The sequence below is a fragment of the Dreissena polymorpha genome, chromosome 3 (genome assembly GCF_020536995.1).
Source record: "Dreissena polymorpha isolate Duluth1 chromosome 3, UMN_Dpol_1.0, whole genome shotgun sequence".
Taxonomy (NCBI): domain Eukaryota; kingdom Metazoa; phylum Mollusca; class Bivalvia; order Myida; family Dreissenidae; genus Dreissena; species Dreissena polymorpha.
Window position 1 is genome coordinate 61,395,232 of NC_068357.1, and position 72,089 is coordinate 61,467,320.

Below are 72,089 nucleotides of genomic sequence, written 5' to 3' on the forward strand. Positions count from 1 at the left end.
AACATTGAAAATTATCACCGAAAATCAAAAAAGTTTGTTTCCGCTTGTATATCAACTAATAACTAAAAATCTATTATTGTTGTTCATTTGAAACATGATTTTGAAGCCTTTATAAATATGGTAAAAAGATGTTTAGTTGTGATATCATAATTTGGATTATTATCATTAGCTGTCTGGCATGTATGTACTAGTTCTACCCAGGAAACAGACTCAAGAGATGTCCACAGTTGAGTAAAAGCCAGATAATGTTTTGGTATCTTCTATGTATCCAGATCCAAACATTTAATACTTCCCAAACAATACAATTCTGTAAATGAAATTATAAAAAAATTACCTTATTTACAAAGGGAAAACCTTTGTTCTGCTTCTCCTGTTTTGGACATTCCATTTACAATAATTCAGTGACGCATCAAACAGAATCAAAGATAACCTTCCAGTAAATTCAATCCTAGAAGGAAACTCATTGATTTTGTTACACTCTGTTAAGTCGTTAGTGCCAAAAGTGGTTGATCCAATAAATATGCCAGTGTCTTGCATCATCCATGACCATGTATTCCAATTTCCAGTTTGCTTCATACATTCCAGTTTGACATAGTCTATGATAGATCTAACTAAACTTTCATATACAATTTACTTCTGTAACAATCCTCTCTTCTGTATTTACACAATGCTTATCCCGTAGTACAAAGCATGGCCAGAGGTAATTTAAAACAAAAATCCATTCAACTTTGTTTACATTTGACCTTGTTTTTTCGTCGCCATTTGACAAACAAGGGAAACAACTGTGCTCTCTATAATGCACTTCAGAAAGATATATTTATTACAATTTACCGATTTTGTCAGTTTCAAGAGAAAAGTCACGCTTCTTTTGTCGAAAATGCGCTTAAAATCGTTTTTTTTTATTTTGGAAAATTTGTGAAGACGTGAAATAGCTAAGGCGGCCATATTTGCGAACGCTACGACAGCCTAGACCATGCGTAACTTTAACGTTGGAACTTACGAATTCGTAGCAGGTGGTTGCGTAAGTATTTTTTTGTGAAACGCTTTAATTTTCTTACGAACTTCGTAAGTATACTTACGTAAGAAACCGTGCGTACGTACGTTTATGAAACGGGGCCAATGTGGCCCCGGCTTTGATATTATCGCCATTGATCAGCTTTGCGCAATCGACGCCTTTATTGATGATATTCGCATTCATACTTCATCACGCTTATGTGAACTAAATTGTCTATTAAATTGAATAGCATGAGCTAGATTTTGCTCTTCATGACTTGATTCATTTTAAATTGACCGTTTATGTTATAGCTTTGAAGTTTATGCATTAAGTATCAAACACTGACAAATGCATATGCAAATACATTTAAATATGAAAATAACCAAGTTAAATACATACAAAACATTTCGTTCGATCAGTTTGTGTCGAGTCTTCGGTCTCATTCCTAAGGATACAAATAGGCAAACTTGGTATAATTATTAAACTAATATTAATGATAATACTACAAAAAAAATATATGTTGACACTAGAAAAACACTCATATACGCATCATGACAATGTACAATATCTTTTTTGAAATAAATTGTGCTAACATTAACCTCCTGCTTTGACTGTCCTACTCCGACAATTACAAAAATATGATGTACGAGCAGGAATCTAACCAAGATCATATGTAAATATATTAAACACAAATTGGATGTTTCTTGTTGGTAAACTTAACTGAAAATTAAATGTTGAATCAGAATGATATCTTTCTGTCGCTTGTTTGAAGGAGATTAAAGGACAAGTTCTGGTTCCATAAAAATCATGATCGTATATACACGTCCAGATGGTCTAGTTTAACAATCAACATTCATACCACACGCAAGGCGAATGAGAAATAAATAATTAAGTAACAAGAACGTTTTAAAACTTTCAATGGAATAGTCGCCCTAATTCTTATCGTTCCATTCAGCACATTTCGCAATACCATGAGTAATAAATTCAAAGCAGTTAACCCATTTTCATGTTGAATACAGGACGCATAGCAAAGAATCATTCATGAAATGATTAACACTTTAAATGAGACTGGCTCTAAGATAACGAGGCTTTTTTGCATGTGCGTCAAGTGCCCTCCCAGATTAGCCTGTGTAGACCGCACAGTCTAATCAGGGACGGCACTTTCCGCCTCAACTGGATTTTCGCTAAGAAGATACTTTCTTTTCACTAATAATACCTTAAAAGCGGAAGATGCCGTTCATGATAAGCTTATTCGAACTACACAGGCCGATCTGAGACGATACTTTACGCACGTCACGAAGCCCCGTTTCCCACAGCTAGGCTCTTATTTGAGACGCGTTCTGAGAAAACTGGGCTTTGTGCATGTGCGTAAAGTGTCGTTAAGATTAGCCTGTGCAGTCCTTACAGGCTAATCATGGACGACACTTTCCGCTGTTATGGTATGTTTTGTTTAAAAGAAGTTTCTTCTACACGAAAATCCAGTGAATGCGGAAAGTGTCGTCCCTAATTAGCCTGTGCGGACTGCACAGGCTAATATGGGACGACACTTTACGCACATGCATTAAGACCAGTTTTCTCAGAACGCGACTCATTTTATTAATCGTACACAACTACAAAATTCGTGTAAATAGAAGTGTACAGCTTAAAGAAGCAAAGACTGTTAAGCGTCTTTGAAGTACAAGATTTTATTCGTGTTACCTATTTTGAAATCCTTGTTCGGGTTTACAGGATACATAGTATTTCATTGTGTAGGCTGTACAGTTTGTCAAAAACCTAATTTTCGTCCCTTACTCCCTTTAAACGAAAACTAAGAATATAATTAACTGGCAAATGCACTTACGAATTTGAATTCAAAGCATTTACGAGCTTCTGAATGGCATCCTACTAAGATTTGATGTCACTTAGTTTCATTGAAAGTCTCAACAGTTTTCGAAGGAATGGCATATCGCTACCGCTTATTTGTTGAGGATTAATGTACAAAAGAGGGTTCTATTAAATACTTATTTGGTCTGTAAAAGTCCACGATTTCTAGTTTTTTATCATCAAGATTACTACGCCACACGTGGTTACAATTATGAATAGAACGCTCGCCCGTTTTCATAACTTTCTATTCAGGACAAAAAGCAATCCTCGCCATCTCTCGGGATTATATTAATTGCATAAAAGTCAAACCTTGAGTACAAGAAGGTCAGGTATCATTAATTAAATGATATACGTTTTAAATTTTGTGTTAAACCTTCGCGACAACAAATTGAGTGTAATCATTTTGTATAACTTGAAGCAGCTCTGACTGAACATGTATAATACATTTTTTCCGTATTACTTATTATGAAATTCCATTTTAATAAACAGACGGCATCGTGATTCATTTAATCGCAAACGTTATATAATTAATGTCATTGATTTCTATGGGTCTACGTAGACATAGCAATAACGTACAATAACGGCTAAGTATATTTGTAAATAAGAATAACACAAATATGAATATTGAAACAACAAAGACATTGTAAGAAGAGAAATACAAATAATAGATGTACGTTTATTTGTTCTAAGGCAATTGATTTTAATAGATTAACATACATCGCATACAAAATGCAATTATCCTCGCATGTGCATGTAAATGGAATTAAACTGCGGCGCAAAATGAAATTGATAGCAATAAATATAACAAAGCACTTTACATCGCAAATTAATACGTCACGAGTTTTATTTCCATCTGATGTAATCTGAACATCTCGCATTTGAGATAAAAGCATACGTATCTTCGACCCTTGCATTTCTCCTCTGAAGTAATCCTCTGTACATGAATGAAATGTGATGTATTATAAGTTGCATTGAACTAGTTTAAGAGGCGTATCCAGAAAATGTTCAGAGGGGGGGCTCAACAGGGGAGGGTGCGGGAGGGGTGTCCCCTTCCGTGGACGATTTTTTTAAAAATGGCACCTTGAAATGATGCGATTTCCTGCTATCTAATCAGCATTGTGCATGATAAAAGTGCATGTAAAACAAATAAGAACTTGAGTTCACACATCAAGTGTGACAGATGCACGGACAGACAGACACATAGGGGTAAATCAAATGTCTCTCAAACCACTAAAGTGGTGGGAAACATTATCTTTATCCATAACTTTTTTAACAGAGTTAGATGGGTGGACCTCCTATTTAACCTTGTTGGATATCCTACTAGGTCAACTTAGGAACAACATTAAAATGTTTATGTCCATGTCCCTATGAATGGAAAGCAGGCACACAGCGGACAACCTGTCCTGACCCATTGATGATCTTAGTTTTGTCTTAACAAGTCCTTGGGCACTGATACTCTTTTTACACTCGCATGATGTAACAGGGAGCACACATGATATGGACAAAACAGTGTAAATGATGGGGTACAGCTGGGAATCACAATGTGCAACAGAGCCTTGAAGGGTAGTAGGAGGGTTGGGTACACCTTTCCACCTAGCCTGCCATATAAAGTGCAACTCAGCAGGGAGGGACTGAGGGGAAGGGAGATCATCAATGAACCATTCAAGGTCACTAGCACTGACAGGAGAGGCGCACATTTGTTCAGGTATAATTTCAATCCCATGGCTGCCTTAGTCTGCAAATCACTGAATCGGGTGTCCATTTCGTTCACAAAAGTGTTAACAAAGGGAGTCGTTAGGTTTCTGTGTAGTTTAATTCGGGTGTTGCTGCCTCGATGTTGTCACGCTTTAAGAAAATGATTTAGTTTCATATAGCAAAGTAATTCTTCATTTTTGAGTCTTTTTTAATTTGAAAAAGTATGGATGAACATCAAAGCAGTTAGCCCGATTTGTAAAAAAAAAAATAATCAAAAAAATAATTGCCATTCATTAAGTGTGCAGTTGAATCTCACTGGCAATAACTTGTTACTCAAAAGATTATCACTCTACAGAGCTAATACCAATAAAATTCATCAAAGAAATTACCGAAAAAATAGTTATGATTGTCCATTGCGTTCGTCTAAACTCTTTAATTGCTACAAATTGAAATATTGTTTTTCACAAGACTCATGCGGCAGCCATTTGTAAACATTTATCAATAGCTAAATGTATGGATGAATTTCATTATTTGAATGTATCTTCTTCAGCCAATCAAATAGCGCAGTTTATTACTTACAGTCAATGAAGCGTGCACTTTAGCTGACGAAGGTTAGCTCGTCTGTACACATGCCTGGGGGATAATTATGGGATACCAAAGGGGTCGAAACTTTAACTTCTGCTCGAGCAGAAAAAAATGCTGCTCGAGCAGCATTTAAATGCTGCTCGACCAGCAAAATACTGCTCGACCAGCAAATTTACTGCTCGACCAGCATTTTTTCTGCTCGAGCAGAAAAATCCTGCTCGACCAGCATTTATTTTTAGATTATGGCATTAGCCAATCAGAACTCTTGTTATATTTGCCATTTGGTGCAAAACTGGTTTGTTTGGAAAAAATGGCTGCCGCCGTGATGGTGCCTTTTTCACATCTTCTGCAAGTTTATGTGACGATCTGTTTAAAGTTTAACATTGACACGCGGTAAGTGCTTTATATTTTGGCTGCAAACTAGTCGATCAAAAAATTGTTGCCATTCGCTTAATGAGAAAATCGATCATAAATGTCTAACGGCTGTTAAAACTTTTGCGAAAATCACGACGATGACTGATAAGAATTGGTCAATGGGTGGGTTCTCTGTTTCTATCGATTTACTTTCTTAATGATGTTTAATTATTGCTTCCGACACAGGTGCCTATTGCCTGTGATTGTGCCTTTCTGGTTAACATTGTTTACGTTTCTCGTTCTCCCCATATATGTATATCTGCTGTCCTAACTTTTACAATTATCCAAAATATCATGTCTGTTAACCAGTTCTCAGTGCCCCAGATAAGCTGCGTATCTGCGTCTTTCACCCTATTAAAATATTTAAAAATGCAAAGAAATACAATATCATGAGTATTGAAAACGCAACCAATTTGACTTTTACGCAAATTCGTCAAATTAACGATACAAAACTTCGATTAAAAATGCTATGCTCATTTTAGGTATTTTCTCTTTGGAATTATTATCATAACGCGGTGAAGCTTACACTCAGCAAGCTTAGCAAACGGTCATAGTTATTCAAACGCTATGCGTTTTCAATCTGACCTAATTCGTCGCTCATTGTGCATGTATTTGTAAAGCGTCTGTAGTTTCATTTTCTATTACGATGCGAAATAAAAATAGCTAAGAGAGGTCGAAAGACGTCCGAGATTGTTGCGCCAAAATATCAGCCGATCGCAAACTTTTTCGAATCAAGAAAGCAAGAGCCAATAAGTGCCGAATCATTCGTGTTATCGATTTTGTTAGAAACTGTGCATACAGCATTTGAGTTGACATCCAAAAAACATGATGGAAAGTCTGTGACTTAACAAATCTGTCAAAAGTATAAAAAGGCATGTCATTGGTTAGAAATTCTCGACATTTTTAAAAGTTTATATCATGGACAGTTTCAAGGATAAAAGATGTTACGAAACATCAGTTTATTAAAATGTATGATGATAGTTTACAGTTCTATTGAATCAATACAAGTGTGCAGCGTCAACGGAAGTAAATCAGCAATTATTTAAAGGTATGCATTTTTATTACTCATTTCACTCTATATGAAGAATGGAATCACCCTATTTTTTAAAATCAATGGTTGAAAACCCAATTTTCCCAAATAATTATCTGGGGCACTGAGTTCTCGAGGACTTTTCTCAATTTCAATGTAAATTATTTTTCACCGAGGCATATTAGCTTGTTCAAAGCTACCATATTGCCTGACAATCTTTTGTTTTATTGTTAACTTAAACTGTACTTGATTCTAGCATGCCACTATACTTCTTTGAAGTAATTTGAGCAAAGTTCCCACTGTTTAGTAATGTATACATTGTTTAAGGTACATTTTAATTTCACATTTTGTAGGTTGACTTCAATATGTATGATCTACTTATGCTGCCACAATGTAAAGGCAACAATCACTGGGTTTTTGCTGGTTGCAAGTGTTATGTCCAGGACTGTAACCATTTACGACTCATTGGGTGGTAACAACAAGGCCTTGTTCGATTTGTTCTGGTAAGGTTCAAAGCTGAAATTCATTTTTTGTCTTACCTGCTTGATATAGCAGTCACAGTAGCAGTTGGTGTATGTTGCATTTTATGTGTGTCTCTGAGCTTATCCAAACTGTGATTCGATAATTAAATATGCAATTTTTAATATAGCTTACCACATATGTTCTCCATGTAGAGAAGCTGCAGAGCATGCGTTAACAAGAGATCAAAGGTCACATTTAGGGAGCTTTTTTGGCCAGTTCCAGTTATCATTCATCAGGCAATATAGCAAACAAGATATTCAAAAAACTTTGTAAATCTTATTTGTTTTCTATATTTGGATTTTTATCTTAAATATTAACTTGTAATGAGCACCAACACTTAAAAATGATATAAATATATATAAATTTAAGCTTGCTTTCTTAGTTCATTCTTATTTATTATTGTGTCCTATCTCTCACACTTATGTGTTTCAAATAATGTGTTAATAGATTCACATATATATATATGTTTGAAAACTGATTACCAAAACAATTTGGTATAGATAAAGTACCGCTTAAGTATATAGGCACATGATTTTTGTTGATTTTTACCAACAAAATATTTGTTGCAGCCAGTTCATGTGTCAACGAGGGCAAATTGTGAAAGATGGCTTGGAAAAAATCAGTTCAGAGTTAAAAGCGCCACCTTGCAAACAAACAGCGCCACGGAAACAGCTGTGGAGTGTTTGCATTGATGGTAATAAATAAGCTTTATATTTCTATATAGGTGTCACTTTGTCGTACTGTCGGTCGGTCTGTCTCGAAATTTCATCCGATCTTCACCAAACTTGGTCACAAGTTGTATCTTGATGATGTTTAGGCCAAGTTTGAATATGGGTCATGCTGGGTCAAAAACTAGGTCATGGGGTCACTTAGTGTGTTTTAAACCGAAAGTTTGTCCGGACCATAACTATGTCATTTATCGTTAGATTTTAAAATTACTTGGTACATTTGTTCACCATCATGGAACGGTGTGTTGCGTGAAAAAAGTACGTCGATATCCCCAAGATCAAGGTCACACTTGGAGTTCAAGGGTCAAATGCTTGTCCGGGCCATAACTTTTATCATTTATTGTGAGATTTTAAAATCATTTAGCAAATTTGTTCACCATCATGGGGCGGTGTGTCGCGCGAAAGAATTACTTCAATATCTCGAAGGTCAAGGTCACACTTTGAGTTCAAAGATTAAAAATGGCCATAAATGAGCTTGTCTGGGCAATAACTATGTCATTCATAGTGAGATTTTAAAATCATTTGGCACATTTGTTCACCATCATTGGACGGTGTGTCGCGCGAAAGAATTACGGTCGATAACACCAAGTTCAAGGTCACACTTTGAGTTCAGAGGTAAAAAAAGGCCATGTTGATAACTCCAAGGTCTTGGTCACACTTGGAGTTCAAATGTAAAAAAAAATGGCCATACATTTGGACTGCATGTCATGCTAAAGAATTCAAGAGTTCAAAGGTCAAAATGGCCATAAATGATAATGGCATTATCATTCTTAAAAACAGCCATAAATTTGATTTTCTTGTTTTGTGAAGACAGCATGCAAAATAGTCTGTGTCAATTCGGCCATGGGGGTATCATAACCTGAGGATCAAACTGTGTTTCCGGATGATAACTCAAGAACGCATACGCCTAGGATCATGAAACTTCATGGGTAGATTGATCATGACTCGCAGATGACCCCTATTGATTTTCAGGTCACTATTTTAACACAAGTATGAATGACTTTTACTTTATTTCCAGACTGCCAAATGTTTGGTCATTAAAAAGCATCCCACAATGTTGCGACAGGCCCATGATTCAGTTTATCGAGACTAGTCGTGAGAAGCAGACTTCTGATTCCTGGAGTGCGGCAAACATATCTGTGCGACTCGATCACTCCACTGTAAAGACCCGCACGGCATTTAAATGGATATTATCAATATGTGTTGTTGCTCGAAAATATGTTTGTGTAGCAGGAAATGCTTTGGGCTCGATTAATCTGAGAACTCAACAAAATATTAATAAAATCCTTCTGTGCCTTTTAGTTCTGAAAACAGAAGTAGCCAGTTGGTATTACACATCTCCTAAACAAGTACAGCACGATAAAACTTATAAACCTAGATATTTATTTATGTAGTGGTGTATTTTTCAATGAGTGCCTTATGATTCCAAAAACATATTGACTTAAAATAAATAATCCCGATGGCGTAAATGACTTATCATTTCATGTTCATGAACCGGCTTTAAAATACTTTGTAGACTTATCTGCTAGGCGGTGAGGACTTTTAGACCACCTGATAAACTTCAACTTTATTTGCCCTAGTTCAGTAACCGACTAAACATATGCTAACATTATACTGATGACTGATGAGTCTGTTGTGTCTTATATTCTCATTGCTACTTAAAATATTAAGTCTATTTCAACGTTTAGACTAATAATAAGCAAATTCGTTAAATTGATATCCCCGCCAAATAAATTTTGATTATTGATGGGTGCAGAACTAACAGAAAAGTTTATTTGAAGGGTTGTACCCTTATCTCACTTATTTTATAGTAACAACATAAAAAAACAATTGGCAATAACTCTTATTTAAGAAAGTGTAGGGTTATAGATTTTGTGCATGACACCTCTCCTCATTTATATCTTAACGTCCATTAAATTTCATCTTTAAATCGTGTATAGTATCTGTGATATAGTCCTGTAAAGTAACATCAGACATGTACATATGTACTAGGGTTATGTTTCTTGTGCATGGCACTTATTCTCATTGACAATTATACACCCATGAAATTTCATGTTGAAATCTTGTATTTATAGTTTCTGAGATAAAGCCCTGAAAAGTTACATCATACAAAAACAACAAAGGGCAATAACTCTTATTTAAGAAAGTGAAGGGTTGTGGTTCTTATGCATGGTTCTATAAATGAGACATAGCCCTGAAAAGTTACATCATAAAATAACAATAACAAGAAAGGGCAATAACCGTTATGTAAGAAAGTATACGGTTATGGTTCTCGTGCATTGATAATTATACACCCATGAAGTTTCATGTTAAAATCTTGTATAGTATCTGAGATATAGCCCTAGTTACATCATAGAAAAACAACAAAGCGCAATAACTCTTATTTCAGAAAGCGACGGGTTATGGTTCTTGTACATGGCACCTCTCCTCAGCTATATTTATACACCCATAAAGTTTCATGTTGAATACTTATATTGAGTTTCTGAGATAGAGCACTGACAAGTTTGTGAGTGACTGCACTGACAGACAGACCAACGGTACGTTTAAGTATATTTAGCGTACCCGGGGTACATTAAAGTATACTTAAGAGTACACGGGGTACTTTAAAGCATTACCCGAGCTGAAGCGACAATTGCCAATCAAGCTTATTGACATATTAAATAAATGATGATAGTGGTAACTATGATTGTATGAAATATAATAAAATAGTTTTCCTGAATTGAGTGTACATGTGAATTAGCTAAATAATGATAAAAACACCGATTGGGATTATATATTTCTGGAACTGAATTTGGTTCATAATAAGTTTTTAACTTTTTTAAGCTAAAATAATATATATATATTATATAATCTGAAAATATTTTCTTCAATCAATGTTATATCTTTGTATTAAAAAAGTGCAACACTCATGACTGTAAATTAGGCATTACCATATTTCTTTACAACGTAATGCATGTACATCATCGATATATATAACATTTAAAACGAAAATCGTTTTAAAATTCAAATGTTTGCATTGTGTTAGAACTACTGTTTCGATATCTTTTTTGTGAATAATGTGTTAAGGTTCAACGTCCGAAAAAAAAGATGTCCGAAAATAACTGCAAGCTGTAAAAACGCGAAATTAAGTTGAATTGAAACAACAATGCGTTAAATATTATTTTTCATCAATCTGACATTTTTCACGGCGACTGATCGGAGCAATATCACGGAGGTACTGTGAAATCGTCAGATCTCACGATCTGACAATATTGACGCTACACCGGTCTATTTCGTTTCCGTAGAGATAGCTAATCTCGTCCGTTTTGTAAGCTCAAATTTGATTGGCCGACGGGTTCAATGGTTTATTCTAAAAATAAATGCTGCTCGAGCAGCATATTGCTGCTCGAGCAGGAATTTTGCTGCTCGAGCAGCATTTAAATGCTGCTCGACCAGTAAATTGCTGCTCGAGCAGCAATATGCTGCTCGAGCAGCATTTAAATGCTGCTCGAGCAGCATTTTTTTCTGCTCGAGCAGAAGTTAAAGTTTCGACCCCTTTGGTGCGCCATAGATAATCACACAAATCGACAGCTGTTTATATGGCGCACCAAAGGGGTCGAAACTGTAACTTCTGCTCGAGCAGAAAAAAATGCTGCTCGAGCAGTATTTAAATGCTGCTCGAGCAGCATACTGCTGCTCGAGCAGCAATTTACTGGTCGAGCAGCATTTAAATGCTGATTGAGCAGCAAAATTCCTGCTCGAGCAGCAATATGCTGCTCGAGCAGCATTTATTTTTAGAATAAGCCATTGAACCAGTCAGCCAATCAAATTTGAGCTTACAAGCGGACGACATTAGCTATCTCTACGGAAACGAAATAGACCGGTGTAGCGTCAATATTGTCAGATCGTGAGATCTGACGATTTTCACAGTACCCCCGTGATATTGCTCCGATCAGTCGCCGTGAAAAATGTCAGATTGATGAAAAATAATATTTAACGCATTGTTGTTTCAATTCAACTTTATTTCGCGTTTTAACAGCTTGCAATTATTTTCGGACATCTTTTTTTCGGACGTTGAACCTAAACACATTGTTCACAACAAAGATATCAAAACAGTAGTTCTAATACCATGCAAACATTTGAATTTTAAAACGATTTTCGTTTTAAATGTTAGATATATCGATGATGTACATGCATTACGTTGTAAAGAAATATGGTAATGCCTAATTTACAGTCATGAGCGTTGCAGTTTTTTAATACAAAGATATAACATTGATTTAAGAAAATATTTTCAGATTATATATATATATATATATAAATATAAATATATATATTATTTCAGCTTAAAAAAGTTAAAAACTGATTATGAACCAAATTCAGTTCCAGAAATGTATAATCCCAATCGGTGTTTTTATCATTATTTTAACTAATTCACATGTACACTCAATACAGGAAAACTATTGTATTATATTTCACACAATCATAGTTACCACTATCATCATTTATTTAATATGTCAATAAGCTCGATTGGTAATTGTCGGTTCGGCTCGGGTAATGCTTAAAAGTACCCCGTGTACTCTTAAGTATACTTTAATGTACCCCGGGTACGCTAAATATACTTAAACGTACCGTTGGTCTGTCCGTCAGTGCAGTCACTCACAAACTTTTCAGTGCTTTATCTCAGAAACTCAATATAAGTTTTCAACATGAAACTTTATGGGTGTATAAATATAGCTGAGGAGAGGTGCCATGCACAAGAACCATAACCCGTCGCTTTCTGAAATAAGAGTTATTGCGCTTTGTTGTTTTTGTATGATGTAACTAGGGCTATATCTCAGATACTATACAAGATTTTAACATGAAACTTCATGGGAGTATAATTATCAATGCACGAGAACCATAACCGTATACTTTCTTACATAACGGTTATTGCCCTTTCTTGTTATTGTTATTTTATGATGTAACTTTTCAGGGCTATATCTCATTTATAGAACCATGCATAAGAACCACAACCCTTCACTTTCTTAAATAAGAGTTATTGCCCTTTGTTGTTTTTGTATGATGTTACTTTTCAGGGCTTCATCTCAGAAACTATAAATACAAGATTTCAACATGAAATTTCATGGGTGTATAATTGTCAATGAGAATAAGTGCCATGCACAAGAAACATAACCCTAGTACATATGTACATGTCTGATGCTACTTTACAGGACTATATCACAGGTACTATACACGAATTAAAGATGAAATTTAATGGATGTTAAGATATTAATGAGGAGAGGTGTCATGCACAAAATCTATAACCCTACTTTCTTAAATAAGAGTTATTGCCAATCGCTTTTTTATGTTGTTACTTTTAAATAAGTGAGATAAGGGTACAACCCTTCAAATAAACTTTTCTGTTAGTTCTGCACCCATCAATAATCAAAATTTATTTGGCGGGGGATATCAATTTAACGAATTTGCTTATTATTAGTCTAAACGTTGAAATAGACTTAATATTTTAAGTAGCAATGAGAATATAAGACACAACAGATTCATCAGTCATCAGTATTGTGTTCGCATATCTTTAGTCGGTTACTGAACTAGGGCAAATAAAGTTGAAGTTTATCAGGTGGTCTAAAAGTCCTCACCGCCTAGCAGATAAGTCTACAAAGTATTTTAAAACCGGTTCATGAACACGAAATGATAAGTCATTTACGCCATCGGGATTATTTATTTTAAGTAAATATGTTTTTGGAATCTTAAGGCACTCATTGAAAAATACACCACTTCATAAATAAATATCTAGGTCAATTGTGATTCTGTCAAGCAATGATTATCATATCAATTATTATCTCCAGAGTTATTCTTTTTTTCTTGCACTTATCATAATCTAACCATCTGCATTATTTTTGCCAAACAGGTGGTTTTGCAATCTGAGCACCACAATCATCAATATTTTTGTGTGGATATAAAAATTTAGGATTATAAAACCTTAAGTTTTATTGTGCTGTACTTGTTAAGGAGATGTGTAATACCAACTGGCTACTTCTGTTTTCAGAACTAAAAGGCACTGAAGGATTTTATTAATATTTTGTTGAGTTCTCAGATTAATCGAGCCCAAAGCACTACCTGCTACAAAAACATATTTTCGAGCAACAACACATATTGATAATATCCATTTTAATGCCGTGCCGGGCTTTACAGTGGTGTGATCGAGTCGCACAGACATGTTTGTCGCACTCCATGAATCAGAAGTCTGCGTCTCACGACTAGTCTCGATAAACTGAATCATGGGCCTGTCACAACATTGTGGGATGCTTTTTCATGACCAAACATTTGGCAGTCTGAAAATAAAGTAAAAGTCATTCATACTTAACTTAAAAAACAACAACATTTGTTTGCAATAAGAAAAGCATATATTCACTAGATTAAGTGTTCTTAAAAAATACTATTTCTGAAAATAAAATTGCAAGAACGATAGTTTGACAGTGAAAAGTATTCATGTTTTATGCATCATAAATATACAATCACATTAAGACACTGAAAAACAACTTTTCATACAAAATAATATACAGGTGCAAAGAGAATGCTTTTTTTCATTATATGACACATATATAAATTAAAATATGAGTAATCTTCTTGTTTAACCTTTTTTCAGGGTTATTTGACAAAAGTGGGACTCTATAACACAGTTTGATCCTCAGGTTATGATATTACATATGAAATATCATGTCCTTTATAAATTAAAAGAAAATGCAAGGCTCTAAAAACCAATACAACAACAGACAGGTACGATGATTATATTCTACATTCTCCAATTATTTTGTTGAATAAAAGTTAATGCAGATCTTTACTAAGCAAACTAGAGCTTTGTCACAGACGTGACAAATACCCCCACGTGCAGCATTGACACAGACTATTTTGCATGCGGTCTTCACAAAACAAGATAATCAAATTTATGGCGATTTTTAAGAATGATAATGCCATTATCATTTATGGCCATTTCGACCTTTGAACTCTTGAATTCTTTAGCATGACATGCAGTCCAAATTTATGGCCATTTTTTACTTTTGAACTCCAACTGTGACCTAGACCTTGGAGTTATCGACATAATTCTTTCGCATGATACATCGTCCAATGACTGTGAACAAATGTATCATGTTTTTTTTAAATCTCACAATAAATGACATAGATATGGCCCGGACAAGATCATTTAAGGCCAATTTTGACCTTTGAACTCACAGTGTGACCTTGACGTTGCAGATATAGACGTAATTCTTATGCGCGACACACCGTCCAATAATGGTGAACACATGTGCCAAATGATTTTAAAATCTCACAATGAACAACATAGTTATGGCCTGGACAAGCTCATTAATGGCCTTTTTTTACCTTTGAACTCAAAGTGTGACCTTGAACTTGGAGTTATCGACGTAATTCTTTCGCGCGACACACCGTCCAATGATGGAAACAAATGTGCCAAATGATTTTAAAATCTCACAATGAATGACATAGTTATTGCCCAGACAAGCTCATTTATGGCCATTTTTAATCTTTGAACTCAAAGTGTGACCTTGACCTTTGAGATATTGAAGTAATTCTTACGCGCGACACACCGTCCCATTATGGTGAACAAATTTGCCAAATGATTTTAAAATCTCACAATAAATGATAAAGTTATGGCCCGGACAAGCATTTGACCCTTGAACTCCAAGTGTGACCTTGATCTTGGAGATATCGACGTACTTTTTTGACGCAACACACCGTCCCATGATGGTGAACAAATGTAACAAGTTATTTTAAAATCTAACGATAAATGACATAGTTATGGTCCGGCCAAACTTTCGGTTTAAAACACACTAAGTGACCCAGTGACCTAGTTTTTGACCCAGCATGACCCATATTCAAACTTTGCCTAAACATCATCAAGATACAACTTGTGACCAAGTTTGGTGAAGATCGGATGAAATTTCGGGACAGACCAACAGACCGACTGACAGTACGACAAAGTGACTCCTATATAGAAATATAAAGCTAATTTATTACCATCAATGCAAACACTCCACAGCTGTTTCCATGGCGCTGTTTGTTGCAAGGTGGCGCTTTGAACTCTGAACTGAATTTTTCCAAGCCATCTTTCACAACTTGCGCTCGTTGACACATGAACTGGCTGCAACATATATTTTGTTGGTAAAAATCAACAAAAATCATGTGCCTATATACTTAAGCGGCACTTTATCTATACCAAATTGTTTTGGTAATCAGTTTTCAAACATATATATATGTGTGTGAATCTATTAACACATTATTTGAAACACATAAGTGTGAGAGATAGGACACAATAATAAATAAGAATGAACTAAGAAAGCAAGCTTAAATTTATATATAGCCTATCATTTTTAAAGTGTTGGTGGTCATTACAAGTTAATATTTAAGATAAAGATCCAAATATAGAAAACAAATAAGATTTACAAAGTTTTTTGAATATCTTGTTTGGTATATTGCCTGATGAATGACAACTGGAACTGGCCAAAAAAGCTCCCTAAATGTGACCTTTGATCTCTTGTTAACGCATGCGCTGCAGCTTCTCTACATGGAGAACATATGTGGTAAGCTATATTAAAATTGCATATTTAATTATCGAATCACAGTTTGGATAATCTCAGAGACACACATAAAATGCACATACACCAACTGCTACTGTGACTGCTATATCAAGCAGGTAAGACAAACAAGAACACCGCCTTGCAGGTGCAGACCGCTCATCACAAAGGAGGGAGGGGTGGAGTGAAGAGGGGTGTATAGTGTGGGGGCATGGACATTTATTACATTATCTTCCAAAAATGCGAAACAAAAATGCAAAAAAAAAAAAAAATTTCGGGGGGGGGGGATTCTTGGGTGCGATGGTTGGACAGTATTTCAAACATAGAATAATAAAAATAAATATTTGTGTTTTATAACCGTTTCAAAAAAAATAAATTGGGGGGGGGGTTGGGGGGGGGGTATAGTGTGAGGGTGTGGTGGTCACTTGTGAGATGATCTTAAAAAACAAATAAAAATTAGGGGGGGGGAATTCCAGGGGGGGGGGGGAGGGGGTGGGGGTGTATTCTTGTGTGCGATGGTTGGACGGTATTTCAAACATAAAATAATAAAAATAAATATTTGTTTTTAACCGTCTCAAAAAAAAAAACAATTTGGGGGGGGGGGTGGGGTGGGGGGGTATAGTATAGTGTTAGGGTGTGGTGGTCATTTGTGAGTCTATTGTGGTATGTCAGGTAAGAGTAGTTTTGTCAAAGTATCAATCAAATCTAATCATAAATAAAGAAGTTATGGCATTTTTAGCAAAATTTTATAATTTGACCTTGAGAGTCAAGGTCATTCAAAGGTCAAGGTAAAATTCTACTTGCCAGGTACAGTAACCTCATGATAGCATGAACGTATTTGAAGTTTGAAAGCAATAGCCTTGATACTTTAGAAGTAAAGTGGATTGAAAAACAAAATTTAACCAAAAATTTAAAGTTACAAAGTCAAAAAAGGGCCATAATTCCGTAAAATGACAACCAGAGTTATGCAACTTGTCCTTTTACTGTACCCTTATGATAGTTTGCGAGTGTTCCAAGTATGAAAGCAATACTAGTATCTATGATAGTTTAGGGGTAAAGTGGACCAAAACACAAAACTTAACCAAATTTTCAATTTTCTAAGTATAAAGGGCCCATAATTGCGTCCAAATGCCAGTCAGAGTTACATAACTTTGCCTGCAGAGTCCCCTTATGATAGTTAATAAGTGTTTCAAGTATGAAAGCAATAGCTTTGATACTGTAGGAATAAAGTGGACCTAAACACAAAACTTAACCAAATTTTCAATTTTCTAAGTATAAAAAGGGCACATAATTCTGTCAAAATGCCAGTCAGAGTTACATTAATTTGCCTGCACAGTCCTCTTATGATAGTTAGTAAGTGTTGCAAGTATGAAAGCAATAGCTTTGATACTTAAGGAATAAAAAAGACCTAAACACAAAACTTAACCAAAATTTTCAATTTTCTAAGTATAAAAAGGGCACATAATTCTGTCAAAATGCACGCCAGAGTTATCTTACTTTGCCTGCCCAGTCCCCTCATGATAGTAAGTAAGTGTACCAAGTTTGAATGCATAAGCATTTATACTTCTTGAGAAAAGTGGACCTAAACGCAAAACTTAACCGGACACCAACGCCGACGCCGACGCAGACGCCAAGGTGATGACAATAGCTCATTTTTTTTTTCAAAAAATAGATGAGCTAAAAATGAATTACAGCTTTGAACCTTACCGAAACAAATCGAACAAGGCCTTGTTGTTACCACTCAACGAGTCGTAAATGGTTACAGTCCTGGACATAACACTTGCAACCAGCAAAACCCAGTGATTGTTGCCTTTACATTGTGGAAGCATAAGTAGATCATACATATTGAAGTCCACCTACAAAATGTGAAATTATAATGTACCTTAAACAATGTATACATTACTAAACAGTGAGAAATTTGCTCAAATTACTTCAAAGAAGTATAGTGGCATGCTAGAATCAAGTACAGTTTAAGTTAACAATAAAACAAAAGATTGTCAGGTAATATGGTACTCCTGGAACAACTTTGTAGAGGTCATCATTTGCAAAAATGTAGAATTTATGAAGAACCACCACTTTTACATAAAAATTCATGTAATGTAAAACGAAGACTTTGGCATTCATATCTCACAGAAATATCAAGACATTACCAATGCCACCTTCATCAACATAATTATTGGACACATAGAGAACTACTATATCTCACTACATACAAAATGTGGTAGCCCTAGATCCTAGAGTTAAGGACAAGAATATTTTAAAAGTTTTCACAAAATAAGCAAGAAAGAAGTGTATATAATGTTCAATTTTGTGACCCGCGGGTCAGGGTCAAATTTGACCCAAAGGGCATAATTTGAACAAACTTGGTAGAGGACAATAAGATGCTACTGCAAACCAAATTTGGTAGCCATAGTCTGAATGGTTTTCAACAAGAAGATTTCTAAAATTTTCACAAAATAGGCGCTTTATAAGCGTTTATTCAATTTTGTGACCCCCCCCCCTTGGGTAGAGGACTATAAGATGTCACTTCATACCAAATTTGGTAGCCCTAGGCACAATGGTTATGGACAAGAATGATTTTTAAAGTTTACACTAAATTAGCCATTTTAAGCATATGTTCAATTTTGTGACCCCCGCGGCAGTTTCAAATTTGACCCCAGGCGCATAATTTGAACAAACTAAGAAAAGAACTAATACATGTCAATACATACCAAAATTGGTAGCACTATGCCATACAGTTATGGACAAGTAGATTTTTTAAGTTTTCACAAAATAGGCCTCATATAAGCATATGTTCAATTTTGTTACCCTCGGGGCAGGGTCAAACTTGTCCCCAGGGACATAATTTGAGCAAACTTGGTAGAGAACTATAAGATGTCACTACATACCAAATTTGGTAGCCCTAGGCCCAATGGTTATAGACAAAAAGATTTGTAAAGTTTTCACAAAATAGACCCTATATAAGCATATGTTAAATTTTGTGACCCCGGGGCAGTTTCAAATTTGACCCCAGGGGCATAATTTGAACAAATTTAGTAGAGGACTATTAGATGTCTCTACATACCAAATTTGATATCCCTACGCCCAATGGTTATGGATGAGAAGATTTTGAAAGATTTCACAAAATAGGCCTTATATAAGCATATGTTCAATTTTGTAACCCCAGAGCAGGGTCAAATTTGACCCCAGGAGCATAATTTGAACAAATTTGAAAGAGGTTCACCCAGAGCATTACTGAGAAATTTCATCAGAATTGGACCAGTAGTTTAGGAGAAGATGTTTAAAGGAAAAGTTAATGCACGGACGGACGCACGCAGGCACGGACGGACGCACGCATGACGGACACAGGACCATGACATAAGCCCCGCTAGCCTTTGGCCAGTGGAGCTAAAAATCAATTAAGGAAGGGAGGGAGCAACCCTCCCTAACCCACCCATAAAGGCCCCTTGGCATCTGAAATATGATCACAAGCACTAATAATGATATAATAATGATAAAACCCGGTCACCACTGTCGATAAATTGGAAATTGTTATGATTGTGAGATATAATGTAAACATTTGCATACAGATCAATCTTTTTTCTTCAAGCCCAACACAAAATAACAATGCAAAATTAAAGTTTTAAAGGTTTTCAATGGGTACAAATAGGGTATTTATCTGGACATTGGAAACGTTGAAATACATGAAAATATCATCAAACAACTTAAATGTATTTCATTGTTAAATATGTTTTTCTTGATTTTTCTCCAAACTTTACACAAATATGGGTGATTTCAAAAATAACTAGAAATGGCGCAGCAGAGGCCGACGTGTATCCCCACGCCGCATGTTTGACCCAGGGGTGCCCCAGGGGTGCCCCAGGGTTGGTAATGGGGCTATGCATAGTTGAGATTGAACGTATTGTCATAAGAGAAGTTCGGTATCAATTAGATGTGAATCAGTGTAGAAATGAAGAAATTATAGTAAAAGGCAATTTTGGGTGGGCGTGGTCTATGCTGGCGTGGCCAATGTGGGCGGGGCACCCAAGGGTTGGTAATGGGGCCATACATAGTTGAGATTATCCGTATTGCCATAAGAGAGGTTCAGTATCAATTTGAAGACATTCGGTGTAGTCTCTGGTGCACTCAAAATGTGCAGCTCCATGAGATACACATGCATGCAAAATATCAAGTTGCTATCTTGAATATTGCAAAAGTTATGACCAAGGTTAAAGTTTTGGGACACACACACACACACACACACACATACAATGACAGACAGGCCAAAAACAATATACCCCCAATCTTTTGATCCGGGGGCATAAAAATGAGTAAAAATCTCTGACCCGGCCCCACCTCAACCCACATAACTTTTGACCAAGGGGTCAGATCAAAATTCCAAATAGTGCAGGGTCGCACATATGCTCATAGCTACCATGTGTGTAAGTTTCTAGGTTCTAGTGCTTATAGTGTAGGTGGAGAAAGTGGCCAGGACGGACGGACAGATGGACGGACGGAAGACAGAGATAACCACATATGCAATTTCCCCACTTTTTCTCCGAAAAGCGTGGGGATAATGAAGCCTAAATGAAAAATTTTCTCAAATTTTAGATGTTAAGTTATGGCAACAGTTTTGTTTGTATTGCATAGGGAAAGGGTTCAAGTTTTATAAATGAGTAGGGCCGTTCTGTCAGATGTAATCACTTTTTCACAACAAAAGATGTTAACCAAATGTTTTGATTTTTTTTTATAAATGTACATGTCTTTTGCACTTAATAAAATCCCATTAAAACATGTTATCAATATGTTGTGTGTTTTGTCAACATGCAGTATGTTCTTAAGCAAAATTAAAATACAAAATCAGAAGTGTTCTAAAAACAATTATGGAAAAAAATTGAATTTTTCATGTTTTTTAACACATATTTTTCAAAACTATACTCCTAAAAGTTTTTTTCCTGGCCTCAAAGCAGTGTATCTTAAAGTAAAAACTCAGATTTATCAAAATATAGGATGGCCTTCAAATATATGTAAAGTTTCTTTTTTATTATATAAGAAAATCTGCAAAAACTAGCTTTTGCCAAAACTGTATACAATTTTCAAACATTTGTACACTTGGGACACTAACATGACTTTTGTATACAAGTAAAATAAGCAAACCATTCAACATATATAAATACTTTTTAAATTTTTATTACATTTGATTATACAAATTAATGTTTCCCCAAATAATGTTCTGTGCTAGAAGGTCCGTTTGATGATTTAAGGTTGATGTTTAGAGATTTAAGGTTATTTGTACTTGACAACTTAAGTTTTCATTTATTCTAAGAAATACCCAAACAGTCAGTAAAATAGAATATAAATTAAATTTGCATAAAATATTCTTATAGAATTATAGAATAAGTTACAGGAAACTTGAATTGTTTGCTGAAAGGATCTAGCATGATTTTAGGCCAAATCTGTACACTTGGAACATTTTCAAAATGGATGAAAATCTGAACTTTTATATGTATTTCATTTGAGGTATTTTTGTGGCCCTTAGTATGTTTATAACCGATGGGATATCAGAGGCATAAGGAATCTCCATAATTATGCAGTGTGTCATAGATCTGTATTTCCCATAAAAAACACATATATTTCACAAATTGTAGATACATTTGACCTGGTTTTAGATATATTTCACATAGTTGTATATATTTGACTTTGGTTTCATAATTTATCTTGTTCTATATAATAAAGATCTATTTAACATTGCTCTCTATATGCTGGAGATCTAAATGCTGGGCGTTGTTCTCTATACAAATGGATAGCATACCTTGTTCTCTAAATATCAAATGATGTTCTCTACATATTAAACATTGTTCTCTATGGCATTGACCTTGATCTTTAAATATAAGACATTATGCCTCTTCTATATGTTGGAATTTGATATCTATATATAAGACATTGCTCTCTATACTTGAAGTTGATCTAATATTGTGTTCTCTATATATTGGACACTTTTCTATAAATATTGAACATGGTTCTGTATACAAAATACATGTTTATATTTTTTATAATATTTGACCTCGTTTTCTATAATATGTGTCTTGTTCTGATAAAACTGGGCTAAATTCATGTGCGTAAAGTGTCGTCCCAGATTAGCCTGTGCAGTCCGCACCGGCTAATCAGGGACGACACTTTCCGCTTAAACTTGATTTTCGGTAAGAAGGGACTTCCTTCAAACTAAAAATACCATAAAAGCGGAAAGTCTCGTCCCTGATTAGCCTGTGCAGTCTGCACAGGCTAATCAGGGACAAGACTTTCCGCACATGTATTAAGCCCAGTTTTCTCACAACAAGACACATATAATTCACTGTTCTATATTTAGACCTTGCTCTCTATATATTAAACATTACATTCTCTATATATTGGACCTTGTTCTTTATAAATTAGACCTTGTTCTTTTTATACTTTATACATTAAACACGATGTCCTCTTACTTGACCTTCCTCTGTAATACAATATATCCTCTATATATTTTTGTAAGGTGTCATTAAAAATGAATGAAATAATAATAAGTGCTGTACCGTTGTTTATCGAAGGTTTTAACATGGTTTTTAGTTTAGATGTGTAGGAATTGTACCACAAGGGTGTCAGTCTGCGTGGTTTAATTATAAGTCATAATAAGTGTCTAAAAAACTTTGTCATCCATCATATTTGACATTTTACCATGTTCAACTTTTATTTTGGCTATTTTTCAGTTGCTTTTGAATGCTTTATTAAATCGAAATTTAATCATTAATTCTGCTATAACGTAAGTTTGTTTTCACTTTCTGGAGGTTTATAAGAAAAACATTCATTTTGTGTCCCAAGTGCACATGTACAACATTTAATAACCAACTTCAGGCTAACATTGAAGATTATGGGAGAAACATTTTGATTAAAATTGACATTAATTTGAGAAGAGGAAATGTATTTTTGTAATAATGTTATGGTAAAGTCAAATATACTTCCCACACATTATCATTTATATGCTTATATTTTTCTTCTGAAGACAAAATATGGAGACATACCCATATAATAAGAGTAGTTCACCCCCAGAGTGAAGAAACCACCTTTTTCTCTTGGAGATTACACCCTTCTGTGTACTTCTTTCCAGAAAATTAGTGCCTTTGTTAATTTTTTAAAAGCTATCACCTGTCCATCAAACATGATAAAAATTTCGTACACTTGGGAAAATACAATATTTGTCTTGCAAAAAAAGTTCACAAGGTTTTGGCATCAAATTTTCAGTACATCTAGTGATAAGCATTAATGGTTTGAAGAAAATGATGTAAAACCTTGAAAATTCTATCTTATGAAAAATTTAAAATAACTTTCTTGCAAAATGTACACTTGGGACAGGGACAAATTCTGACCACATTTAGTATTCAGCTGTTCAAAATTTACATGAACAAATAATTGTATAAATACCTGTACAAATGTGTAAAAAAAACATGTGACAGGTTAAAAGGACACTTTTTGCCTCTAAATATTGAAGCACTTTATGATGCCACCTCTTAATATACGTGAAGAGAGTTAAAAATTGTGGCACAAAATTGACAAGAACATCATTGCTTTGAACACTTGCTACAAGAGATATCAACCTAAGTAAGAAGCATTGTTTTATTTTTCTCAAAGCATATGCATTTTTATATTCATTAAATAATGGCAATACCTAATATTTCTGAAAGTTTTATTGAAGTATAGAATTGAAAATTGCCTTTTTCATGAAATGTCACGCAAAACCAGTACACTTGGGGCAATTTTAAGGATATTTTTCAATATATTTTGTTGATGAAGCAAGTTATTGAGAAGAATTTTCACATTTAAGTTAATCACATGGAAACACTTCTGTAAGATAGAAAAAGAACTCAAACATGCTTAATGGTAAGAAAATAAATGCATGTTTTATTTAGGCTTCATTATTTTTTAAATCACCCATAGGGTATGTTGCGGCATTTGTCTTTACGGAATATAAAAAAATCAATCATTTTTACCCAGAAGTTGGCGCTGTAATAAATTTGCTATTCTGTGTGTTCTTTTACCAAGCTTGATTAGGAATTTTTGAAAACGCGCCAAGGAGATTTTCTTTCACCATTAAAAATAATAGTTCACGGATTCAATTCATAATTCCTGATTAATATGTTGCTACAGTAGATTCCTGTTCTTAGCATACCATGTCAGCAAAAATTATGCTAATAACAGGAACTAGCTATTAACAGGAACACACATTTTAGCATAAATATAGCAACTGGGGGCATACAATAAGTCAAATCTGTTAATAATTGATCGTCAAAGTGAAATTTAAATTCAACATTGTATATGATTGATGTTTAAGATAACTATTTATCAAATGGAATTGTATTCTAAGGTATTTGCATTTGAGCATATTTTTGCAGATTTAAAGCATATTTTCTTGGCATTCTGATAATGTTCTATGTTATAAAGACTTTAAGTAAATTCTGAATTATTGGGGTTATGCTATTAAAAGAAGTGAAATACATTAAAATTTAAGAATTAATCTGTGCTTTGACATTCTATATGCTAATAACAGAAATATGCTATTATCAGGTATGCTAATAAGTGGAATCCAGAAATTATCCTTCAGTCTGACAGAATTTCGTAGCCTGTCAGACCAAACATCTGACAGATTATTTTACATTTTCGGTGTCTGACTTGGCTTCTCACTTTTGAGTCCATGATGCTAAATGTTTTAGATTCAACACTAGTTTCCTCAACCTCACGACACCAGAGCTCCTGTGATGCAAATATACTTAAGTGGTATAAAGAGATATTTTTTTCCCTGCAAATTGCGTTTAGTTCCTCACTTCTGGTTAAAAACAAACCTGTTACACTCCGATTGACTGTCAATTTAAACAGCAAACTCCAATACATATTCCTGTTTGTATTCTTGTATGAAAAGTCCACAACATATGGGCGTAGTTATATGGGGACTGAATATTCAAATACATGTAGGTTAAGAAGTACAGTAAATGACGTGACAAAATGCTGTTTGGACATATCATCATCCTTAAATCTAAACCAGCTATACATGACATTATTCTTAAGAGGGGCATTTCAGAATAAAGATAAAAAGATACAAACGATTCGCAATGGGAAAATTATTTCCTGCAAATATTTTTTATTGAAATTATTTCCGTCAAGACATGTTGTACAATAGCATGCCATGGTTAAAATGAGTGTGTAATACAATGCCTAAACTCTTTCTGCAAAGTTTGGGAAGTCTGCTTTAGGGACATTTAAATGGAAGGACAGATGAAAGGTAACTCATTATAAGGCCACCAATATAATTATTATGCAATTTTTTCGCAGTTCAGAGCTGAAAATAAACTCCCAGAACTTAATTATGCACTGCCAAGTTATTCAATAAATAGTAAATTGTACACATTTCAATTATGAAAAATTAAACAACTTGTAATTCAGACACAACTCACATTTTACATGTTGTTAGCTTTGAACAAGCTAATTGGCCTCGGTGAAAAATAATTTACATTGAAATTGAGAAAAGTTCTCGAGAACTCAGTGCCCCAGATAATTATTTGGGAAATAGGGTTTTCAACCATTGATTTTGAAAAATAGGGTGATTCCATTCTTCATATAGAGTGAAATGAGTAATAAAAATGCATACCTTAAAATAATTGCTGATTTACTTCCGTTGACGCTGCACACTTGTATTGATTCAATAGAACTGTAAACTATCATCATAAATTTTAATAAACTGATGTTTCGTAATATCTTTAATCCTTGAAACTGTCCATGATATTAACTTTAAAAAATGTCGACATTTTCTAACCAATGACATGCCTTTTTATACTTTTGACAGGTTTGTTAAGTCGCAGATTTTCCATCATGTTTTTTGGATGTCAACTCAACTGCTGTATACACAGTTTCTAACAAAATCGATAACACGAATGATTCGGCACTTATTGGCTCTTGCTTTCTTGATTCGAAAAAGTTTGCGATCGGCTGATATTTTGGCGCAACAATCTAGGACGTCTTTTGACCTCTCTTAGCTATTTTAATTTCGCATCGTAATAGAAACTGAAAGTACAGACGCTTTACAATTACATGCACAATGAGCGACGAATAAGCGTTTGAATAACTATGACCGTTTGCTGAGCTTGCTGAATGTAAGCGTCACCGCGTTACGATAATAATTCCAAAGAGAAAATACCAAAAATGAGCAAAGAATTTTTAATCGAAGTTTTGTATCATTAATTTGACGAATTTGCGTAAAAGTCAAATTGGTTGCGTTTTCAATACTCATGATATTGTATTTCTTTGCATTTTTAAACATTTTAATAGGGTGAAAGACGCAGATACGCAGCTTATCTGGGGCACTGAGAACTGGTTAACATACATGATATTTTGGATAAATGTATAAGTTAGGACAGCAGATATACATGTATGGGGAGAACGAGAAACGTAAACAATGTTAACCAGAAAGGCACAATCACAGGCAATCGGCACCTGTGTCGGAAGCAATTATTAAGAATCATTAAGAAAGTAAATCGATAGAAACAGAGAACCTACACTTGCGCACCCATTGAGCCAATGTTATCAATATCAGTCATCGTCGTGATTTTCGCAAAAGTTTTAGGGGGTCTAACAGCCGTGAGACATTTATGATCGATTTTCTTATTAAGCGAATGGCAACAATTTTTTGATCGACTAGTTTGCTGCCAAAATATAAAGCACTTACCGCGTGTCAATGTTAAACTTTTAACAGGTCGTCACATAAACTTGCAGAAGATGTGAAAAAGGCACCATCATGGCGGCAGCCATTTTTTCCAAACAAACCAGTTTCGCACCAACTGGCAAATATAACAAGAGTTCTGATTGGCTAATGCCATAATCTAAAAATAAATGCTGGTCGAGCAGGATTTTTCTGCTCGAGCAGAAAAAAATGCTGGTCGAGCAGTAAATTTGCTGCTCGAGCAGCATTTTGCTGGTCAAGCAGTATGGGATACCAAAGGGGTCGAAACTTTAACTTCTGCTCGAGCAGAAAAAAATGCTGCTCGAGCAGCATTTAAATGCTGCTCGACCAGCAAAATACTGCTCGACCAGCAAATTTACTGCTCGACCAGCATTTTTTCTGCTCGAGCAGAAAAATCCTGCTCGACCAGCATTTATTTTTAGATTATGGCATTAGCCAATCAGAACTCTTGTTATATTTGCCATTTGGTGCAAAACTGGTTTGTTTGGAAAAAATGGCTGCCGCCGTGATGGTGCCTTTTTCACATCTTCTGCAAGTTTATGTGACGATCTGTTTAAAGTTTAACATTGACACGCGGTAAGTGCTTTATATTTTGGCTGCAAACTAGTCGATCAAAAAATTGTTGCCATTCGCTTAATGAGAAAATCGATCATAAATGTCTAACGGCTGTTAAAACTTTTGCGAAAATCACGACGATGACTGATAAGAATTGGTCAATGGGTGGGTTCTCTGTTTCTATCGATTTACTTTCTTAATGATGTTTAATTATTGCTTCCGACACAGGTGCCGATTGCCTGTGATTGTGCCTTTCTGGTTAACATTGTTTACGTTTCTCGTTCTCCCCATATATGTATATCTGCTGTCCTAACTTTTACAATTATCCAAAATATCATGTCTGTTAACCAGTTCTCAGTGCCCCAGATAAGCTGCGTATCTGCGTCTTTCACCCTATTAAAATATTTAAAAATGCAAAGAAATACAATATCATGAGTATTGAAAACGCAACCAATTTGACTTTTACGCAAATTCGTCAAATTAACGATACAAAACTTCGATTAAAAATGCTATGCTCATTTTAGGTATTTTCTCTTTGGAATTATTATCATAACGCGGTGAAGCTTACACTCAGCAAGCTTAGCAAACGGTCATAGTTATTCAAACGCTATGCGTTTTCAATCTGACCTAATTCGTCGCTCATTGTGCATGTATTTGTAAAGCGTCTGTAGTTTCATTTTCTATTACGATGCGAAATAAAAATAGCTAAGAGAGGTCGAAAGACGTCCGAGATTGTTGCGCCAAAATATCAGCCGATCGCAAACTTTTTCGAATCAAGAAAGCAAGAGCCAATAAGTGCCGAATCATTCGTGTTATCGATTTTGTTAGAAACTGTGCATACAGCATTTGAGTTGACATCCAAAAAACATGATGGAAAGTCTGTGACTTAACAAATCTGTCAAAAGTATAAAAAGGCATGTCATTGGTTAGAAATTCTCGACATTTTTAAAAGTTTATATCATGGACAGTTTCAAGGATAAAAGATGTTACGAAACATCAGTTTATTAAAATGTATGATGATAGTTTACAGTTCTATTGAATCAATACAAGTGTGCAGCGTCAACGGAAGTAAATCAGCAATTATTTAAAGGTATGCATTTTTATTACTCATTTCACTCTATATGAAGAATGGAATCACCCTATTTTTTAAAATCAATGGTTGAAAACCCAATTTTCCCAAATAATTATCTGGGGCACTGAGTTCTCGAGGACTTTTCTCAATTTCAATGTAAATTATTTTTCACCGAGGCCTATTAGCTTGTTCAAAGCTAACAACAGGTAAAATGTGAGTTGTGTCTGAATTACAAGTTGTTTAATTTTTCATATTGAAATGTTTACAATTTACTATTTATTGAATAACTTGGCAGTGCATAATTAAGTTCTGGGATGTTATTTTCAGCTCTGAACTGCGAAAAAAATGCATAATAATTACATTGGTGGCACTATACTGTAATGAGTTACCTTTCATCTGTCCTTCCATTATAATGTCCCTAAAGCAGACTTCCCAAACTTTGCAGAAAGAGATTAGGCATTGTATTACACACTCATTTTAACCATGGCATGCTATTGTACAACATGTCTTGACGGAAATAATTTCGCTAAAAAATATTTGCAGGAAATAATTTTTCCATGGCGAATCGTTTGTATCTTTTTATCTTTATTCTGAAATGCCCCTCTTAAGAATAATGTCATGTATAGCTGGTTTAGAATTAAGGATGATGATATGTCCTAACAGCATTTTGTCATGTCATTTACTGTACTTCTTAACCTACATGTATTTGAATATTCAGTCCCCATGTAACTACGCCCATATGTTGTGGACATTTTCATACAAGAATACAAACAGGAATATGTATTGGAGTTTGCTGTTTAAATTTACAGTCAATCGGAGGGTAACAGGTTTGTTTTTAACCAGAAGTGAGGAACTAAACGCAATTTGCAGGGAAAAAAATATCTCTTTATACCACTTAAGTATATTTGCATCACAGGAGCTCTGGTGTCGTGAGGTTGAGGAAACTAGTGTTGAATCTAAAACATTTAGCATCATGGACTCAAAAGTGAGAAGCCAAGTCAGACACCGCAAAATGTAAAATAATCTGTCAGATGTTTGGTCTGACAGGCTACGAAATTCTGTCAGACTGAAGGATAATTTCTGGATTCCACTTATTAGCATACCTGATAATAGCATATTTCTGTAATTAGCATATAGCAGTGCTCCAGATAACATGTGTAAAGGCGTAAAAACGAATAAAATTTCTTAAATAACGATTTAGATTTAAAATCTTTGCATAAAGTTACGCATTGAAAAAATAAAACACGAATTCGACATTTTCGAACGTGCGTAAAACTTCCAGTAGCAAAATTTCATCCCGGTTCTGACACGTCGAGGCGCTCAATTAAAACTACAGCTTTAAGTCAACGTCTCTTTGCTGTTAGGAAGGGCCACACTTAAGAACGGTCGAAAGGCCAAACAGTCTCGATTCTGTTCTCCTGGTATTACAGGCGAGTCATTACTGTTTATTGTACCTTTTTAATTACACTTATCGTAATTTTTATTCACAAGTAATAAACAATATACCTATTCAAAATGTCATTAAAATTAAATGTTACATATATATTTTTGATATGACTTTAACGGCGCCCAAAATGCCATTATGACCTAAGCCGAATTGACAGTTACTGTTTTAAATAAAAAATCAAAATGGCCAACCGAAGCGGTGTATCGAAGGGTGGAAGGCAAAAAAAGCAAGATGAGCAAGATAGATGTGGGGTCTTTTGAGCCAGAAAAAGCTGTCCGATTATGGGAAAGCAAGAAACAGAAAAGAAAGCCAGGCTTTTCCAAGACTATAAACCAAAATGTTGGATTGTTGATGTGTCAAAAACAATGCATAAAAATTATTTGGTAATATAGTGTTAAGAATTAATTTTATAAATAGGGGGTAAAATAAGAATTAATTTTTGAAATAGGGAGTAAATAAGAATTTGACAAAATTTTTATCTGGAGCTCTGATATAGAATGTCAAAGAACAGATTAATTCTTAAATTTTAATGTATTTTTCTTCTATTAATAGCATAATTTTTAACCCCAATATTCAGAATTCACTTAAAGTCTTTATAGCATAGAACATTCTCAGAATGCCAAGAAAATATGCTTTAAATCTGCAAAAATATGCTCAAATGCAAATGCAAATACCTTAGAATACAATTCCATTTGATAAATAGTTATCTTAAACATCAATCATATACAATGTTGAATTTAAATTTCACTTTGACGATCAATTATTAACAGATTTGACTTATTGTATGCCCCCAGTTGCTATATTTATGCTAAAATGTGTGTTCCTGTTAATAGCATATTCCTGTTATTAGCATAATTTTTGCTGACATGGTATGCTAAGAATAGGAATCCACTGTAGCAACATATTAATCAAGAATTATGGTTTGAATCCGTGAACTATTATTTTTTATGGTGAAAGAAAATCTCCATGGCGCGTTTTCAAAAATTCCTAATCAAGCTTGGTAAAAGAACACACAGAATAGCAAATTTATTACAGCGCCAACTTCCGGGGTAAAAATGATTGATTTTTTTTATATTCCTTAAAGACAAGTGCCGCATCATATCCTATGGGTGATTTAAAAAATAATGAAGCCTAAATAAAACATGCATTTATTTTCTTACCATTACAGGGGTTTTTATCTGATTTTGGGGAAAGGGCCTGGCCTTTTTTTTTAGGGGAAAAAAATCGCGCGAAACGCCAGATTTTTTGGGGAAAAATCACACAAAACGCCGGATTTTGGGCAAAATAAGGAAAGTCTTAAATAATCAATTAAGCATATTTTACTGTTTTTAAAACAAATTCAAGGAAACAGAAAATTTAATTATGCAATATTTTTCTTTTTTCTACACTGGATCAGATTAACTTATATATTGAAAGGTTAAAAAAAATAATAATTTTTTTTTGGAGGGGAAAATGAAATCTAGGGGAAAATTTACCAGCTGAGGGGAACAAAAAATCGGAGGGGAAAGGGCCGATGATCGGCGGGTCACAAAGAAGGGGAAAAAAACCTGCATTAAGCATGTTTGAGTTCTTTTTCTATCTTACAGAAGTGTTTCCATGTGATTAACTTAAATGTGAAAATTCTTCTCAATAACTTGCTTCATTTACAAAATATATTGAAAAATATCCTTAAAATTGCCCCAAGTGTACTGGTTTTGCGTGACATTTTATGTAAAAGGCAATTTTCAATTCTATACTTCAATAAAACTTTCAGAAATATTAGGTATTGCCATCATTAAATGAATATAAAAATGCATATGCTTTAAGAAAAATAAAACAATGCTTCTAACTTAGGTTGATATCTCTTGTAGCAAGTGTTCAAAGCAATGATGTTTTTGTCAATTTTGTGCCACAATTTTCAACTCTCTTCACGTATATTAAGAGGTGGCATCATAAAGTGCTTCAATATTTATAGGCAAAAAGTGTCCCAAGTGTACATTTTGCAAGAAAGTTATTTTAAATTTTTCATAAGATAGAATTTTCAATGTTTTACATCATTTTCTTCAAACCATTAATGTTTATCACTAGATGTACTGAAAATTTGATGCCAAAACCTTGTGAACTTTTTTTGCAAGACAAATATCGCATTGTCCCAAGTGTACGAAATTTTTATCACGTTTGATAAACAGGTGATAGCTTTTAAAAAATAAACAAAGGCACCAATTTTCTGGAAAGAAGTACACAGAAGGGTGTAATCTCCAACAGAAAAAGGTGGTTTCTTCACTCTGGGGGTGAACTACTCTTATTATATGGGTATGTCTCCATATTTTGTCTTCAGAAGAAAAATATAAGCATATAAATGATAATGTGTGGGAACTTGGGAAGTATATTTGACTTTACCATAACATTATTACAAAAATGCATTTCCTCTTCTCAAATTAATGTCAATTTTAATCAAAATGTTTCTCCAATAATCTTCAATGTTAGCCTGAAGTTGGTTAACAAATGTTGTAAATGTACACTTGGGACACAAAATAAATGTTTTTCTTATAAACCTCCAGAAAGTGAAAACAAACTTACATTATAGCAGAATTAATGATTAAATTTCGATTTAATAAAGCATTCAAAAGCAACTGAAAAAAAAGCCAAAATAAAAGTTGAACATGGTCAAATGTCAAATATGATTGATGACAAAGTCTTTCAGACACTTATAATTAAACCACGCAGACTGTCACCCTTGTGGTACAATTCCTACACATCTAAACTAAAAACCATGTTAAAACCTTCGATAAACAAAGGTACAGCACTTATTATTATTTCATTCATTTTTAATGACACATTACCTAAATATATAGAGGATATATTGTATTACAGAGGAAGGTCAAGTAAGAGGACATCGTGTTTAATGTATAAAGTTTAAAAAGAACAAGGTCTAATTTATAAAGAACAAGGTCCAATATATAGAGAATATAATGTTTAATATATAGAGAGCAAGGTCTAAATATAGAACAGTGAATTATATGTGTGTTGTTATGAGAAAACTGGGCTTAATTCATGTGCGGAAAGTCTAGTCCCTGATTAGCCTGTGCAGATTGCACAGGCTAATCAGGGACGAGACTTTCCGCGTTTACAGTATTTTTAGTTTGAAGGAAGTCCCTTCTTACCGAAAATCAAGTTTAAGCGGAAAGTGTCGTCCCTGATAAGCCGGTGCGGACTGCACAGGCTAATCTGGGACGACACTTTACGCACATGAATTTAGCCCAGTTTTATCAGAACAAGACACATATTATAGAAAACGAGGTCAAATATTATAAAAAAATATAAACATGTATCATAAAAAAGAAACTTCACATATATTTGAAGGCCATCCTATATTTTGATAAATCTGAGTTTTTACTTTAAGATACACTGCTTTGAGGCCAGGAAAAAAACTTTTAAGAGTATAGTTTTGAAAAATATGTGTTAAAAAACATGAAAATTTCAATTTTTTCCATATTTTTTTTTTAAAACACTTCTGATTTTGTATTTAAATTTTTCTTAAGAACATACTGCATGTTGACAAAACACACAAAATATTGATAACATGTTTTAATGGGTTTTTATTAAGTGCAAAAGACATGTACATTAATATAAAAAAAATCAAAACATTTGGTTAACATCTTTATTTGTGAAAAAGTGATCACATCTGACAGAGCGGCCCTACTCATTTATAAAACTTGAACCCTTTCCCTATGCAATACAAACAAAACTGTTGCCATAACTTAACATCTAAAATTTGAGAAAAGTTTTCATTTAGGCTTCATCATCCCCACGCTTTTCGGAGAAAAAGTGGGGATATTGTGGTTATCTCCGTTGTCCGTCCGTCCTGGCCACTTTCTCCTCCTACACTTAAAGCACTAGAACCTTGAAACTTACACACATGGTAGCTATGAGCATCTGTGCGACCCTGCACTATTTGGAATTTTGATCTGACCCCAAGGTCAAAAGTTATGTGGGTTGAGGTGGGGCCGGGTCAGAGATTTTTACTCATTTTTATGCCCCCGGATCGAAAGAAAGGGGGTATATTGTTTTTGGCCTGTCTGTAATTGTGTGTGTGTGTGTGTGTGTGTGTGTGTCCCAAAACTTTAACCTTGGTCATAACTTTTGCAATATTCAAGATAGCAACTTGATATTTGGCATGCATGTGTATCTCATGGAGCTGCACATTTTGAGTGCACCATACTACACTGAATGTCTTCAAATTGATACTGAACCTCTCTTATGGCAATACGGATAATCTCAACTATGCATGGCCCCATTACCAACCCTGGGGTGCCCCGCCCACATTGGCCACGCCCACATAGACCACACCCACCCAAAATTGCCTTTTACTATAATTTCTTCATTTCTACACCGATTCACTTCAAATTGATACTGAACATCTCTTATGACATTATGGTTAATCTCAACTATGCATGGCCCCATTACCAACCCTGGGGCGCCCCGCCCACATAGGCCACGCCCACCCAAAATTGCCTTTTACTATAATTTCTTCATTTCTACAACGATTCACATCTAATTGATACCGAACTTCTCTTCAATGCGTTCAATTTCAACTATGCATAGCCCCATTACCAACCCTGGGGCACCCCTGGGTCAAACATGCGGCGTGGGGATACACGTCGGCCTCTGACGCGCCATTTCTAGTTTAATATTTTTGAAATCACCCATTTTTGTGTAAAGTTTGGAGAAAAATCAAGAAAAACATATTTTAACAATGAAATACATTTAAGTTGTATGATGATATTTTCATGTATTTCGACATTTCCAATGTTCAGATAAATACCCTATTTGTACCCATTGAAAACCTTTAAAACTTTAATTTTGCATTGTTATTTTGTGTTGGGCTTGAAGAAAAAAGATTGATCTGTATGCAAATGTTTACATTATATCTCACAATCATAACAATTTCCAATTTATCGACAGTGGTGACCGGGTTTTATCATTATTATATGATTATTAGTGCTTGTGATCATATTTCAGATGCCCAGGGGCCTTTATGGTTGGGTTAGGGAGGGGTGCTCCCTCCCTTCCTGAATTGATTTTTAGCTCCACTGGCCAAAGGCCAGTGGAGTTTATGTCATGGTCCTGTGTCCGTCATGCGTGCGTCCGTCCGTGCCTGCGTGCGTCCGTCAGTTTATTAACTTTTCCTTTAAACATCTTCTTCTCCTAAACTACTGGTCCAATTCTGATGAAATTTCTCAGTAATGTTCCTTGGGTGAACCTCTTTTAAATTTGTTCTAATTATGCGCCTGGGGTCAAATTTGACCCTGCTCTGGGGTTACAAAATTGAACATATGCTTATATAAGGCCTATTTTGTGAAATCTTTCAAAATCTTCGCATCCATAACCATTTGGCATAGGGCTATCAAATTTGGTATGTAGAGACATCTAATAGTCCTCTACCAAATTTGTTTAAATTATGCCCCTGGGTTCAAATTTGAAACTGCCCCGGGGGTCACAAAATTTAACATATGCTAATATAGGGTCTATTTTGTGAAAACTTTACAACTCTTTTTGTCCATAACCATTGGGCCTAGGGCTACCAAATTTGGAAGATAGTGACATCTTATATTCCTCTACCAAGTTTGCTCAAATAATGTCCCTGGGGTCAAGTTTGACCCTGCCCCGAGGGTCACAAAATTGAACATATGCTTGTATGAGGCCTATTTTGTGAAAACTTAAAAAATCTACTTGTCCATAACTGTATGGCATAGTGCTACCAAATTTGGTATGTATTGACATGTATTAATTCTCTTTTAAGTTTGTTCAAACTATGCCCCTGGGGTCAAATTTGAAACTGCCCCGGGGGTCACAAAATTGAACATATGCTTATAAATGGCTAATTTAGGGTAAACTTTAAAAATCATTCTTGTCCATAACCATTGGGCCTAGGGCTACCAAATTTGGTATGAAGTGACATCTTATAGTCCTCTACCAAGTTTGTTCAAATTATGCCTCTGGGGTCAACTTTGACCCTGCCCCGGGGGGAGGGGGGTCACAAAATTGAATAAACGCTTATAAAGCGCCTATTTTGTGAAAATTTTAAAAATCTTCTAGTTGAAAACCATTCGGACTATGGCTACCAAATTTGGTTTGCAGGAACATCTTATTGTCCTCTACCAAGTTTGTTCAAATTATGCCCTTTGGGTCAAATTTGACCCTGACCCGCGGGTCACAAAATTGAACATTATATACACTTCTTTCTTGCTTATTTTGTGAAAACTTTTAAAATATTCTTGTCCTTAACTCTCGGATCTAGGGCTACCACATTTTGTATGTAGTGAGATATAGTAGTTCTCTATGTGTCCAATAATTATGTTGATGAAGGTGGCAGTGGTAATGACTTGATATGTCTGTGAGATATGAATGCCAAAGTCTTCGATTTACATAACATGAATTTTTATGTAAAAGTGGTGGTTCTTCATAAATTCTACATGTTCTTTGTAAATGATGACCTCTACAAAGTTGTTCCAGGAGTACCATATTGCCTGACAATCTTTTGTTTTATTGTTAACTTAAACTGTACTTGATTCTAGCATGCCACTATACTTCTTTGAAGTAATTTGAGCAAAGTTCCCACTGTTTAGTAATGTATACATTGTTTAAGGTACATTTTAATTTCACATTTTGTAGGTGGACTTCAATATGTATGATCTACTTATGCTGCCACAATGTAAAGGCAACAATCACTGGGTTTTGCTGGTTGCAAGTGTTATGTCCAGGACTGTAACCATTTACGACTCATTGGGTGGTAACAACAAGGCCTTGTTCGATTTGTTCTGGTAAGGTTCAAAGCTGAAATTCATTTTTTGTCTTACCTGCTTGATATAGCAGTCACAGTAGCAGTTGGTGTATGTGCATTTTATGTGTGTCTCTGAGCTTATCCAAACTGTGATTCGATAATTAAATATGCAATTTTTAATATAGCTTACCACATATGTTCTCCATGTAGAGAAGCTGCAGAGCATGCGTTAACAAGAGATCAAAGGTCACATTTAGGGAGCTTTTTTGGCCAGTTCCAGTTATCATTCATCAGGCAATATAGCAAACAAGATATTCAAAAAAATTTGTAAATCTTATTTGTTTTCTATATTTGGATTTTTATCTTAAATATTAACTTGTAATGAGCACCAACACTTAAAAATGATATAAATATATATAAATTTAAGCTTGCTTTCTTAGTTCATTCTTATTTATTATTGTGTCCTATCTCTCACACTTATGTGTTTCAAATAATGTGTTAATAGATTCACATATATATATATGTTTGAAAACTGATTACCAAAACAATTTGGTATAGATAAAGTACCGCTTAAGTATATAGGCACATGATTTTTGTTGATTTTTACCAACAAAATATTTGTTGCAGCCAGTTCATGTGTCAACGAGGGCAAATTGTGAAAGATGGCTTGGAAAAAATCAGTTCAGAGTTAAAAGCGCCACCTTGCAACAAACAGCGCCACGGAAACAGCTGTGGAGTGTTTGCATTGATGGTAATAAATAAGCTTTATATTTCTATATAGGTGTCACTTTGTCGTACTGTCGGTCGGTCTGTCTCGAAATTTCATCCGATCTTCACCAAACTTGGTCACAAGTTGTATCTTGATGATGTTTAGGCCAAGTTTGAATATGGGTCATGCTGGGTCAAAAACTAGGTCACGGGGTCACTTAGTGTGTTTTAAACCGAAAGTTTGTCCGGACCATAACTATGTCATTTATCGTTAGATTTTAAAATTACTTGGTACATTTGTTCACCATCATGGAACGGTGTGTTGCGTGAAAAAAGTACGTCGATATCCCCAAGATCAAGGTCACACTTGGAGTTCAAGGGTCAAATGCTTGTCCGGGCCATAACTTTATCATTTATTGTGAGATTTTAAAATCATTTAGCAAATTTGTTCACCATCATGGGGCGGTGTGTCGCGCGAAAGAATTACTTCAATATCTCGAAGGTCAAGGTCACACTTTGAGTTCAAAGATTAAAAATGGCCATAAATGAGCTTGTCTGGGCAATAACTATGTCATTCATAGTGAGATTTTAAAATCATTTGGCACATTTGTTCACCATCATTGGACGGTGTGTCGCGCGAAAGAATTACGTCGATAACACCAAGTTCAAGGTCACACTTTGAGTTCAGAGGTAAAAAAAGGCCATGTTGATAACTCCAAGGTCTTGGTCACACTTGGAGTTCAAATGTAAAAAAAAATGGCCATACATTTGGACTGCATGTCATGCTAAAGAATTCAAGAGTTCAAAGGTCAAAATGGCCATAAATGATAATGGCATTATCATTCTTAAAAATAGCCATAAATTTGATTCTCTTGTTTTGTGAAGACAGCATGCAAAATAGTCTGTGTCAATTCGGCCATGGGGGTATTTGTCACGTCTGTGACAAAGCTCTAGTTTGCTTAGTAAAGATCTGCATTAACTTTTATTCAACAAAATAATGGGAGAATGTAGAATATAATCATCGTACCTTTCTGTTGGTGCATTGGTTTTTAGAGCCTTGCATTTTCTTTTAATTTATAAAGGACATGATATTTCATATGTAATATCATAACCTGAGGATCAAACTGTGTTATAGAGTCTTTTGTCAAATAACCCTGAAAAAAGGTTAAACAAGAAGATTACTCATATTTTAATTTATTAATGTGTCATATAATGAAAAAAAGCATTCTCTTTGCTCCAATATATTGTTTTGTATGAAAAGTTGTTTTTCAGTGTCTTAATGTGATTGTATATTTATGATGCATAAAACATGAATACTTTTCACTGTCAAACTATCGTTCTTGCAATTTTATTTTCAGAAATAGTATTTTTTGTGAACACTTAATCTAGTGAATATATATGCTTTTCTTATTGCAAACAACTGTTGTTGTTTTTATGCCCCCCTTCGAAGAAGAGGGGGTATATTGCTTTGCTCATGTCGGTCGGTCTGTCGGTCCGTCCACCAGGTGGTTGTCAGACGATAACTCAAGAACGCTTGGGCCTAGGATCATGAAACTTCATAGGTAGATTGATCATGACTCGCAGATGACCCTTATTGATTTTGAGGTCACTAGGTCAAAGGTGAAGGTCACAGCGACCAGAAATAGTAAAATGGTTTTTGAATGATAACTCAAGAACGCATACGCCTAGGATCATGAAACTTCATGGGTAGATTGATCATGACTTGCAGATGACCCTAATTGATTTTGAGGTCACTAGGTCAAAGGTCCAGGTCACGGTGACCCGAAATAGTAAAATGGTTTCCGGATGATAACTCAAGAACGCATACGCCTAGGATCATGAAACTTCATGGGTAGATTGATCATGACTCGCAGATGACCCCTATTGATTTTCAGGTCACTATTTTAACACAAGTATGAATGACTTTTACTTTATTTCCAGACTGCCAAATGTTTGGTCATTAAAAAGCATCCCACAATGTTGCGACAGGCCCATGATTCAGTTTATCGAGACTAGTCGTGAGAAGCAGACTTCTGATTCCTGGAGTGCGGCAAACATATCTGTGCGACTCGATCACTCCACTGTAAAGACCCGCACGGCATTTAAATGGATATTATCAATATGTGTTGTTGCTCGAAAATATGTTTGTGTAGCAGGAAATGCTTTGGGCTCGATTAATCTGAGAACTCAACAAAATATTAATAAAATCCTTCTGTGCCTTTTAGTTCTGAAAACAGAAGTAGCCAGTTGGTATTACACATCTCCTAAACAAGTACAGCACGATAAAACTTATAAACCTAGATATTTATTTATGTAGTGGTGTATTTTTCAATGAGTGCCTTATGATTCCAAAAACATATTGACTTAAAATAAATAATCCCGATGGCGTAAATGACTTATCATTTCATGTTCATGAACCGGCTTTAAAATACTTTGTAGACTTATCTGCTAGGCGGTGAGGACTTTTAGACCACCTGATAAACTTCAACTTTATTTGCCCTAGTTCAGTAACCGACTAAACATATGCTAACATTATACTGATGACTGATGAGTCTGTTGTGTCTTATATTCTCATTGCTACTAAAAATATTAAGTCTATTTCAACGTTTAGACTAATAATAAGCAAATTCGTTAAATTGATATCCCCGCCAAATAAATTTTGATTATTGATGGGTGCAGAACTAACAGAAAAGTTTATTTGAAGGGTTGTACCCTTATCTCACTTATTTTATAGTAACAACATAAAAAAACAATTGGCAATAATTTAAGAAAGTGTAGGGTTATAGATTTTGTGCATGACACCTCTCCTCATTTATATCTTAACGTCCATTAAATTTCATCTTTAAATCGTGTACAGTATCTGTGATATAGTCCTGTAAAGTAACATCAGACATGTACATATGTACTAGGGTTATGTTTCTTGTGCATGGCACTTATTCTCATTGACAATTATACACCCATGAAATTTCATGTTGAAATCTTGTATTTATAGTTTCTGAGATAAAGCCCTGAAAAGTTACATCATACAAAAACAACAAAGGGCAATAACTCTTATTTAAGAAAGTGAAGGGTTGTGGTTCTTATGCATGGTTCTATAAATGAGATATAGCCCTGAAAAGTTACATCATAAAATAACAATAACAAGAAAGGGCAATAACCGTTATGTAAGAAAGTATACGGTTATGGTTCTCGTGCATTGATAATTATACACCCATGAAGTTTCATGTTAAAATCTTGTATAGTATCTGAGATATAGCCCTAGTTACATCATAGAAAAACAACAAAGCGCAATAACTCTTATTTCAGAAAGCGACGGGTTATGGTTCTTGTACATGGCACCTCTCCTCAGCTATATTTATACACCCATAAAGTTTCATGTTGAATACTTATATTGAGTTTCTGAGATAGAGCACTGACAAGTTTGTGAGTGACTGCACTGACAGACAGACCAACGGTACGTTTAAGTATATTTAGCGTACCCGGGGTACATTAAAGTATACTTAAGAGTACACGGGGTACTTTAAAGCATTACCCGAGCTGAAGCGACAATTGCCAATCAAGCTTATTGACATATTAAATAAATGATGATAGTGGTAACTATGATTGTATGAAATATAATAAAATAGTTTTCCTGAATTGAGTGTACATGTGAATTAGCTAAAATAATGATAAAAACACCGATTGGGATTATATATTTCTGGAACTGAATTTGGTTCATAATAAGTTTTTAACTTTTTTAAGCTAAAATAATATATATATATTATATAATCTGAAAATATTTTCTTCAATCAATGTTATATCTTTGTATTAAAAAAGTGCAACACTCATGACTGTAAATTAGGCATTACCATATTTCTTTACAACGTAATGCATGTACATCATCGATATATATAACATTTAAAACGAAAATCGTTTTAAAATTCAAATGTTTGCATTGTGTTAGAACTACTGTTTCGATATCTTTGTTGTGAATAATGTGTTAAGGTTCAACGTCCGAAAAAAAGATGTCCGAAAATAACTGCAAGCTGTAAAAACGCGAAATTAAGTTGAATTGAAACAACAATGCGTTAAATATTATTTTTCATCAATCTGACATTTTTCACGGCGACTGATCGGAGCAATATCACGGAGGTACTGTGAAATCGTCAGATCTCACGATCTGACAATATTGACGCTACACCGGTCTATTTCGTTTCCGTAGAGATAGCTAATCTCGTCCGTTTGTAAGCTCAAATTTGATTGGCCGACGGGTTCAATGGTTTATTCTAAAAATAAATGCTGCTCGAGCAGCATATTGCTGCTCGAGCAGGAATTTTGCTGCTCGAGCAGCATTTAAATGCTGCTCGACCAGTAAATTGCTGCTCGAGCAGCAAAATGCTGCTCGAGCAGCATTTAAATGCTGCTCGAGCAGCATTTTTTTCTGCTCGAGCAGAAGTTAAAGTTTCGACCCCTTTGGTGCGCCATAAAGCAGCATTTAAATGCTGCTCGAGCAGCATTTTTTTCTGCTCGAGCAGAAGTTAAAGTTTCGACCCCTTTGGTATCCCATATGTTTATGGCTTAATTAGGGACATATGACAGGAAATACACAAGTGGACTGAAACTGTAAGGAGCTCATTTTTATTAAAAATCGTGTCTAGCCAGCCAGCTGGGGGGGCTTTAGCCCCCTAGCCCCCACCTAAATACGCCTCTTATAAGTTGCATTGAACTAGTTATTTTACCTGACTTTCCAGTGCACAAAAACATAATGTATATGAATGTCACACCCATTCTGATATAATTTAACTATTCACGTCCGCAAAGAAGTTTTGAATGTTCAAATAAAAGCGATCTTGTAATCAATCCAATGAACCGAACTCATTCATGAATACATTGCCTTAATTTTATGCTTAGTGATCAATTCAAGTGACCGGTCAATAATTATCAAAAGACAGCTTTTTTTAATCAACTTAAATTTGTTCCGATGTTTCGATGTTGAATTGAGCAATATGAAAACATTTTTACATTTAAAAGGCGCTTCGTGACAGTTCGTGTCATCGCATTAACTTATTAATTTGCCGCTAACAGGAGCACAAAAATTTGAATATAATTTAAATTCACAATACATGAACCTCATTCCGGGGAAACTAAACTTATTGCAAGTAGGTTACTTGTCGTAGCTAATTAGCCTGTGTAGTCCGCACAGGCTAATCAAGGATAACACTTGCCGCCTTAACTGGATTTTCATCGAGAAAAGTCCTACTTTAAAATTAAAATTTCTATAAAAATGTTAAGTGATGTCACAGAATAGCCTTTGCGGACTGTACAGGGTAATTTGGGATGACACTTCACGCACATGCGTTACCGGGTAAACTGTACAGGGTAATTGGGGATGACACTTCACGCACATGTATTACCGGCTAAACTGTACAGGGTAATTGGGGATGACACTTCACGCACATGCATTACCGGGTAACCCCTGTACAGGGTAATTGGGGATGACACTTCACGCACATGCATTACCGGGTAACCCCTGTACAGGGTAATTGGGGATGACACTTCACGCACATGCATTACCGGTAAACGCCTGTACAGGGTAATTGGGGTTGACACTTCACGCACATGCATTACCGGTTAACCCCTGTTATCCCAGAAAGACGCTGAATAGTAGTTTATGGGCTTCGCTAATAGCTGCAGTTATTGTACTGTTAAAAGCTATACAATAAACTGGCCGTATGCACATGAATTCACATTAGCCCAGGCAGTCAATATACGTCATACGTAGTGTCATAATACTTTTTTTTACTACGCATGCGTTTATATTAATGCGATTTTAAATTTTCTACATCCTGAACTCATTTTGCCTTACATAAATTGATTCGTTTTGAAAAAGCTAAACCGTTGATGTTGTGCCTTGAAGTATCATGAGGTAGAAGTAACTTTATTATATGGATATGCGCATAAATTACGGTTCAACAATCGACATTAATGATCTTATGGTTGTCATCTAAACCTTTCGGTCACTGCATATCCGCACAACCGTGCGTATGTTTACATGAACGATAATTCGGGATGTGCGTAGGGATATGGACATCTCGTACATTTTGACGATTAATTCGTTTATCGTTTTCGCTTCATTGAAGCTCTATTTTAAGTTTTCAAGGAAGGTTGCTATGTGTTGTATATGAGTTTTAAAAACTAACCCAATTATTAAAAATATTAACATTCCTTAATATCAATTGGCATCGCGTAGGAGAAAAAGGAAAGACAGAAATAAACTAATAGTGGTCTTTTGAATGAAAAACGTGAAGAATGAACCGGCTTTGAGAGCAAATTTATTTTAAATGCAAATATCAGTTGAATCATGAGAGAAGTAGATTACAGATTAAATCGTGTGTATTGAACACAAGTCACGCATAACGTGCGTCACTTTGTTATTGACATATATAAACTGATAATTATGAAGTACAATGTGCTAGCTCTTAAACTTACTTCTTAAATTAATGGATTTTCGTCATTCGGTCATCTTGTGGGTTTATTTTCATTAGCTAATTTTAAAAGCTGTTTTAATAGGTGCAGAATTATCATCAGTAATAACTTTGAATATAGTGAGCATTACGCACAATAACAATAATTATTCTGCATATAACGGGCATCACTCTCGAATATTCGAGCATTATGCTCAGTAAACGAGCATCATAACGAAAAGGGATTGAATACACGTTCAAAATGTGCTATATGATGTAATATTTAACATTCGAATGCTTCTCCATTACAAAATAAATCCATCGGCTTAGCGTCTTAATTCGGACAAATGATTTGTTACAGCTATTCATATTACCGGTTATCCAGTATTGAAAAATATGGGTCACAAGTGATTAAAATCACATTTTATGAAAAGAAAATCAAAGCGAAGAGTTCCCAAATGAAATCACACCATAAGGACAACGTGGCCTTCCCCAGGGCATTGTCGCCATGGAACATATTTGCAGTATTGAAGATTGAAAAGTATTCGCTCTTATACTTATTACCGACTCTAATTAAACATAAAATAACGGAGTTTAATGTATGTTAAGTGTCGTCCCAGATTAACCTGTGCAATCCGCACAGGCTATTCATGGACAACACCTTCCGCCCTAACCGGATTTTCATCATGAAGATACTTTACTTAAACGCGAAAAACAATAAAAGCGGAAAGTGTCGTGCCATTTTAGCCTGTACGGACTGAACAAGCTTATGTGGAACAACACTTTACGCACATGGATTAAGCCCCGTTTTATAAGAGCGCCACCAGTTCAGTTTATCAACAAACATGATTTCTTCTTACAAAGATAAATGTTTTTGTCTTGATTGTTTTGTACGCGTTCTAAATTCCACTTGTAGGGCATAGATGAATACAAATCATTAATACTACTGTTAAATAAATAAACTGTTTGATAGAGAAAACTGGCCTTAAGAACGCAAACAACGCCTATGTGTTTCGTATGTAAATTATGAATATTTGAAAATGAACACAGAATGTTGCTTGATTTTTTCAAGATTAAATTGGAAAAATTTCAAAGCCAACAAGGTGTATCCCTATTCAATCAGAAGCATTCACATTGTGAATGGTGTGCAATTCGGAATGGATATGGATAATTACCACATGAAATGTATTTTTTTTTTACACGAAATGCAATCTCTTTTCCGCCTTCTGATTTGTATAAGATTAGGAATACAGTTCTGGTTCCATAAAGTAACAATCTTCTTAATTATTATTGCTATCTTTGACAGCATTTCGCAATTATATTTTACTTCTTATTACCGAGAAGTTACAGCGCGTTCATCAAGCGTACTTGGCTAGAGGGGAAAAGGTGACGGTGGACAGTATTTTACTTCATATCTATGGAGACCACACGTCATAGTTACAAGAAGTGGACAATGGACGTTATTTATTGCTAGAGACATACATTGGCGATACATTCTAATTACCACCGAACAACATCTTATTTAAATGATAAATTATCGGCAGCATACGATTTAAAACAATACACCTTAAATTAATTAAAATATTGTCAATGAATAGGAACGGTAACTGCAGAAGTTTAAGGCTTTGAACCAGTTTAAAGGGTGTCATAAAACCTCACACTTATACAAAATGTGAAAATGCAGTAAAATCCATAGTTCGGTTTGGTGCACAAATCCGATCTTTGTCCTTGGGTTTTAGTTAACAACACAATTAATAAATCCATGATCACGAGCGACGTTTTTATTGAAGACAACATCAATGAAAAGGTTTTGAAATGAATTTCGTTGTTTGATTTAAAAAATGCTTTTATAAATTTTGTTAGAAATGATTTGATGCAAAACTCAAATCGCCGGATTAGCAAATGTAAGAAAGCAATCAGAGCTTCATGGTGGTTTTTGTTTATAGTTAGTCATAGTATCCATTTGATTCTGTCTCAAGATACAGTTCGGTTGTAGTTTATTTCAAAACAAAACCACATGTGTATGATAGTTATATTAATGATAAAATATATCGATTCAATTAGGAAACAAATCCTTTTTATATGCTTCAAAACTAAACTTCCCTATTATGAGGACCGTGGCGGCTTCCTTTTTCATGTGTTGTAAAATAAATAATGTCAATAACAAATTGTAACCTGCATGCAACATATATAGTATATCGGTTTAAAAGTTCTATTCAGCAGCTTTATTTCGCATCTCTGGACACTTTGCCCTAATGTGCTAGTCATACAATAATGCCCATTCGTTAGAGGTGTGTTTATCAGGGACATCTGATACAGATTTATCCATGTTTGTTGGTCCTGATGTATTTGGGAAAATAACGATTTTTGACACTTAAATGAAAAGAAAACAGTACCGGTAAGAAATAAATCAATGGCAGGCGCGCAGTCCAAAAGACAATCATAAGGTCTGAATAGTAAAGGGATCATGTGACCCGGACATTGACATTATTGCCATTGATCACCTTTGCGAAACCGACGCCTTTATTGAGGATATTCGCATTCAGTCTTCTGCACGCTTAACTAAATTATCTATTAAATTGAATAGTATGAGCTAGATGTGGCTTTTCATGACTAGATTCAGTTTAAATTGACTGTTTATGTTATAGCTTTGAAGTTTTGAGGCATTACGTATAAAACACTGGCACATGCATATGCAAATAAATTTAAATAAAAAAATTAAACAGGTTTAATACATAAAAAAACATATCGTTCGAGCAATTTGTGTTCAGTCTTCGGTTTTATTTCTTAGGAATCATATAGGCAAAGCTGGACAAATTATCAAACCAATATTAATGATAATAATCCAAGAAATATAAATGTTCATACCAGAAAAACACTCATAAACGCATCATGACAACGTGCAATTTTTTGTGTGAAATAAATTGTGCTAACAATAACCTCCCAATTTAACTGGCTCATTCCAACAATTAAAAAATGTGCTTTACGAGAGCAAGAATCTAACCAAGAGCTTATGTTAATACATTATAAACAAATTGGAGGTTTCCTATTGCTAAACTTAACTGAAAACTAAATGTTGAAAGAGAATGATATATTTCTGTCGCTTATTTGGAGAAGATTAAAGGACACGTTCAGGTTCCATGAAATACTCATTAGCGTCTACACGCGTACAGATGGTCTAGTTTAACAATCAACATTCATACCCCACGCAAGGCGAATGAGAAATAAAGATTAAAGTAACAAGAACGTTTTAAAACTTTCAATGGAATAGTCGCCCTTATTCTTATCTTTCCATTCAGCACATTTCGCAATATCATGAACTATACATTCAAAGCTGTTAACCCATTTTCATGTTGAACACAAGACTCATGGCAAAGCGTCATTTAAACAATGATTAACGCTTTAAATGAGCCAGGCTCTAAGAAAACGGGGATTAATAGATGTGCGTCAAGTGTCATCCCACATTATTCAACGACAAACGCCAAACAGTTTAACTACGCAATTTATTATCTTAAAGGTTTTGCATAATAATGCCAAGGCTGGGATCCATTGTATTATACACGTTCCCCCGAGAACGGCGGGAAATTTAAGTACATAATGTCTATCCCCCGTGACAATCGAGAAGTGTGTTCGTGGAAACTATTCCTATACATCACTTCTATTCGTAATCCTAAAATGGTGTTTTCAAGGCCATAATAAAAACCAGAGATAAAACTTCACTGAATGTAAAATAACTCTGGCAAACTGTACCCGAAAACAACCAATGTTAACAAAAGTTTACTGATTAAAGTCTAGCAAATTATCGAACACTGGTACAGTCAATTACGCAGGAACCTGTCGTTGGGGGCCGAACTAAGTAGACCATTGGACAGACTGACGGTGTGCCGTACGCTTTTAAGTCTCAACCATGACGATGTGGGTTTCTAATGGAGCTCGTACTTCTCGACAACACTGGAATATAACAAAAATCTGGCAAGCATCGTGTTACAATAAAAAATTAAGTGGCAGGGTGTGTGGTAAATGTAAACTTGTAAACCATAGCGCGACCTACCCTGTGATGCGACGAGCTAGTAAAAGACCGACAATTTGCACGGGCAGTGGTTTTATACTTAGTGGACGAGTCTATGTGTTAGAGTAGACTGGGTAGGATGGGTTATAAAATTGGGGTTTGGGTTTCGGCGATCCCTTAGGAAAATAGCGTTTGCGTTGAATAAGACGGTTTATTCTTGAGCGAATAAACAGTATTATCCTGTGTTGTCCGCACAGTCTGCTCAGGGACGTCACTTTCCGCCTAAACTGGATTTTCGCTAAGATGAGACGTCCTGGGAGCCGTTTCATCAACGATTTACGACTAATAGTAAATTACGATTTATAATTATAAAATTATGAATGGTATTTAACGCAAAATTATTACGACGAAATAGATGCATATCCAGATTAGCAACAGTGTTTATCATCGTAAGCTTGTCTATTTAACAGTTTATTCAAGACGTCTAAGACAATTTAAGTTATACTATTAGAAATATAAATGAATTTCCCAAAATAACGCATATTTTTTAACACTTTTTTATTTAGTTAATTAAAACATTCTATATTCTAACTTAATTAAATAACACATAAATATACCATATCCGTTTAAAAGGCAAATTGTTACCGTTGTGCAAGTCATAAAACAATAATGGCCAGCATTGAAATGTTACAAATATAGTTTACATAAATAATTAAATAAATTATTTAAATACTTACTGCCGTCGCAGGAGTTTTCTTTGTCCTCCTCAGAGCTAGTAGACTCTGCATTTGCTTTGTGGTAGGATTTCCTCAGTGACTTCAGCTCTTTCCTAATCTCAGTGATATGTCGTTGTCTTCTATTCGGCCGTGCAGGGGTTCTGGTGGGTTTCCGTTTTAAATCACCAAATCGCTCTTTGCCGAGAGAGTAGACAAGGTTGGACAGAGACTTCAGTTTCTTCTATATAAGCTTGTAGCATTTATCGTTGAATATGTGTGTTTCTTTCGTCGTAGCTGTCTTTAACAGGTTTTTACTTTTGTTAATATGTAATGACATGTAAATAAATTTTCTCCGCCATTTAGCGCGAATGAATTAAGTGAATTTTCGCATGTGTTACAAATTTTAATATACATAAACTGAGTGAATTAGAAAATTTTTTATTTTCATCTTTTAAAAGTGTTAACTGATTGAGTGAAACACTGCATCACTCACTTATATTGTGTAATTAAATGTAAGGTGTGATATTATTTGGGAAATGCCCACTATTTCGTGCAAATATAACGACTCTCGGACAATAAATAGGACGAGCGGATCCATCGTCTAATTATAAAACACTGGCGCCATAACGCAGAGGCTGTAGGCTTCATCCCCCGCTCAACCGTAACTAACATACTCGTTTACGTTATGTGGATGGTAGTGTTTCCGACCCTCACCTGGTCCTTGGAAATTCTCCAATAGATCTACAGCAAGTCAGTTTTTTTTTTAAACTATTTGTTTTTTAGTGATTTCAGTCTACAAAATAGCACACCTCGGTTTTCTGTTTAAGAAATTTCATCTTTCCAAGGCCATTTGACACGTTAGCGCCCGTCTTTAAACTGAACATTTATTTTTTTAAAGTCCTTGCAATTTGAACTTTTGATCTTAAATCAGCAGTTGTTATTCTAATTGTTTCCACTTTCTAAAAGTCTTCAATATAAGTTTTGTGCAGAGATCTAACAACTTCACTGAAAGGAAATGAATCATTCAACGTTATTAATGGATTGAGAAAGCATACTCAAGTCATCTTTTTTTTCCATCATTCGTTGCATTTACTATCCACCAAAGTTTTGATAAAAGCAAATAGAGACCATCTTCAACTTGAATTCTTTCATTCTGAACAATATCTAAATAAAGTCCCAATCAAGAAGTCAATCGATTCAGATTCAGATTTTATTGGTACTCGATCGGCTAAATTAAGATACTTCGACAAAGACTTGAACACATCATTTTTGAAAATTGTCAAATGCATTCTTCCAGTTGTTCATATACTAATAGGCACAACGTTTGTAGTAATAAGCATGTCACTCCCATCCTTAAATTTGAGTTTTAATATTCCAATCTTTGTTTCCAACACTCTTACTACTACAAAAGTTAACTATTTTTATTTCTTGTGTTGCTTTATATCGAAGCCCAACCTCCTTTGTCTTCTTTTCGGTAATAATCCCTTGTTGTGACCCACAGTCCAGTATTATTTGTACTTCTTTTTCCATGTTAGTCCTTGGACTAAGGTGGTTTATTTTGACATTTCAATGACGACCATTTAACCTGAAGCTAACAAAAGTCAACTGTTCGCACGAGCGTAGGCACATACACGCCCTATGGGTGACCTCGTTTCTATATAAGTATTATTTTTATTGATTTGATTTCAAATGAAATACTGTAAACTAACTATTGATAATCAAAAGAGATAATAAATCGCACACAATCTGAAGAAACAAATCTAGTTACAGTAAAATAGACTAGTTGTGTGGTTGGTAAAAGAACTGGTTAAAGTAACATATGCACATAGGCATGTGTTCCGTCAATAAATTGATACTTAATAACGCATTAAACATTAAAGCAGCTATACCAAAATTTAAGCTATCATAAAATGTACCAATAATGTATATATTATTATAAGATTTGTTATTATAAAAATACGAGTTAGTAATAAGCATCTAAGTGAAGAGAATGTCAAAAATAAACACCGACAATTTCACTGTTTTAACACATTTAAATGAAGCTGTGAATTAGCCATACTAATTCTTATATAATGAATGAAATACATTCCATTAAAAAACTACAAGGACAAAACCCACTTATTATAAATCATGAAAATCTAGATGCCAGAAATTAAAATTAAAATGTTAGATTTACTTGTGTGCAAGTGGCAATGCTTTGTACTTTTCATGAGCGATCGCACGTGTGAGAGGTGTATTGGATCAGCAACAAAGCAAAGCTTTAAAAAAAAGCAAAGACCATAACAATATTTAAATGCGGTATTAATTTTCAGCAACACTGGCTGATACAAATAATGAATTTTAACCTACAACTGAAAAAGAACCATCTTCTAGCCATGATGCAAAATGTCATTACCTTAAATCTCTTCACTAGAGGTCATAAGTGATATATATCTAACATGTTATATCTTTTTTTTGTCTTTATGTTTCGTTAATATTATTAACCCCATTAAGGTCATATGTACTTGCTTATACAATTATGTTGTTACGTTGCCGTAATGAACGATCTTTATAGGAAGAAGGAAGTTGTCAATATAAAGTCATAACCGCACACTTCAACCACTGCGTGAGAACTGTAAGAGTTCTTCTTTACAAGGAAGATTATAGACAGCTGGTCTATTGTTAGTGAGAAATGTTTAATCAAACCTAAGTGAATGTCATCATTAGGACAATGCACTTGAATAAGTATTTTTGTTTTATACTTTGAAAACCCCTCTCTAGTCAACAAGTTTGTTTTCAGAAGATGCGTTTTGTATACTTATTATTGTATTATTATGATGATAATACTTTTATTGTCAATTTTATAGTGTATGTAAGCAAATTTTTTTTTTAAATTCCATTTACCAGTTTTAGTCAAACAACTTGGAAAGCAAAGGACCCCAGTCTATTAACAAAATCGTTGAATAAAAACCCTGTTCACAGTGCTTTGTCATAGCTTACACAGATGTACATAGCAAGAGTCCTTATTAGATTAAATGAGCACAACTTGCTGACAGTGAGCTATTGTGATGACATTTTGCCCATCGTTAATCATCGTCCCTGCATTGTCCGTTGTCAAAATGTACATTGTTAACACTCTAGAGATTATATTTATTTCCAATATTCACGAAACTTTGTAAGACGATTGGAATACATGAAAATTGGGTAAATTATAAAACGGTGTTAAAAAATTAGGTTGCTAAGTCAAATTGAAAGAACAGTTTCTGAACATTCCAGAAGTTACATGTTTACCCAATCCTAATGAAACTTAATCAGAACGCTTTTTATTATTGTATATTTGCTGGTTTTGAAAACGGTAAACGTTTACTGACAAAAATGAGTGCCAGTGAGCTAAGACGTTTTCCTTATTTGGGTGTTAAGAAACTGTGTGAACTTTTTGATCTAGAAGTCAAATGTTTTGCCAAATCATCATGAAACTATAAGAAAAAAAATATGGTATTTCAACTGAATTCGAAATTGCTTTTGTCTGTTCCACAATATGACCTAAGGTGAAAGTAGTTTAAGGAGGATTTATATAGAAGTTATTGTTGTTGGTCGTTTGGTTCGTCCGAATTTTTAAAACATTGTTTTGAAATAATCCACTGGGGTAAAAATTGGCCACTACCTAAGGATTACTTGCTGTATATGTATTGAGAAAACACTTAAAAAATGTCTTCTCTGAAACCGTAAGGCCAAGAAGTTTGGTTTTTGGCATGTATCATTTTATTGTAATTCTCTGCCAAGTTATTTTAAAATATCGTCCCTTGGGTGAAAACTGACCACGCCCAATGGTGAAAGAAATTTATTTAGACTTACATGTAAAAAAGTTTTCTCTCAAATCGTTTGGGCAGGGATTTATTTTTTGTTTAACATCGTATAATTGTCCTGTAACAACTTTGTAAAAATCAACCCTCTTTGGTTAAAATTGACTCCGCCCTATGGGTTACTTGATTATTTATATGTATTTAGTGAAAACATTGACAATTTTATTTTTTGAAACAGCAGGGTCCAGATGCTTGAAATTTGGCATCTAACGTCTTATAGTAGTCCTCTGCAACAGTTGTTCAAATCATGCCCCCTGGGGTCAAAACTTGCCACAGCCAGGGTTTCAAATTAGTTATAAAGACTTGTATAGTGAATATTGATAACTTCAAAAATATTCTTCTTTAAAACCGCAAGGGTCAGGGGTTTGCTATGTGGTGTGTAAAATAGTTTTCCTCTTTTCTTCAAATAAGTACTCTCAAATCATGTATCGGAGGTCAAAATTTACTACATGGAAGTCCTTTTCAAAATCATCTTGAAATAATAGCAAAAGCCTGTTTCGCGAGATCAGAATGTCTGCACTTGTGAACATCCGAAAAATATGCCACTTATCATTTTGCTTTAACACATCGACAAAACAAAACAATTCGAAATTAAATTATTTTGGTTCCTTGTCGCAGTGCTTGCGAGTAGTAATAGGGAAAACTCTCGAACTCTGAATCAACTCGATCTTGGTCGTTTTTTTCTCAGATATTTTCGCGAATCAGTTGTGCGTAAATAACCCTATGTCACTATCAATCGATAATTTCAGTGGCCTTGTAACATAATGTTATACAGGAAAGATTTGTACTTCTTTCAAATATAACTGCTACACATTACAAGAAGTGACTATGGATGAAGGCCAACAGCATATGTATCTTTAAAACCGACTTCGATTGATAATTCCCACACTACGCTGTATGTTTCAGCCACATTAACCTGAAATATGAAATTACTGCGGGGCAATCTTTTCGTTAATACTATTACCAACTACATGAGCAAGTTCTTAGCGGGTCTTGGCATCGAACCCAAATGAGACGAATATTCAAAATATGATATTTTCGCAATATGTTTGTAATTCGTCTTAAATCGTCTGCTTCACACATCATATATATGGGAATGATCGTGAGTTTGTTAACACATTTACAAGTAAACGTTTTCAGAGAAAAAGGACATTTCCCTAGTTGAGCGCTAGAAAAGAACATGCTTTCATCACTTATGGTGCTGTGCCTAACTCGTTACGATCCCAAGTCCGCCACACTATTCAAACTAGTATACAAGGCATACAAAAGCAACTTTTTTGTTGGTCTTTATACTATGCAACACTCGAGTAATTTAGGTCCCGCCTAAGTCAGGGATAAAGTTCAATCGTTTATTATTGCATCTGATGCGCATGATTAACGATCATTCCCACTGGGATCCTACGATAAGCATGAGCAGTATTTATACAAATTAAATCAATTTTAACATCATAAACACTTAGAACGACAACTAGAAATGTCGCAGTTAGGAACCATAGACTATTTTGAATCAAGTGATGCATATGTTAAGGAAAGAAGATGCAAGTCAATGTATTTATTTTTTAAACGATTTCTAAAACCGATAGCCTACATCACACTGAACGTTGTAGTGACCATATGTGTGATATGTTTTTTTAAACTTAGCGGGTTTTTTGGAATTGTGTCAAATGTCACAGCAAAAGCAGTCAACGAAACAGTAAGTAACATCTTGTATATCAGTTCTTTTTTGCCCATACTATTGTTGTATTAAAATGGAATGTCTGTGAAAGAACGAATTAATTTACTTGAACGTGCATTTGATATGTTGAAATATAATAACACTAATTGTTAAAAATGTGTATTATTATATTCAAAATGAGATCATGAGAATAAGATACAGTGTCTGAAACTGCTTTATTTTTCATTTCCTCATCAGAGAAATCAAACGGGAAACCTGTCGATGTCCCATTTTCCCACAGGTAACCTAGCTAGCACAAAAACGTTCTTAGAACGTTACGCTAACGTTAGCCCAAACGTTCCAGAAACGTTGCAATGTAAAAATGTATGGTTCGCTTATCGTTCCCAACACGTTGCGGAATAACGTTACAATATAACATAAAACGAACCTAAAAATAACTTCTATTTTGAGTTTAAAATTAGATTATTGATAGTTGTTTTTGGGCGCTAGGCTTATTGGAGCACTAGCTGCCACTATTCACAGAAATTTCTTGCAAGCAATTCCTACGGAAATCCAGAGTGCGAGAACGCGAGAGTACGATTACGAGAGTGCGAGAATACGATGAGGAGAGTGTGAGAATACGATGACGAGAGTGCGAGAATACGATGACGAGAATGCGAGAACGCGAGAACGCGATAGTACGATGACGACAGTGCGACAACGCGATAGTACGATGGCGACAATGCGATAGTACGATGACAACAATGCGATTGTCATATTGTCGCACTCTCGTCATCGAATTCTCGCACTCTCGTCAGTGTATTCTCACACTCTCGTCACCGTATTCTCACACTCTCGTCATCGTTTTCTCGCACTCTCGAATTGTCGCACTGTCGTCATCGTATTCTCGCACTCTCGTCATTGTATTATCGCACTCTTGTTATCGTATTCTCGCACTCTCGCATTGTCGCACTGTCGTCATCGTATTCTTGCACACTCGTCCTCGCATTCTCGCACTCTCGTCATCGTATTCTCGCACTCTCGTTATCGTACTATCGCGTTTCGACATTATCGTAATAGTATTCTCGCACTCTCGTAATCGTATTCTCGCACTCTTGTCATCGTATTCTTGCACTCTCGTCATCGTACTCTCGCGTTCTCGCTCTCCGGATTTTAATGTGTAACAACGATGGCACTAACGGTATTCCGTAGATTCCGCCCAACGTCCGCAAAGACGCAGATTGACATTGCATCAAAGGCCATTTTTATCTGTGTTGTATGTATTCAAGGTTTATTTATAGGTCGCCTCAGCGTATTTTTTTTCTTTTTCATATAATTTTATTCAATCATACCCTGGGGTGTAGAGCGCCCCAGGTACCCGCTAAAAGAGCCTTAACTTAATATTTACATAACAAGGTGACTATTTGATAGAGATACTTAATTAACATAATATAGATGAAAACACAAAGTAATGAAATGATAACAGTCTTTTTATCACGTCTGCACGCTTTTAATTAACTTATATTTTTAAAACAGTCTTTCACGGCGTCTGCACGCATATTCACTAGTGCATATATAAATAACAATTAGATTGCTATTTAAAGCAATTAAGCAATACAAATAATAAGTCACCTCCCTAAAATTAAGCGGGTCTTAATTAGTATTTAATAGAGATTTTCAAAGCTATTTTATGATAATGTAAAATAAAAGTGTGTCACACACTTAAGTGAAAATATATAAGACAAAAAAAGGTAACTACTGCTATTAGTAAGAAATTATATAAAACAATCGCCTCCTGTGTACTCCCTCAGCTCATGCACGGGCACTTGCCGCGGGAGTCCACAAAAAAACTTCAAGAAATAAATACAAATCTACAGCTGCACCGGGAGATAGAGCTGAGGCGCGTCTATAGCCTTCGGTACTACCACCGACCCGTCTCAGCCCCACCTCCCAGCTAAGCTTGAACAGTGTGACTTAAAATATTATATACCATTTTTGAAAACAGACAATCTCTTTATTATGAGGAAAAGTTAGTACAGTATCTATTACTAGTGTACACAATATATAAATGATTGAAAAGAAAACACAAGAAATACTGATGAAAAAAAGGTATGATGCATATAAAAAACACAAATGAATACATATTAATATATGAATACACAATTCACAAAAGCACATTAATACACGAAGCTGTTCCCGCTCTGATCCAGGATGACAACCCGAGCTCTAGACCTCTGCTCTCCCGCAGCTGTAATCCTGCAATCAGAGAGAGAGAGAAAAAAAACAGCAGCAGGAAAACTAGAAATACTATATTAAATATTGGCATATACTGCCGGATTTAAATCCATTCTAAAAAAAACAATAGCATTATTGACAACATCACAATAGTATCCCTATATAAGTTCGAATTTTCCACTGGAAAGAACAGATACTGGGTTTATATATAAAGATAAAAGAAGCGATCAATAAAGTATTAAATCTGTACATCAGACGAAACATTTTGATGTTTAAATTAACTAAATTTAACCCCAAAAATATGTAGTTAACACAATTACAAAACAAAACAAAAAAGTAATAAGAAATTTAAATTCTTTAAACCACCGACTTTATGGGTGGTAAAACCAATTACAGAAAGCATATAATTCAATAATGTGACGGTGTTCGCGGTTCTATCGAAAGACATTATAAAAACATGTAGCCAAAGGCTCCCGGAAACGCTTAATCAAGCGTATTTGTACGCATAAATTTAAAAAATGACGATGGGATCTTCAAGTCAGTTCATTAACATACAAAACCTTCTATTTAAACTGTTTGAAATCGAATAAATCAAGTGCAGTAATGTTTTTCAACTGTCCATAGTTTTCCTCTAGGGAGCTAAGCCCTGATGCTTTATCTGACAGTATGAGCAGGCTTCAATGGCTCTTTGTTGATGTGTTACAAATGTACAATATTAAATACTTCGAAAACTTGCCCCTCAAAGACCTTTTACGTCTGCCAACCCATTCACAACTTTCAAATTACAGTTTAAATCTTTTAACATAAAATTCAACAAAACTATCTGCTCCGAAAACAAGTTCATTATTAACAGGAGCGATAATATCATACAATCCCCATGATTCAACAAATTGAGATTAATTCAATCTTTTAAAATCAACAAAAATTCTAAATCTTAATAATGACAAAAACATGGTAAGACTATTGATAACTTTAAACTGTTTTTTATGATGTTTTGTTTGATTTCGCAAATGCCAAATCTGGAAATAGATAAGATCACTAAAATTGTGTTATTATGTCCAGCACTATCTGCTTTAAAATAAAAAAAAAACTAAAAAAAAGCCTCAGCGTATTCACGAAAAATACATGTATTGACCTGTCATTTTTTTTATCTGTTTTATTTTTGTGCAGTTTATAAATTATTTCAATATAACATTTTTTGAAAAATTCATTTTGTTGTATTATGAATTTCATTAATTTATATTACTTTTTTATCAAATCGCAATCGAACATAAACCCTTACAATTTGATATGTGTAAAGAAGGTTTTGCTTTGTTTTTTCAGGGGAAATAATAAGAAAAATGCATTTCACATAAAGTACATTAGTATTTGCCTACCTTTTATGCTTATAACGTTCTTATAACGTTCTGCGAACGTTAGGAATGTAACGTTGAAATTTGGTTTCCCGATAACGTTCCGACAAAAAACGTTGTAAGAACGTTACAGGAACGTTGAACTTTAAAAGTCCACCAATTCATCATAGGATCGTGAACATATACTGTTCAAATGTGACTTTAACAACATATATTTCATAGAACTAAAATAAGGTACGAATACTGATAGTTGATTTTTGTTATAACGTTCTGTAAACGTTCTGGGAACGTTCTGTGTGATCATAACCTAAATAGAACTTAAGCGTAACGTTATTTGAACGTTACGTGCTAGCTGGGAAATAAGGATATATGTATTACTTGTTATGATAAGCCTTTGTATTACTTGTATTTTGGAATACACAACACACATTTTTATACCCGTTTGTTAAATAATTAAAACCGTAGGTTGACTTTCAGAGATTAAACCGGACTCCATTAGCCAGGAAACCATGTACGCTTTGTTTGGCATGGATGCGAATACTTTGGCCCGTGAGTAAAATATTTAATTCAGGTTTGAAAACTCCGACATATATAACATTTAACTATAACATTTGTTAGCATATGTACCTGCACAACCGACGAACGAATATGTAAGACATCGCAACAATTCAAATACTAAATCTGTCACGCGTTTTGTATTTTCAATTATTCGTGGTAGTGGGATGAAATTAACACTATTTTCACACATAGTATAAGGAAACATTAAAATTGCTTATTGGAAAATAATAAGTGTACTTTGCGTTATATATACGATAAATATACTTTATTTTAAAACGTAATTAGCTAGAAATGCCTACATAAATTATTGTTATTTATTAGTAATACACCACACTGTTTTATGCAGTCTTTATATTATATTACATTTTAAAATAGGTTATATGTGGCATGTTATGTAGTTTTCACTGTTATCCAATATTTGTCGAACAAATATTCTTTTCAGACTCTGATATAATTCGATGGAAAAGGTTAGAGGGATCCGATTCAATACTCCAAAGTGAAAATGACCCTTGTGTCATATTTAAAAACCCGGGATTGTACAGCACGTTTTCAGAAATCACGTTCAAGTTCAATCTATCACAATCGTCATGGAAACTTCCCGGGCACTCTATCACCGTCAAACGAAACGAAGACGAAACCCTGATCAAGAAGAGGAACTTTGAGAATCCTCGATTCCATAAGGAAGACCGCTTGCTTCTACAGACGACCAGTATCCACGCATTCATCTGTATTGGGCAAGGCGATAAGGTGTGTGTGCATGCCGCGCCACAGGACATGGTTTACTGGTCTGAACTGGACAACTCTCTTACGTTTTTAAGTGTTAACGTCTTATGTACGCACAAACAAAACTCTCGATAGGATTTTCCACACCTACCTAGATCCGTACCAGGTCTCAGGACACCCACCATTCATACTTTATCATATATGTGTATAAGCCATTTTCATTTAGTTCGATTTAATATTTTATTGACACGAATCTCAAGTATAACCAGTAGTGCACTCGTGCTATATCGATGTAGTAAAAGTAATACCGGTAAACATCGCAATCCGATAAAAAACGAAGCTTCTTTGGGCGTTTTTAAATATTAAACAGATGTTCAAGATATACATAAGAAGTTGCTAGATAGATTCAGTCATAAATAATTCATTATAAAACGCAACCACAATATAATAAAAAAAATTAACAACAAGCATGGTACGTTTATCAAAACAAATTTATTGAAACTCTCGGATTTATTATTCTTGTGTTGCGCATGTATATAGTTACACGAGCACTATTATTAGATTTCTGCACTACTCGTCTAGAGTGAATAATAAATTGGAAACCAACATTACATATAGCCATCATCATTCTACAAAATATGTACGCACTATTTTTCGCTAATTGGCATAAAATTTCAAACCCAACCAGTCTCTTCCTCTACTCATAACAACTTTTGTATGCATTAAAATCAGAATCTAACTATAGTTGTGTTTACTTCCGTGATGAGTTGAAAATCTGCACACGACATAAATTCTACATTTGCTATCCCCCTCATCGTTTTCAGTTTTAAAACAGTTGGTCTAAGCAATTATTTGTTGATAGACATTCTTTGATCAATTAACAAAGGAAAAACTTAAAGTTTTGCATGTTCGTGTTTTCCGTTGTAGTACATGCTGCATTGATGAAGTTATGCACTGTTCACTTTAAACACTGCTTGCTGCTCTTGTTTTTGTTACTAGCTCACAACGAATTGTATTTATATTATATGTGTGTATCAATTTGCGTGTTGTTTTTACGTAAATTCTTTAATTGTTAGTTTATGTATGGTACTGTACGTGTTTAATGAAAAATTGTACATTTATCGATGGAACCTCAGTGGCAGGCGATCAAAGACAGAGCTTTGTAAGAAATAGTACTTAGCATTTAAGAGATATATTAAGATAACTATTCAGTATAAAGTCGTGTCCGACTAGAAGTTATATTTGAAGGTCATCGTTTTTTGTCAAATAGCCAACGGCCCGAATTTAAGATGAGCTCTATTGAATCGCGAGAGTGAAGCAAACGTGATTTTAGCCATACTTATCTTAAATCCCGCCGCGGGTTATTTGACAACAAAATATACCCTACAAGTCTTTTTAAACTATAATTTAATTTGAACATCTTTGTCTATATTATAGGGTTAAAATAAACACAGTTCTAAGTATAGTCTACTACAATTAGTAGTATATACTATTTTATAGTTAATGCACTTATATGTTGGTGAATCTTCTTGACTCCTTAATATAAATGCAAACAATTTCATTCGCAAACAAGTTTAAAATACCTTACAATATACATCGCCATGACAATCGTTTCTATGATTTCTCTGTTTGCTTATTGTTCTTGTAAAAGTTCATACAAAAAATAAAATGCACACAACTCGGATTATTACATGTCTTAAATTAATACTGTGTCGTGTAAGTATAATTATTATTCTAACTAGATGTTTCAGCAACAGGTACCATGTCTAACGGATATTCTTAGCATAAGAGTACAATCATTGGACGCATCTTAATGCAATCAATCATAGCTATTGTAATCGCATTTACTTGTACGAAGAATTTGGTTCCATAGAAAATTATACAGACAAAACGGGAATTTTGTGTTCGTCTTCGGAAGTTTCCCACGAAATACGACTGAACAATGGCCTATATAATACAGGAAAATACATACATCAGAACATAACACAATGATTAAAGTTGGGGTCACCGCCTTGGTAAGGTATATGCAAACAAAATTTGGGCTTAACCGGAATAAATCGCAAAATATAAGTGTAGATAAATTAAGACTTATTCAGCAATTCTGTTGCATTTCCCGAAAACATTATTAAGCTTGTTTAAAATGTCTGCTAGTACTAAATGGTCTCTTGACAGTTAATAATCATACCCTAAAGATATATTCAGTTCACCACTCCTCCCAGATTGATTGGCAACCAACTTAAAGGATAAAATATTAAGTTTTGTATAAAATAGGCATGTGCTTAATCAAAACATTTGTATTTGTAAACAATACAGAACTTTTATTTGATAATTAATAATTGCCCATCAGAGAAATTGAATTTTTTGCATAATATAATAATCCATCCGCAACACATACAACTTTTATATTGATACTTTAAACTAATTGTTGTAGAAAATAAGATGACATAAATAAACAAAAGGAGAACTGTGTAACTTTGATTCCTGTAGATTCTTGTACATAATCACACAGAAGATGGTTGATTTCAGGTGGTGTTTTTTCTGGCTAGAAAAGCATTACAATCAAGTTGATAACCGGTTCGGAAAGAAAAAAAATAGGTATCCTTGTGCCAATCATGAATTTATTTAAAATGATAATTCTAAAAAAAAATGGACAACAATTAAATCGATCTGAACATTTCTCTGCATATTTGATTTGAAATGTCTTTTTTAAAGTGTCTATGGCTTCATTAAAATAATATCGAAATGCATTTATAAGACGAATAGCATTCCCAAGAAAATCATTAAATCGATGCTTGTTTTCTTTTTAATGTCATTTATCAAGTCCTGTAACAGACTACATATAATTCGAAGTATTTTTGGATTTTGATTTTATGTTAATAAAGCGATATCAATGTCGTCCCTAACATTCTTGGATTGTTTAAAATGTACACCGTACATCTTACTCGAATGAACATATTTTGTTAATAGCAAAACAAATCCGAAACAGTACAATAATAGTAAAACCTGGCACAATACGTCTATATTGCGAGGTGGAAACTGCAAAACATAAAATTCACTAGGGGACATTGCATTTGAGCCTCGCTCTGTGAAAAGGGGGTTTAATGCATGTGCGTTAAGTGCCGTCCCTGATTAGCCTGTGCTGTCCGCACAGGCTAATAAAGGACGACACTTTCCGCCTAAACTAGATTTTCGTCATGAAGAGACTTCATTTTAAATAAAAATACAATAAAAGCGTCATTTGTAAGTTACAGATATTGTATAAGAGCGACAAGATAAATGACATGTAATTAAGAACTTGGATGAACAACAAGCATGGCTGATAGATTATCATGCATCCTAATAATTATATGTGTACGTAAAATAGCATCATAATAGCTCCTCTTATATCCCAGTGATCGAGGGGTAAATGTCAAAGTCGATTGAAGATGAGTCTAGTATCATAATCAGACTATAAACCTATGCCTTTACTTTAACTCAAAGGTACACTTTTTTGTACGTGAAAAATCATCTTAATCGATCCTCAAATGTTATGTACAAAGAGATCCACGCAAAGCGGGGCGTATTATGATAAATGCCCCGGCAAACTTTCAAACACGCGCTTTGATGTCATAGAATGGAATACATGCTTAACAATTTCAAAATTCATAGGTATTGACTATAAAGAAATAATGAAACTTCAGATAAATTATTAGGCGAGAAATCCTTTTTAACAACCGTTAGTCTTTAATATAAGGCAAGTGTAAAATTGCATGTACAGTATAAGAGAATAATGCAACACGACATTAAGCATACAATTAATAAGGCTGTGATAACCGCTACGGAACTCTCAATGCGAATCGTTATGGTTTAAACCGGTTGGATGACCATAAGAATGTCACCTATGTCAATAATGCCAAAGTAAAACTATGCTTTAAAATAAATACTTTGTTAACGTGGTTCTAAAATTAAGGATATAGTTTCCAAGCTTTAGCATTAAGTTGAAGCTTGCTACAATGTCCCGTAAAGAAATTCATAACATCTCGCTCAAAGTGTATGTAATCGTGCTAGGAAGTTTGTCTAGGTTATATTTGCATCAAAGCATTAATTTTGCAGAATCAAAGTACAATTCAGCTAAACACCTCCACTTATTATCGCTGGTGTATAAACTCTTAACCCACGTTAATTTTAGCAAACAAATCAAATAATTAATATCGATAATTTTGAGTCCACCTTCCTAATAGTCTTTTCTATGACCGGTGACTTATCTCGGCGAGCGATTGCAAATTTAATAACAACTATAGAAACCACTAGAGAAAATCAGACAAGTGTGGACTCTATCTATTGTGATCTGTGTTCGATTATCACAACCGAAATGCGCGTGAAACTTACAGTTATAGGCTCTACGAAAAATACGCAAAAGAACAAAAACACAAAAAACTATATTGGGATGACGCTCTTCAAAATCTATGGAATGCGATGAGGGACACAGAAATTGCAATTTTAAAGTGCCAGGAGGGACGTAGCACGAACACAAGGGTGAGAGCCGAATATTTACTAGCGAGAAATAACTTCGATAAGTTGCTAAAACAAAGTGAACGCTCATATAAACGTGCATTTGCATTTGAAATAGAAGATATGTCAACATCATACCCGAATGAATTTTGGCGTAAAATAAAAAAGTTAGGACCGCGGAATTCAAAGACGATTCCTTTTGAAAATGTAAATGAGAGTGGGTCAACTGTGCGTGACGGAAACTTGGTCTTTGAAAAGTGGAAAAGGGACTTTCATAATTTGTATTACTGTGATGACACTTCTGATTTCGATACAATTGTGTATGACCGTGCAAAAGCACATAAACTGCCAATTGAAAATAATATGGAGGACCCTTTATACGAGCCAAATCTGTATTGAACTCCAATATTACGCTTGAGGAATTAACCGTTATCGTTAAAAAAGCAAAAACCGGATCGGCGGTGGGATTTGACGAAATACCGTATGATATGATGAAAAACCCACTCATTCACCAGACCCTCCAACATCTATTATGTTGATACAAGTATTATACCGAGCGTGTGGTGGAAAGCTATTATATGCCCTATCTTGAAAGACTCTACTTCAAACCCTCGAATCCCAATGAACTATCGTGGAATAAGCTTGCTATCGTGTGTTAGTAAACTGTATACGTAGTTTATGAACATGAGACTGACACCATACCTTGAACAAAATGACATGCATGCTGATGAGCAAAACGGCTTCCGTAAAAAACGGTCATGTGAGGATCATGTGTTTACCTTGACCAGCATAATAAAGAACAATAAACAAGTGTTCACAGCCTATATAGATCTCCACCGTTGTTTTGGTTACATAGATCGGAATATGTTCCTGTATAAACTTCTTTTGAATAAAATCGACGGAAAGCTATACAACTCTATAAAGAATATATACTCAAGCACCGTATCAACTATACGCATCAACAATAAACTTACCGACTGGTTTGATTGTGCAACTGGCGTAAAACAAGGCTGCAACATGTCACCTACCTTGTTTGCAATTTTCGCGAACGACCTTGTGAACGAGGTAAATGACCTTGACATTGGTATGAATGTGGAAGAACTTAAACTGTCAATGCTGACGTATGAAGATGATATAGTGCTAATTAGCGACTCGGAAGAAAAACTTCAAACTATGCTTGACACAGTGCATAATTGGTGTTAGCGTTAGAGAGTGTAAATAAACAGCAACAAATCCAAATGCATGCATTTTCGTCAAGGTAGAACACAAAGAACTACGTATACCTTCAAAATATTGACACCATTCTTGAAACAGTCGATAAATACAGTTACCTTGGTATACTGTTCCACGAGAAAAATAACTATACCCATAAATGTGACACTTTAGGCAAAGCTGCTGGACGCGCATTAGGTGGAATTAATAATAAAGTGCATCATCTAGAGGAGTTGGGTTTCAAAACGTTTGATAAACTATACAGCTCTTGTGTCATACCGATTATTGATTACTGCTCTTCAGTTTGGAGATATAAACAGTATCAACCAATATGTTACCGTTGTCTGTCATGGTGTTCATGCAGACTTATAGATGTAGCCGTGGTAAGTCATGGCATGTATGGGGACTTATAGATGTAGCCGTTTTGGGCATGTTCTGCACGAAGAGTAATAGATAAAAAATGTCATACATAGTGTAAATGAAGACTCATAGATGTAGCCTTTGTCTGTCAAGGTGTGCATGTACCATAATAGATGTAGCCGTTGTCAGCCATGGTGCGCATGAAGATTCATAGCAGATGCCGTTGTCAGTAATGGTGCGCATTAAGACTCATAGATGTAGCCGTTTTCTGATATGGTGAGCATGAAGAATCATAGATGTAGCCGTTTTCGGTCATTGCGTGCATGAAAACACATATATGTAGCCATTGTCAGTCATGGTGTGCATACAGACTCATAGCTTAAGTCATTTTCTGTCATGGTGTAAAGGTACACTAATAGATGTAGCCGTTGTCAGTCATGGTGTGCATGAAGACTCATACATGCAGCCATAAATTTTGATATGTTACAGGCCGAGAAATGTCAGCCTATTTTCAACTCGTGTGATATTTTTGATCTCACAAATATTTTAAAGAACCCTACTTGCTTTACAAAAAATGGTAATCAACACTTTTAGATCTTATTTTAACCAACAGTAGTTCTTTTATTACATGTAATTTTAATTGCGGTATAAGTGATGTTCATAATATTATTGGAGCTCAATTTAAACATGATGTACCTCTACTAAAGAAACGTTTTTGTACCTACAGAAGCTTTAAAAAATTTGATACTGATGCTTTCAATAGAGATCTTTCACGAGCTATTTGTACCCTTGAACCGTGTGACAATGTTAATACCAATTATGTCAATTTTAGCAATACATTTATTAAAGTGGCTGACAAGCATGCCCTTGTTAGAAGGAAAAGGTTTATAGATAAGCCAGCCATAGAGTGCGGAGACAAGCAGTTTACAAAAAGAGAATGATTTTAAATAAATATAACAAAGACAAACCTTCTTTAAACTGGGAAAATTACAGAAAACAAAGGAATTTGGTTACTAAAATATCTCGAAAATCTATGAATAAATACTTCATTGACAGGTGTGTTGGTGGCTGCCAATCCAAAAAATTCTGGCCCACTGTTAAACCTTTTCTGACTAACAAGGGAAGTAACACTCATAAGGATACAATTTTATGTGAAAATGATACTCTTTTGAATGACCAACAAGCTGTATGTGATACTTTTAATGACTTTTTTGTTAATGTAGCCAAGAATATTGGAAATGATAGTATTTCAGTAAATAAGGAACACCCTAGTATAATTAAAATAGCTCAGCATAAGAAAAACAATGATGTAAATTTTAATTTTGAACCAGTACAGATGGATTTTGTTGACAAACAAATAGATAAATTAAATTGTAAGAAAGCATCGGGTATTGATGGCATTTCAAGTAAACTTATTAAATTGGCAAAACCTACCATAGTTGTTCCATTATCGGACCTCATCAATCAATCCTTTTCTACTGCAGTTTTTCCAGATCAACTAAAGTTAGCACAAGTGACACCCCTGCATAAAAAGAATAGTACTTTAGATAAAGGTAATTATAGACCAGTAAGCATTTTGCCTGTTGTGTCAAAATTATTTGAAAGAGCCATCAATACTCAGATATCTGACTTTTTTAATGTACATTTTCATGCTTTCCTGTCAGCCTTTAGACCTGGTTATGGTTGTCAGTCCACGCTGCTTAGGGTAATAGAAGACTGGAAAAGAGACCTTGATGAAAATAAGTATGTAGCAGCAATTTTGATGGACCTGTCCAAAGCATTTGACTGCCTCCCTCATGATTTGCTGTTATTAAAGCTTGAAGCCTATGGTGTCACAGGAAGTGCCCTTGAACTTATTGACAGCTATCTTTCAAACAGAAAACAATGTGTAAAGTTAAATGATACTAAAAGCTCATTTCAAAACGTTTATAAGGGCGTTCCACAGGGATTTATACCCTCTCTTTCTCTGACAAAAATTTGGATACAGTCAAACAAACATTGGAAAATGATAGCATGACATTAATTCAATGGTTTTCGGATAACAAAATGGAAGCAAATCCTGATAAATTTCAAGCAATATCACTTGGTAAGAAAACACATGATTCTAATATTTCTTTTACTTTGGATGGCTCTGAAATTAAATGTGACGAGGAAGTCAAACTTTTGGGTGTCACCATAGACTTCAGGCTTAATTTTGATACTCATATTTCCAATATTTGTAGAAAAGCATCAAGACAATTAAATGTGTTAAAAAGACTAGGGAACAAACTATGTAAATTAGGGAAGATAAACATATATTACTCATTTATTATGTCAAATTTTAATTATTGTCCGTTAACATGGCATTTCTGTGGCAAAGTCAACACTAAATAAATTGAAAAAATACAAGAGCGTGCACTTCGTTTCATCTACTCGGATTATACTTCTACCTATTGTGAACTATTATCCAAATCTAAATTACTATCTTTGAATGTACGTCGCTTAAGATCTATAGCTTTAGAATCTTTCAAAATAATAAATAGAGACACACCTTCATACTTACATGACCTGTTAACTGTTAAACAGACTTCATATTCTTTCAGGTACTCCAATACTGCTGTTATACCTAAGGTAAGGACCACAAGATACGGCATCAGCTCTTTCCGCTTCAGCGCGGCCAGGCTTTGGAATTCTCTACCGCAAAACGTCAGAGACCAATCGAACTACAATTGCTTCCGAAGTCTGGTCAGCGCATGGAGTGGAGAGAGTTGCGCTTGTTCTTGCTGTTCCGCAGCTTCATAGCCTTATTTATTTACTAAATTTAGTTGTAGTTTTGTTTGCATTTAGTTTTCTTTGTACTTCTTTTTATTTATTTTTGCTTGCATTTCCCTTGTTTTCTTCTGTTTGCTTTGTTTGTATGTGTAGTTATCATCCCTTTCCAGTCTCTATAACCCTAAGAGCGTGAGTCCTTTTGTTTTTGCCTAATTTGTGTGCATGTATTTGCTGCTTTTCATGTCTTAACTATGAAATATATTCTAATTTGTGTTATGCACTTGTGAGGAAGTTGCTGATCAGTTCTTTCCAAATCTGATTTGGGGGATATATGTTTTTTAGAATTGTCTTATTTGTCGCACTTTTGTGCTTATTTTCCTATTCAGTTTCTTATTTATTTTGTTTTATTGCAGTTTTTAGACCTAGGTCGAGATCAGCAACTTCAACACAAATTTTAATTTAATGTATTATTTTTGCCAATTTTATTTGTGATGTTTGTAGTCTGCCAGTTCTTTAAATTTTGTCTCTGCATGAATATATTTGTTTTAAATACCTCATGTCTTATTAGTCTAAAGGATTGATTATGTATCATTTAATGCTGATGTTTGTTTTAAATATGCATGTTATTTATTGTTATTATTGTAAATGTCGGTTAATAGCTATTCATAGCTAATGTTTCTTTGTTACACATGTACCGACTTAAAATAAAATTTGATTTGATTTGATTTGTCAGTCATGGCGTGCTTGAAGACTCATATATGTAGCCGTTGTCTGTCATGTCGTGCATAAAGACTCATAGATAAAGCCGTTTTCTGTCATTGTATGCATGAAGACACAAACTGTAGCCGTTGTCAGTCATGGCGTGCATGAAGCCTCATAGATGTAGCCGTTTTCTGCCAATGTGTGCATAAACACTAATAGATATAGCCGTTGACAGTCATAGCGTGCATGAAGGCTCTTAAATCTAGCCGTTGTCAGTCATGGCGTGCATTAAGACTCGTAGATGTAGCCATTTTCTGTCCTGGTGTGCATGCATACCTAAAGATAAAGCCGTTGTCTGTCATGGTAAGCATACATACTCAAAGATAAAGCCGTTTTCTGTAATGGTGTAAAGGTACACTCATAGACGTAGCCGTTGTCAGTCATCTTGTGCATGAAGACTCATAGATGTAGCCGTTGTCAGTCACGGCGTGCAAGAAGACTCATAGATGTAGCCGTTGTCAGAAACGGATTGCATGAAGACTCATAGATGTTACCCTTTGTCAGTTATGGCGTGCATGAAGACTCATAGATTTAGCCGTTGTCAGTCATGGTGTGCATGTGCACTCATACATGTTTCCGTTGTCTTCCCTGGTGTACATGAAGATTCAAAGATGTAGCCATTGTATTTCATGGTGTGCATATACACTCATAGATGTAGCCTTTGTCTGTTATAGTGTGCATGTGCGCTCATAGATGTAGCCGTTGTCAGTCTTGGTTTGCATGTACTCTCATAGATGTAGCCGTTGTCAGCCCTGTTGTATATAAAGACTCATAGATGCAGCCGTTGTATGACATAATGTGCATGTTCACTCATAGATGTAGCCGTTGTGTGTCATGGTGTGCATTGAGACTCATAGATGTAGCCGTTTTCTGGTATGGTGTGCATGAAGAAACATAGATGTAGCCTTTGTCTGGCATGGTGACCATGAACCGTTTTCGATTAGGGTGTGAATTCGGACTCGTAGATGTAGGCTTTATCAGTCATGGCGTGCATTGAGACTTATAGATGTAGCCGTTGTCTGTCTTGGTGTGCATGAAGACTCATAGACGTAGCCGTTGTCTGTCTTGGTGTGCAAGAAGACACATAGATGCAGCCGTTGTCTGTTGTGGTGTGCATGAAGACTCATAGATGTAGCCGTTGTCAGATAAGATTATCATGAAGACTCATAGATGTAGCAGATGTCGATTATGGTGTGCATGAGGACTCGTAGATGTAGCCGTTGTCTGTCATGGTGTGCATACATGCTCATAGATAAAGCCGTTGTCTGTCATTATGCAAATGTTCACTCTTAGACGTAGCCGTTGTCAGTCATGGTTTTCATGACGACTCATAGATGAAGCCGTTTTCTGTCATGGCGTTAATGAAGACCCATAGATGTAGCCGTTGCCTGTCATGGTCTTCATATACACTCATAGATAAAGACATTGTCATCCCCGGTGTACGTAAAGACTCATATATGTAGCCGTTGCATTCATTGTGAGCATGTTAACTCATAGATGTAGCCATTATCAGTCATTGCGTGCGTGTACACTTATAGATGTAGCCGTTGTCAGTCATGGCGTGCATGAAGACTCATAGATGTATCCGTTATCAGTCATGGTGTGCATTTTCACTCATAGATGCAGCCGGTGTCTCTCATGGCGTGCATGAAGACCCATAGACGTAGCCGTTGTCTTTCATTGTGTGCATAAAGACTCATATATGTAGCCGTTGTCTTTCATGATGTGCATGAACACTAATAGATATAGCCGTTGTCAGTCATGGCGCGCATGAAAACACATAGATGTAGCCGTTTTCTGTTATGTTGTGCATGAAGAGTCATAGATGTTTCCGTTGGTAGTCATGGCGTGCATAAAGACCCATCGATGTAGCCGTTGTCTGTCATGGTATGCATAAAGACTCATAACTGTAGACGTTGTCAGTCATGGCATGCATGAAGCCTCATAGATGTAGCCGTTTTCTATCAAGGTGTGCATGAAAACTCATAGATGTAGCCGTTGACTCTCATAGCGTGCATAAAGGCTCTTAGATGTAGCCGTTGTCAGTGTTTGCGTGCATGAAGACGCATAGTTGAAGCCGTTGTCTATTATGGTGCGTATAAAGACTCGCGGATGTAGCCGTTTTCTGTTATGTTTTGCTTGAAAACTCATAGATACAGCCCTTGTCTGTTATGGTGTAAAGGTACAATCATAGACGTAGTCTTTGTCAGTCATGTTGTGCATGAAGACTCGCAGTTGTAGCCGTTGTCAGTCATGGTTTGGATGTACATTCATAAACGTTCCCGTTGTCTTCACTGGTGTACATGAAGTTTCAAAGATGTAGCCGTTTTATTTCATTGTGTGCATATACACTCATAGATGTAGCCGTTGTCTGTTATAGTGTACATGTACATTCATGGATGTAGTCATTGTCTGTTATAGTGTGCATAAAGACTTATAGATGTAGCCGTTGTAAGTCATTGTGTGCATGAAGACTCATAGATGTAACCGTTGTCTGTCATGGGGTCCATAAAGACTTATTGATATAGTCGTTTACTGTCATGGTGTAATTGTACACTCATAGATATAGACGTTGTCAGTCATGGTGTGCATTAAGGCTCATAAATGTAGCCGTTGTGTGTTATAGCGTTCATGTATACTCATAGATGTAGCCGTTGTCATTCTTGGTTTGCATGTATACTCATAGATTTAGTCGTTGTCAGTTCTGTTTTGTGTAAAGACTCATAAATGAGGCCGTTGTCTGACATGGTGTGCATGTTCACTCATAGATGTAGCCGTTGTGTGTCATGGTGTTCATTGAGACTCATAGATCTAGCCATTTTGCTGTTATGGTGTGCATGAAGAAACATATATGTAGCCGTTTTCTGGTATGGTGACCATTAAAACTCATAGATGTAGCCGTTTTCGATTATGGTGTGCATTAGGACCCGTAAATGTAGCCGTTGTCAGTCATGGCGTGCATTGAGACTCATAGATGTAGCCGTTGTCTGTCTTGGTGTGCGTGAAGGCTCATAGATGTAGCCGTTGTCGGTATTGGTGTGCATGAAGACTCATAGATGTAGCCGTTGTAAGACATGGTTTGCATGAAGACTCATAGATGTAGCCGTTGTCTCTCATGGCGTGCATGAATACTCAAAGATGTAGCCGTTGCCTGTCATTGAGTGCATGAAGACTCATAGATGTAGCCGTTGTATTTCATGGTGATCATGAAGACTCAAAGATACAGCCGTTGTTAGTTATAGTGTGCATGAAGATTCATAGATTTAACCGTTGTCAGCCATGGTGTACATGAAGACTCAT

General features: G+C 35.0%; 2 protein-coding genes and 1 long non-coding RNA gene across 11 annotated transcripts; 2 read left to right on the plus strand and 1 right to left on the minus strand.

The window, feature by feature from the left end:
• The first annotated feature begins 5,213 nt into the window (after window positions 1-5,213).
• On the plus strand, window positions 5,214-40,232 carry LOC127874422 (uncharacterized). 9 transcript variants are annotated; one of them, XM_052418731.1, is made up of 4 exons: window positions 5,214-5,530; window positions 6,935-7,084; window positions 7,673-7,797; window positions 39,623-40,232. In XM_052418731.1, the coding sequence occupies exons 1-4, from the start codon at window positions 5,271-5,273 to the stop codon at window positions 39,643-39,645; spliced, it is 558 nt and encodes a 185-aa protein (XP_052274691.1). In that variant the 5' UTR covers window positions 5,214-5,270; the 3' UTR covers window positions 39,646-40,232. The 9 variants fall into 9 exon arrangements, 5 of the variants coding, with proteins under 5 accessions (XP_052274691.1, XP_052274690.1, XP_052274689.1 ...); XM_052418730.1 differs by lacking the exon at window positions 39,623-40,232 and adding an exon at window positions 8,850-10,550; XM_052418729.1 differs by lacking the exon at window positions 7,673-7,797 and adding an exon at window positions 37,601-37,724 and having other exon boundaries at window positions 5,293-5,530.
• LOC127874423 (uncharacterized) lies at window positions 13,842-27,250 on the minus strand. Its single transcript, XR_008046898.1, has 4 exons — window positions 27,122-27,250; window positions 18,106-18,254; window positions 15,842-15,965; window positions 13,842-14,139 (listed from the first exon to the last, which is right to left on the minus strand). It is a non-coding gene; the product is annotated as an uncharacterized LOC127874423 (long non-coding RNA).
• Window positions 40,233-54,109: 13,877 nt separating the features above from the next.
• LOC127874952 (uncharacterized) lies at window positions 54,110-60,802 on the plus strand. Its single transcript, XM_052419657.1, has 4 exons — window positions 54,110-54,384; window positions 54,604-54,646; window positions 58,410-58,481; window positions 58,933-60,802. The coding sequence occupies exons 1-4, from the start codon at window positions 54,166-54,168 to the stop codon at window positions 59,346-59,348; spliced, it is 750 nt and encodes a 249-aa protein (XP_052275617.1). The 5' UTR covers window positions 54,110-54,165; the 3' UTR covers window positions 59,349-60,802.
• Window positions 60,803-72,089: the final 11,287 nt, after the last annotated feature.

Bases quoted from the DNA above. Each gene is read 5' to 3' on its own strand.
- LOC127874952 (XM_052419657.1), top strand. From the start codon at position 54,166: ATGTCGCAGTTAGGAACCATAGACTATTTTGAATCAAGTGATGCATAT. The intron at 54,385-54,603 runs GTAAGTAACATC...TTTCCTCATCAG, and splicing joins CAAAAGCAGTCAACGAAACA to AGAAATCAAACGGGAAACCT. The intron at 54,647-58,409 runs GTAACCTAGCTA...GTTGACTTTCAG, and splicing joins GATGTCCCATTTTCCCACAG to AGATTAAACCGGACTCCATT.
- LOC127874422 (XM_052418731.1), top strand. From the start codon at position 5,271: ATGCTGCTCGACCAGCAAAATACTGCTCGACCAGCAAATTTACTGCTC. The intron at 5,531-6,934 runs GTAAGTGCTTTA...CACATTTTGTAG, and splicing joins AAGTTTAACATTGACACGCG to GTTGACTTCAATATGTATGA. The intron at 7,798-39,622 runs GTAATAAATAAG...CTTTATTTCCAG, and splicing joins GTGGAGTGTTTGCATTGATG to ACTGCCAAATGTTTGGTCAT.